This window comes from Neltuma alba, unplaced genomic scaffold (genome assembly GCF_004799145.2).
Source record: "Neltuma alba isolate B1F8T4 unplaced genomic scaffold, ASM479914v2 tig00012505_pilon, whole genome shotgun sequence".
Classification (NCBI taxonomy): domain Eukaryota; kingdom Viridiplantae; phylum Streptophyta; class Magnoliopsida; order Fabales; family Fabaceae; genus Neltuma; species Neltuma alba.
Window position 1 is genome coordinate 923,552 of NW_021636973.1, and position 70,910 is coordinate 994,461.

General features: G+C 34.6%; 8 protein-coding genes and 1 long non-coding RNA gene across 10 annotated transcripts in view; 3 read left to right on the plus strand and 6 right to left on the minus strand.

The window, feature by feature from the left end:
* The first annotated feature begins 2,111 nt into the window (after nt 1–2,111).
* LOC114727640 (50S ribosomal protein HLP, mitochondrial) lies at nt 2,112–5,039 on the plus strand. The gene is made up of 4 exons (XM_028914327.1): nt 2,112–2,356; nt 3,015–3,072; nt 4,067–4,158; nt 4,458–5,039. The coding sequence occupies exons 2-4, from the start codon at nt 3,039–3,041 to the stop codon at nt 4,839–4,841; spliced, it is 510 nt and encodes a 169-aa protein (XP_028770160.1). The 5' UTR covers nt 2,112–2,356; nt 3,015–3,038; the 3' UTR covers nt 4,842–5,039.
* Nucleotides 5,040–7,823: 2,784 nt separating this feature from the next.
* LOC114727720 (uncharacterized) lies at nt 7,824–14,411 on the minus strand. 2 transcript variants are annotated; one of them, XM_028914434.1, is made up of 11 exons: nt 14,214–14,411; nt 12,709–13,169; nt 12,286–12,400; nt 11,997–12,104; nt 11,637–11,915; nt 10,748–10,866; nt 10,139–10,663; nt 9,621–9,729; nt 8,956–9,539; nt 8,364–8,519; nt 7,824–8,219 (listed from the first exon to the last, which is right to left on the minus strand). In XM_028914434.1, exons 2-11 carry the CDS (start codon nt 13,158–13,160, stop codon nt 8,021–8,023), a joined length of 2,646 nt encoding a protein of 881 aa, XP_028770267.1. In that variant the 5' UTR covers nt 13,161–13,169; nt 14,214–14,411; the 3' UTR covers nt 7,824–8,020. The 2 variants fall into 2 exon arrangements, with proteins under 2 accessions (XP_028770267.1, XP_028770268.1); XM_028914435.1 differs by having other exon boundaries at nt 12,304–12,400; nt 14,214–14,410.
* A 2,121-nt stretch (nt 14,412–16,532) lies between these two features.
* On the minus strand, nt 16,533–18,657 carry LOC114727712 (uncharacterized). Its single transcript, XR_003738612.1, has 2 exons — nt 18,482–18,657; nt 16,533–17,056 (listed from the first exon to the last, which is right to left on the minus strand). It is a non-coding gene; the product is annotated as an uncharacterized LOC114727712 (long non-coding RNA).
* Nucleotides 18,658–36,761: 18,104 nt separating this feature from the next.
* On the minus strand, nt 36,762–37,337 carry LOC114727665 (pentatricopeptide repeat-containing protein At1g12620-like). Its single transcript, XM_028914354.1, has one exon. The coding sequence runs from the start codon at nt 37,335–37,337 to the stop codon at nt 36,762–36,764; it is 576 nt and encodes a 191-aa protein (XP_028770187.1).
* A 63-nt stretch (nt 37,338–37,400) lies between these two features.
* Nucleotides 37,401–38,423, minus strand: LOC114727666 (putative pentatricopeptide repeat-containing protein At1g12700, mitochondrial). The gene has a single exon (XM_028914355.1). It carries the CDS (start codon nt 38,421–38,423, stop codon nt 37,401–37,403), a length of 1,023 nt encoding a protein of 340 aa, XP_028770188.1.
* Nucleotides 38,424–42,066: 3,643 nt separating this feature from the next.
* On the plus strand, nt 42,067–45,510 carry LOC114727667 (uncharacterized). Its single transcript, XM_028914356.1, has 4 exons — nt 42,067–43,786; nt 43,921–44,442; nt 44,514–45,283; nt 45,454–45,510. The coding sequence occupies exons 1-4, from the start codon at nt 42,067–42,069 to the stop codon at nt 45,508–45,510; spliced, it is 3,069 nt and encodes a 1,022-aa protein (XP_028770189.1).
* Nucleotides 45,511–52,418: 6,908 nt separating this feature from the next.
* LOC114727668 (putative pentatricopeptide repeat-containing protein At1g12700, mitochondrial) lies at nt 52,419–54,676 on the minus strand. The gene is made up of 2 exons (XM_028914357.1): nt 54,564–54,676; nt 52,419–54,199 (listed from the first exon to the last, which is right to left on the minus strand). Exons 1-2 carry the CDS (start codon nt 54,674–54,676, stop codon nt 52,549–52,551), a joined length of 1,764 nt encoding a protein of 587 aa, XP_028770190.1. The 3' UTR covers nt 52,419–52,548.
* A 10,330-nt stretch (nt 54,677–65,006) lies between these two features.
* On the plus strand, nt 65,007–67,088 carry LOC114727669 (uncharacterized). Its single transcript, XM_028914359.1, has 9 exons — nt 65,007–65,114; nt 65,248–65,337; nt 65,455–65,849; nt 65,931–66,004; nt 66,099–66,187; nt 66,261–66,527; nt 66,599–66,702; nt 66,797–66,869; nt 66,948–67,088. Exons 1-9 carry the CDS (start codon nt 65,007–65,009, stop codon nt 67,086–67,088), a joined length of 1,341 nt encoding a protein of 446 aa, XP_028770192.1.
* Nucleotides 67,089–68,708: 1,620 nt separating this feature from the next.
* Nucleotides 68,709–70,910, minus strand: part of LOC114727670 (uncharacterized) — a 3,287-nt gene continuing 1,085 nt past the window's right edge. The window contains exons 7-8 of the mRNA XM_028914360.1: nt 69,389–70,868; nt 68,709–68,763 (exon numbers count right to left, since the gene is read on the minus strand). Coding sequence (XP_028770193.1) covers nt 68,709–68,763; nt 69,389–70,868 — 1,535 coding nt within the window. The remainder of the gene's footprint in view (nt 68,764–69,388; nt 70,869–70,910) is intronic.

The following is a 70,910-nucleotide window of genomic DNA, read 5'->3' on the forward strand; positions in this document are numbered from 1 at the left end:
AAATGTAATAATTCATTAAAAAAAATAAATGCAATAACTAGAGCAAAAATGAATTATTATTTATTAAGTAATTTCTTTCTCCAAAGCATTTTTGTTTTCCTCCAAAACCCTTAACATTTTCCCCACTTATTCCGTTGTTAAACGCCTGAGACTTATCAGGAGAGAAACTTCTTTTGATTTTCCACCATTATCTTTCAATCAGATAAAATCCAGCTTAATGGACACAAAATAATAAATGGATTGAAATAGAACCTTTTTATGATTTTCAAGAAAATGATAACGAAAACAAATAATTGAGTACATAGAAAAATTTTAGTCCAAAAAAGTATAAAGAAGAATTAATAATAAAACCACCAAATTCTTCTCAACAAATAGTACAAAAGATGCAAAAGGATCAAAATAGGAACAAAATGGTAACATAAATATAGCAAACATTAGAATCAAAACTAAAAGGCATCAAAACAAAACAAGAACCTCTCTCATGTCAACCATAAAACTCAAATATTGAAACTCAAAAAAGCCGGGAATGATAAAAGTCTTAAATACCGCCTCATATCCAACAACTCATTTCTGCAAGAGGTTTTATGGATTTAAATTTGGCCAAATCATGGGGCTGAACAACATATTTGAATCCTTTGTGTTTATTTTTTAGTACTTGCACATTATTCATTATTCATTAATTTATCATCTTGGCTTTGCTTCTATAACTTTTGCTTTGTTGAATTGGCCATAGAACTATTCGGAATTCCAATCATCATTAATGTTATGATATGATTTTTCTTTTTTATTCTTCAAAAATAATTTCAGAATCAACACTGAAAAAAATCAAAATAATTACAAATTTATTATGAAAAGAAAAGGTTAAAAAAATTTGAGAAGAAACTCCAACCAAAAGTAAAATACTCAATAATTTGAATTTATAAAATTCATGAATGAGACAATATTGATTACGTATAGAAGCTTCTCAAAGACCAAAAGAGAGAGAGAGAGAGAAGAGCTCTAATGAAAATGCAATTATTACAATTTCATTTTTAGGATGAAAACATGAACTCCAAGAATATTGATGAACAGTGTTGTTCTTCAACCTCTTTAGTCCAGCCATTGAGTTTCATGCCGTTATGTTTTCATGCCCAACAGGACTGTAAACCGCTTTCATGAGTCTTGGCTGCTGGTAAAGGCCTGATAAAGATTATTGGAGATTGAAACAAATCTTTTATAATCCCAAAGAAGACTGAAACAATCAATAAAGAAACACAATTAAAGGTAGTAATCTAAGAACAATCACCTGCACAAAGGATGATATCAAAAGTAGCAAAGACAAATGTTATTCTAAAACACGATTGAAAAGTTGGTCAAGGATGGTGGCACAGAAGAAGAAGGCATGCCAAGTCTTGGATCATAGATATGACGAATACCATGATGGAAGCAAGAGACAAAGAATCAAGCAGAGGAACAAACGAAGAGATGGGCTCAAGGGTTAGGTGGAAACAATGGTAACATTGCACAAATGCCCCATAACAACCCTATATCTATAGGATCACCCAAAAAAGACCCCAATCCCCCAAAATATAGGGAAACGGAAAGACAAATAATAAACAAAGATAAAATTATCAATGTAGATGCATGCACCAAGAATAAAAAAAGAGGCTCACACATCAACACCCAACAACCAACTAGATGCAAAAGAAACTATCACCCAAGACCGCCATGTGAGCCAATCACAAAGTTGCTACAAGGTTTATAGGATATACAGATAAGAGTAAAGAAAAAAAGGGGAGGAAAAATTTTGGCTTTCCTTCCTTCAAAATTTTCAATCAAAAGGAAATATTCATTTTCCTTTCTCTCTCCTTCCTTTCCTTCCAACCAAATAGCTTGAAGGAGTTTATCATTTTACCTTAAAGTTTTTTTTTTTGACAAAATTTTATAAAAAAATGTTGGGCTCACCATGATCCAAAGGTATGGCATGGCAACTAAACTTTATCTTGGAGTTTCTGAATCCTGGGACTTATGTGGGATAAAGTGTCTCTCTTTGGGCATTAATTGTTATTTTCCCTATTTTTTTATTTTATTGTTATCGTTAGGTTTTAGTTGCTCAAGCTTGGCAAGTCGGCATACTTCTCACGCTGCTGGTGCTCCGCTTTCAGTCACTCCGCTGGCCGTCCCACCTCGCCGTTGGTTCGCGTTCAATCTCAGTTACTCCGCCGTTCTCGCAGCCTCATCTGGCGCCGTTGTCACTCACCGTTCTAGCGTTGGCGCTTGAAGACCCTCAGCGTCAGCGTCTCGCCATCGCGTTCGAAGACCACTCACTCACTCTCGTCTCTCTGCGATTTCATTTTTCCCTTTAGCTCCTAATTTGGTTAGATTCATTCTAGTTCCCTCCATTTAAGCGTATACCTTCATTCCATTGGTGTCTTCTTATTTGAACTTAGCCCTTTTCTCTGGATTTTCTTAATTAAGAAATGATAATGAGAGTGAGAGGATGAAATAATGGTGCGTGCTTTATGATATTCCGCTGATTGCGAATCGATTAGCAAATCAAAATATAGCACCGCTGTATTCTTTTCCTATCAGGAAACTTTAGGCATACTTGGTCATTGAATAAGTTATTAGTATCTATGTGTAGGAAAGAATGAGCAGATTTCATGTCATTTGAAATGAAAAAAGGAATTAGACAGCATTGGAGATTGAATAAGAGGCATTAATCAATAATTAAGGTAACGAAAGAACAAATTAATACGCCATGTTAAAGAATATGCTGCGATTGCACAAATGATAGATAATCCACTACAAGTAAAAGCAAAGTGAAGGGACTAAACTGAAGAAATGATGCGGCAGCAAATAAAACTAATTAAGGGTGACCCAAAATAGGAAACGACAGTGTTGCACCTAGAATACAAGTTGTGGGAGCTGAAAGTTTAAGAACACGGCCTAAGGCTATGCTCGAGTAGATCCTTGTTCATTTCTATTCACTTCAATCCGAATTTACTCTTTAATTCAATCAAATATTTTTGTAGGATACAGGGATTTAAACTGCCAAGATGGCTGCAAGTTTTGCATCTAAATGCTCTCGTGGTACGTGGTTTTGTATTTAAATCATTTGTTATGAGGATCTAGCTTTAAATTTACACGTCCTATTGGTTTTCTACATCTGCTCATCAGCCTGGCTTTGTAATAACACGTTCAAACTTTGGTTTTGACTATATTTATCTAGAGTTAAATGCATTGATGCATCATAATCCTTGCTGGACTAGCACGGCACTAAGCTTATTGCTGAGATGTTTACCTCCAACATGGTTCTACAATATACGGTCCTACTTGGGTGCTTAGATTTGGTGTTGGACATGGACATAATCGCTTGTTTGAACAATTGTGTACATGTTTGCTGGAATGTAGAGGACCCCGGGACAAGAGGGAGGTGTTTGGGGAGCGGGGGTTAGTTTTGAAATTCAATTATTGAACTACATAACTAAGATTCTGCTATCTTCGCTCAAGAATGATTAGAAAAATAGCCATGCTAAATATTTTCTGAAAGTGATTCTTTGATTCTTTTCGGGCGCTTTAATTTTTGAACTTCTGGTTAGCTGTAAGGTTAAGCAGATTAGGATGCATTTCAGTTTATCATAGCAAAAACATATCTCTGGATTTAGAAATTTCACCTTGCGTAAGCCAATAGAAAATTTTTGGTGGGGGGGGGGGGAAGCTAGAAAATTCGAAGCAATACTAACCTTGTTTCAAAAGGTTGGCTACTTTTGACTTATGTGGTGATGATGGACAAATGGGTTGCTCAGTAGTCACTACTGAATAGATTATTGGTGATTTTGTCTCCTAATTATGTAGGCCTTCAACTAAACATATCAATATTCTTATTTTGTTAACCTCATTGAGCTCTTTAGCCAATGTTTATTTCATTCCTCACATGCAAACTTGTGTTATATCCTTGAATTCTTGTACTATATCCTTTATTTTCCCCACTAATGCAAACAATGAGTGACTTCAACTTTTGATGGTAAATTTTTAAAGTAGTTAACTTATTGCATTCTGTCTCCTATGTTGAAAATTGAACCAGTGGGACATTCTCTGCTTGGTGGGCTCGGCAATAGTTTATCTGGTTTAGTCACAACATCACAAGAGATCGTAAGCAGCAAATTCTTGTCTCAGGTTGGCGTGTAAGACGTCTACGTTAATTTGAGATGTTAATTTGGGATTGTTCAAACAAGTATAAAAATTTTGGTATCTTTTCCATCCTGATAATAATTATGTTTTTCTTTTCTTCTGCTTGTAAAAATATGGTATAGACAGGTTTTATTTTGACGGCAGTTTGTTCTCATATTGTCATGCCTTGAATGGGAACCAAGGCATGCTTGTTTTAGAGTAGGATCCGTATTATTGTATTACTCAAACATCTTTGCCATCCTCTGTTGTGCTGTCTTTTTAACTAAAATTGTTATGCATTTTAGCAGCAGCAACAGTTGCGCTCTTTCATACAGATGAGGACTGTTCTCAAGGTCGTGGATAATTCTGGGGCTAAGAAGGTTATGTGCATACAACCTCTAAAAGGGAGGAAAGGTGCAAGATTGGGTGACACCATAATTGCATCAGTAAAGGAAGCCCATCCTAATGGAAAAGTTAAGAAAGGAAAAGTTGTGTATGGCGTCGTCGTCCGCGCAGCAATGCAAAGGGGGCGATGTGATGGCAGTGAGGTCAAGTTTGATGATAATGCTGTGGTGCTTGTTGACAAGCAAGGGCAGCCGATTGGGACAAGAGTTTTTGGACCAGTCCCACATGAGCTGAGGATGAAGAAACATGTCAAAATACTCACTTTAGCGGGGCACATTGCTTAAGATATTAAGCATAATGACTCAAGGTGACCAATTTGCTGGTAATTTGTGTGGAGGGTTTATGCTGAGTCCAAGATATGATAGAATAGGCATATGTTTTGGGCTGCACAGTATGTGATCTGTGTTTATGATCCTCAGGGTTTTGAGTGACTTTTAAACTTCTTATTGAGGAATAAAAATAGCAATGGAGATTGGAAAGAGCTCGATACCTTGTCATTTTTTTATGAAGAAATTCCCCTGATGATTCTTCATCATTAGAGATCTTGAGCTTGGATGTTTCGTAAAACAAGCGTCCGCAGAACATATTTAGCTTTAAGATCCTCCCACAGAAATCGACCAGAGGAGTAGCCGGTTGCTAAAATTACAGAAATTTTCGTTTGAAATACTTTCTAAAAGCTCGCATATACAAGCCAATTTCGGATTTTTTTTTGGCCAACAAACAACAGTACAAAAGGTTGAGAAAGAGACAACCAGAAACAAAATCAAGGACAAAACAAACAGTTCGCACAGTAAAACAAAAACATTAACCAACATCAAAATTAAGGAAGAAGTATCTTCATCTAAAAGCTTCCTTAAGCTTGTTCCAAGAGGTGGAGGTTAATGAAAGAGGATAGGAAGTTTAGGCGCTTTGTTTTTGTTGTGTTTTGAAGTTTAGTCACAATTTCTTATTTCAAAAGAAAAAAGCTTCCTCAAGCTTGGTGGAGGTCTTCAAATCCCTTCATCAGGAGATGACCTCTTCAATGAAGCTTTGGCAACCCAGTCGGCAGCCATGTTAGCTTCTCTAGGAGATGATACCTTCAATGAAGCTTTGGCAATCAAGCTAGCTTCTCTTTAGGAGAGCACCAATGGATTTGGGTTGAATAAAGTTCTGCCAATTTCGAATGACATAACTCTATTAATCTTTAATTTTTGTTGTTGTAATTAATCTTTGATTTGTTTAATCAAAAGTAATGACCATTTTCAAAGATCATTCCCATGAATTTAATTTGGGTTGACCCAATTTGACTTTTTTTTTTTGGGCTAAAAGCGTAATCCTGTACTGTTGGACAATCTGCCGAAATTGAGATAGTAGCTGCTTATAAGAATGTTCATCTTCTGAAAATAACAAAATGTCATCTATATAGATAAGAGCATTAGAAGAATGAGCCCAAAGATCCTGATCATAGCCTTTTGAAATAGTGATGGAGCAACCTTAAGCCAAATATTTTGTTTCTGTCTTTATTAGGTATGCAAAAAGCTATTTTGTATCTGTCTTTAGAATGACTACTCAGTTGCCAAAAACCAGCTTTCAAGTCAAACTTAGAGAATATTTTGACAAAGTAAAGAGACATGACTTAAAACTAAAGTAGAACAATCATAACACTTTACTTTTACAGAAGTTAAAGAAATACTTAAAATAAAAGACACACACAGAGCAAACAACTTTGCTTTTTGTACACATATCTAGGTGGTATCCAAAGTGTCAGTAGTTTAGAGTGTCGATAGCCGAATGTTACCAGTCTAATTCGCAAATGAGCTCCTAATCATGAGATATGTTAGAGTACCTCTTTTCTTGTTATAAAAAAAGTTATTGAAAAGTTCAATTTTTATCTAAGTCTTACCACTTTATAGTGGAAATGGACAACACATCTTTTTCTAAAGATATTAGATCACAAGAAGAAAATTCTTCATCGCAATCAATTGCTTCAATGAAAAGATTGGTTCTTGAAGTAAAAATTCACAGTAAAAAGATTGGTTCATCCTCGCAATCACCACAACACACTAGCAGACTTTCTCTCCAGACCTCACAAAGATCCACCTTCTCAGGCCCAAATGTCATCCAAACCATCTGCTTTCATCTTCAATATAAGACCTAATTAACTAATTTGAGTAGATTAAGGGTATTAGTTAAATTAGCTAATATGATATGCTTTTTCTAAAGTATCCTAAGTATCTTAATCAATTCTTTCTATCCCTCTCCTACTTAATTATTGTTAGGAAAATATCAATATGGTTAACTTGGAAAAAAATTATAAACATGTGAAATAGATCTTATATATAAGATCAATATCTACTTTCCAATAAGGTCCTATATTAAGGACCGGAGGAGTATATGATTTAGATTAATTAATATGTGATTTAATTATTTATACAAATAAAAATAACCTGATTGTAAGTTGGTCGCTACTGTGGCAAAGAAAATCATAAAACAAATAGAAAACTTAAAAAATACGAGAAAAATAATTAAGAGATTACAATCACAGAAAAATATTTGACAGGGTTTAACAAAAGAAATGAATAAAAAGCATATACAGATACCTATATTTTTAATAGAAAAGTATATACAGATACCTATATATGCAACATTAACATCCTTAGGTGTATAAAAAAATCGCTAATATTCTTAAAATCAATGTACAATTTTTTTCTTGAATAAAAAGAAATTGGAAAGGAAGACGGTTTTTTTCCCTTGAGCTAGACAATTTAACACCTCTCCCTTCACAGGAAGGATAGGTCAATGTCTGTTACTTTTTATAACGAGGCCCACGCTATTTTGATGAAGTAACAAAATATTCGTGACTAAAAAATGAACCAAAACCGACACTTTAAAAAATACGTGAATCCATTAACCTGGGTTAGGTCCAAAAGTACCCAAAAAGAGCGTATGAGTGGGTACTTTGGTACTTAAAAATAGCACATGCCCCACCATAATTTTAACGGACATATCGCTTTTGCTTTGAATGTTTACGAGTACTTGTACGTCAAAAAAAAAAATTATAAGTATTTTTGTACATTTGATACAAGTTAATAGGTATTTTTACAATTTAACCCAAATTTTATCATAGGCTTTTACTTTTTTAATTGTTTTGTGAGAAGGATAGGGAATCCTTCCCAGAAGGTGGGCTTTATTTATCCTTCTCTTTTTTTTTTTGCCTAAAATTCTGTTTGCTGTTTATTTGTACAGTGCAAAAATGTATTAAACCTTAGCCTTGGATCAGCGTCCAATGGAAGCATGGAGATCATAATTCTATTGTATTAATGAAAAGGATACAAAACAAAATTATGAAGTTACTTTCTCTCAAGTTGCTCCCCTATGTAATTTATCATAAGCAAAAGAAAAAGATAACAATGGTAATAACAAACAAATAAATAAACAATTAACCCTATGTCGGGCGTTGCATTCATCAACCAAACAAATAATCCTACAAAAAGTCAACGTCATTTTCTTGACGCTCTAGGACTATGGAGGCAAGGGCAAGTCGATATACCGAAGATCTTGGATTCCTCACAAGTACGTATATCTCCATCTTCCTTCGCTTGGGAGGTTTCTCCTTCCACTGCTCCTCTCTTAAACGAGCTAGTAAGATAGCTTCACAAAGACCCTCTGCAACTAGCTTCTTGCTGCAAAGAGATTGCACCTAGTGAGATCCGATTAACAACAAATATGTGTACTCGTTGTACACATAATACGCTCCAAAGGAAAAGAAATAAGGATCCAAAAATAACAGATGACCAAGAAAACGAAGAATTTAAGATTGTCCAGACCTTCCTTGAACACTTGGAGTTGTGACAAAGCCAATAGGCCACCGATGAGATTCTTTGGCTATTGACTCGTCTGGAATATGCAATCCACAATTACCAGAAGATGGATGTTGGGAGTACAATCCCCTATCACCCTCAAACATCTCACTTTTCTCAGAACTGCGAAGACATACATGAAATGATTTAATTTTTCTTTTCCCAACCATCAGACAAATGAAATAAGTGACATTTTCGATGAAAATGGTTCCTTGTTTTATTAAAAAATTTAAGCATATATCCTGCGGCCTTTGAACTTGATAACTATCTGGTTCCAATAGGGGTGGCGATCCATATATAAAAGATTCCTCAAGATTGCCTGAACTTAACTATTCTGCCAGATTCATGACCAAAAGAAATTTGACCCATAAAATGAAATTCACAAAGTAGACAGAATCTAGATGTGTCATATAACTCAAAAATAACATAGCTATTTGCCAGATTGCCTCGTAATGAGATGATAATTTTAGCAATCACAGATGCATTTATTATTCCAATAAAGGCAGAAGAAATAACAATGAAAGAGTATAGTAGGAATTTACATTTAAAAGTTAATTACCTTGAAATCCTCAAAGATATATCGGAAGGGAAAGGTGCACAAACAACGGCTCCCTCTTCAAAAATGCCTTCCTTATATGGGCAGAGATAAACTCTAACAAAGCCCAGCTTACGGTCATGACTACCAAAGTTTCTGGTGCTTAAATCAAGCTTTGCCTCACCTTTGACAAACTTATAGACTCGAGACTTTTCGTGTGCAGCATGGGGAAACAAAAGCAATTGACCAGCCTTGATTTCATCAAGGAATCTAATCAGCATAGAACCTGTCCTTGCTACAATTCCATCAAACAGATTACCATCACACTCAGATGACGAAATTTTAAAGCTTTCATGGCAGGAGTTTGGAGATGAATTGGCATTAGGCGCATTTTCCCCAGTTGAAACTCTAGGAAATTCCACATTACCAGTCTCTTTGTTAATACTGATGCGAACAATAGCCCATCTAGGAGGCATGGGAACTCTCAAAGGCCTTATGGATAGGGGGCAAATTTCTGCTTTATGGTCAAGCGAAGCGGCTTTAGCTTTCATAAAGCAACAATATGCCTTACAATCTGGGAAATCTGAAGGAAAAAATGGTAGCCCCATCTGAATTTTAAAAAAAAAAAAAATCAATAAATAATGCGGACGGCCAAAAGATTTTGATTATTTTGGGGCACAAAGACTTACTTCACATGCAATCCAGTGCTTCTCTCTCAAACCTATTGCATGTGCCCCATTAGAGATGAGAGGAATCCAGAAGGCTTTGACCCAACTCAAAGGTAGTATTATAGACCATCTTGACAAAAATGGGAAGAAAAAAAAAAACAATTATTGCAAGGTAAGTAACAGTAATAGGACGGAATCTACAGCAACAAGAATTCATACATGTCCAGGGAACATTGTAATATTATTATGGCATTAAGATATAGATTATTGTAACACTTTTATCTTACTATTTCCTTAAACATCCCAAGCAGGCAATCATATACACCAACTTCTTTGATTTTAAAGAATACAGATATCTGTTGTTTAAGGGATTTTACTTAAAAAATAAATAAATTACCTCTTATCTTTTTAGTAAACAGTGAACATTAACTATTAAGTAATCTTGCACACAATATTCATGAAGTGCACCTGAAATTGCACTGAATGAAAAAGTTGCAGCATTTAGAAAGATATAGGGAACAAAAATAAGAGGAAGTTACCCTATAACCAATTCCTTCTTGTCATTTTTCAAAAGCAGAATAGGACAAGATGTTGAGCACTGCTCCTTGGATAAGAAGTTCGCCTCACTGAAATTTTCATCATCAAGGCAGAAATTGATAATGCGTTTGCGATGTTTCTCCTTAGAAATGACACTCTCTTCAAATGGAGGCCTTAGTACTCTAGTGGTAGCACCCCACAGATCACTATTGCCGTACTGGTTGTCTTCAAGTTTCGTTGATGAAAATGAGGGTACGTCTTCGTTATTCACCAATGTCCCTCCCAAGTCAGGAAGCTCCTCACATTTACCTTGTGGCTTATCACACAATGCCTCAATCAAAGTTGGCTCCAGTGGGACTGTGGTACTTTTCTTGGGCAATAATCGAGGATCCTTAACATTAAGAGATAACATTGCATGATAAGAAAAATTATCCTCACTTTCAAATATAGGTGATTTGTTATTCTGAGAAATAGAACCCTCCTCTGTAGCCAAATGTTTTTTCAACTGCCAATGTTTCTCTGAAATTCTGTAAAGCCATCAAATATAATAAGCCTGATTGAAGATCACAAGTGAAATAAAATGAGCAGTTTTTCTAAAATAAACAACTAACCCTGTAACAGGATGCAATATCTTTTGAAGAAGTTGAAATGACTTTGATCCCATTAATTCTAATTTGGCAAGTTGGCCATCAAGAGAAACATACTTGATCACAATGCCATCTTTTTCCATCTGAAAACAATAAACATAGTATACATAGATGAGAAGGGGGGGAGAGAGTGTCTTTTAGGAGAATATTCATCATATAATGTGGTTTCAATTTGTGTGCAATGCCATGAGGAAAATTCTAAATATCATCCGAATAACAATCATTTTAGCATTCAAATCATGTCCCCAAGAATTCTCTATTGACAATGCAGTGATACCCTCTCAAACCTATTTAATTTGTCTTAGAAAAAGAAAAAAGGTTAATACAAATTTTGGTCCTTCAAGTTTACCCTCATTTTGGTTTTGGTCTCTTAAGTTTATTTTCATTTAAAACATTGGTCCCTATAATCCAATAAATACTTGGACCATTTTGCCCCTTGAGGCACCAAAACCTATAGTTTGAAACTTGAGAAACTAAAACCAAAATGAGGGCAAACTTGAGGGATCAAAGATTATATTAACCCAAAAAAAAAAATCTCTAAATGAAGTCCATTGAATGGTGAGCTGCATACTAGTTCAACTAACTGCAGATAGAGGTGCATTTTCTCCAATAGTGAGACAAGAGGATCTACATACTCAAATCACATCCTAAATGCTTTCAGTGTCAAAAATGAAATTTCAGCACTGCTAAAAGAATTTGAGCATGTCAACATAAAAGAAAATGTTACATCAACAAATTAAATTTAACCAACCCTTCCCTATCTTCTTTATCAAGTGAAATATATACTGTGATAAAACAAATAAAACAAGATAGGGCGGGGATGTCCATAAAGGAGCTAAGGAAGAAAGCGAACCTCTTTATGGCATGCCAGCTTTAGCATATCATATCCTTCTTCAAAGGCAGAAGCATGTATCCACACCCAAAGCTGTCTAAAGGAAGCACTAGGTCTCATACTGTCAGACTTTTCACATTCATCAATCTCACGTTTACTTGTTTGATCACTCATATCATGCTGTCTAAAGGAAGTCCTATGCTCTACATCAAGCTCTAAACTCACATCTTGATTGGAAACTGGTCGCCACATATAAGTCACAGGAGCTATCACATGAGAAGGTTCTCCCACTCCACAGAGCTGTCAATGAATAAAATTATTCTTTGTTTTAATACTCTGATAACGACAGTTCACACTAGAATCTACAATAGGGTGACCTACCATAGCAGTCCCATAGGAGAGACCAGAAAGAACAGAATCATCATTATTTCCATCATCGGTATCTGGGGAAGGCACTAGTACCATTCTTAATACTGAAATCAAGGAATCCTAAACACAAGATGCAAACTAAAATAATCAATAAAAAAATTCTAAAAATGAGATGCAATTAATGTTGCACCAATGCACTTGGTGCAAGGGTTTATGTGCTAGCAAAAAGAAAAATCTATTCTTACATAGAGAATTGTGGAAAGAAGATAGTTCCTAAAAAAGCAAAAAAAGCAATAATTACAGTGGAAAGAATACAAACCTCTGGACCCTCCAGCTGGAGGGCAGTACAATAGCTTGCATCATGTACAAGCACCCCTTGTTTAAGCCTTTTCAAAAGTGCCCTTGAACCCCTTCCCCTGCCTAAATTCACACATAATCCATGTTAGTCTTGCTTCCAAAATAATCTCAGTAATACTGCTTCATGCATTTGAAAAGATTAAAAGAAAAAAAAACTGAGGTATTGAACAGCCACATTTTTGTAGCATCAGATTTCCATGATCCAGTAACCTAAAAATGAAACATGAATACTACTCTTTATCTGTAAATTAAATTTAAGTCCCCATGTTGCCCACTTCAGTTTCTTTGTGTATAGGATAAGGTATCTTTCTCAGTAGTTACTGATTAAGATCAAAGTCCCCAGCTCCTAATCCAAGGATAATAATACCTGCCTTGCAGACCTAGAGGAAGGTGGTAGCCCCAAAGCCTGGTCATGGTGAACCGCTTAGCATGCCAAACATGAGTTCTCAGCCTCCTAGTTCCGTCACCTGAACTGCAAAAGCCATTCTCTGGGTTCATTTTAAGTTCCAGTCTCCGTCGAACACGCCTTGGAAGCTTATTTATCTGGTCCTTCTCCAAAACAGAAGAATTGCTTTCATCAAATATTCCCCGCTTTCTTCTTTTCCTTCTACACCGTTCTCTGGCATTTTGGTTATCATATGCAGTTGTTCTTCTTCTCTTGTTTCTTTGGGACCTAAAATCACTATTTACTCGATTGGCTATAATGGAGTTAAGACTTTTAAGCTCAAGAGCTCGGGATTCTGCATATTTCTGCACATTGATTTTGCGAGGGGCTATCGCTGCTGAAACTCGAGTGCGGTTGCTTCCTTCAGCAAGCATCTTACATAACTAAAAAGAAACAGATAAAGTTAACGTTTTTTCAATGAGCAGATAAAGTTAAGTAATCATGCAGGAATATGATCATCAAGACAATGAAAAACGGGTTATTCAAAAGACCTGCACATCATAAAGTCACAACAATCAGTGAGAAACATGAATGGAAAAGACGGTAGATGATCAGGCCTCACAAGATGATGGCTTAGATGGCAGTATGAGACGAAAAGTTCAGACAGTTAAATATTTGATTAAACAGGCAAAGAAACATAACTTGCTCACGGGTTGTAAAAAAACTGGTTTAAATTGAAGGAAGAAGGAACTAGATTTTAGGCTCTCTTTGATTCAACAAAGCGGAGGGAGGGGAGGGGAGGGAAGCTAATAATAATTTGACCGTCATACCCCATCTAAGATAATTTCCTTTTTCTTTGTTCTTTTTATAAAGAAGAAAGTAGATATATTACATCAATTTTCCCATCTAAGTACGGTAATATATTGTGGACCGGAGGAGTATGCTGAAAGCAATCATTGATATCAGAATAACAGACTACGTATTCTTCTTACCCAAAAAATGTTCTGAAAATTTGATGTGCCAAGAGAAAATTACAGCTCAATGTCAGATACATTCACAAGATGATATACTGACACTAATTAATTAACACTGCTTACTACTTATTAATCATCCAAAGAATCTAGAAAATAAGCATGCCATAAGATCATCCGAATTAGTTTCAGCATCAATATAACTTTTTTTAAACACTAAGCAGGGCAAATACGCCATCATACCAGGAAAATTGACACAACACCAATAAAGGAGTTTAGTTTACTTGAAATTCCTTACGGAAAGAACACTTTCTTCTCTAACTTCACCATAGACTATAAGAACACTAGACATCTATCATAAGTGGCAACGGGGGAAAAAACATAAGAGTGGGGGAAAAAATGATTAAAGTAAGAGACTGCCCAACAGAGAATGGAACGTGGTGATTCAAAACATTCAGCAAGACCAGCATTTGCATGCTGATGTCCTTGCAAAAAGCGCACTTAAACGGAACTTACAGCTTTTGAGCCCCGAATCGTCGTCGGCGGTGCTGCGCGCTAGGATGAGGACGTAGTCCCGTTTTAATTTTTTTTCTCTCCTATGTTCCGATGTACCAAAAAACACAGAGAGAGCACGAGCGTGAGCTCCGTGACAAAGAGCCCGACGAACGCAGGTGAGTACAGGACTCCTTGGAAGGCGGGAGAGACGATGATGATGTTAGAATTGGCAGCAGACAAGAAGCGACGGGAGGAGGAGGGTTTTCAAAGCTTTTATAATATGCTTTTTAAAATCTTTCACCTCTCTGATATATTGCTTCCTCCTTCCTCCTGTTCAAAATATAAAATAAAATTTATATTTATCAAAAAAATCAATTAAAATCAGTTAAAAACGAAAAATATAGTTTTTTAAATATACTCTTATTAATGAGAGAATATGTAAGAAAAAACAATAAATGAAAAAAAAGAGAGTAAATATTAGGGGTAAAATTAAAAAAATCATTAAATATTTAGACAAAACTAAAATATTATCTTATAAAACTTGTATTTTAAACAGGAAGGAGTATGAAAAAAACAAGAAAATTGATTGGAGAAAAAGAAACAGAATACCAACCATATAACAACCATAACCTCTATATATATTTAGGACATAAAAAAATTTTAAAAAATAACTGTTGAATTTTGATTAAAAAAATGATTGTTGAATTTTAAAATTTTAAATCAGCTACTACATTTTGTAAAGAAAATGATTACACTCAAAAAGCAAATAATAACATATTTTTATAGTAATTTTTAATTTGAAATTTTAAAATTTAATAGTCACTTTTTTTAGATTTTCCCCAAAAAAATACCTAACAATATCATTTTTGCTGGCAAAAAATATATATGATATAAATCTAGATATAATGTTCTAGAATAAATTAAACAAAATTATCCACCGCGTTATATCATTCCAATAAGAAAAAAAAGCAAAAAGAAGAGCTTCTATGTTTTATGAGGCCAAGATTTTTTTAATAGGGTTAAAATAACTACTAACTACATAAAAAACATCGTACCAAAAAAAATATGACTATGTAAAAATGAATTTTGCCCCTTGAGGTGTAAATATTAAAAAAAAATTACCCTGAAATATTTTTAAGTGCATCCAGTATTTTAAATTATTTTTTTCAATGAGCCTAGCACTAAAAATATTTTTTGGTGTATCTAGTATCAAGACAAAAAAATATATTTTAGAGTGTTAAATGCACCTAAAAAATACTATATCATGCTGGATGCATCACAACATATTTTAAGATGCTAGATGCACCTGAAAAAATATCTCAGGATACCAAATGCATTTCAACTTTTTTTTTTTAATATTTTCCCCTCAAGGGGCGAAAATCATTTTTACATAGTCATATTTTGTTGGTCCGACATTTTTTATGTGGTTAGTAGTTAGTTTAGGCTACCTTATCTAATCAGGTCAAAAACAGATTGCCTTCTCTAATTAGATAAACTAGATTACTAGAAGATATTTTGTTTTTTGCCATTATACTGGAAGATATCAGTCCTTTACCCTTTTCACAACTAAAATGAAAAAATTCTAAAAATACTTTGTAAATTTATTTTTCATTACTTTTCACGTTGAATTTTAAAAAAATTAAGTCATGAAGTTATTATTTTATTTAAATATTTTTGAATAAATAATTCTTAAAAAATTTAAAATAAATAAAAATGAAGGGGAAAACGAAGGGTGAGAGGGAAAGAAAGAACAGAGAGAAGTGGAAAGGATGTGAGTTGACAGTGCGGGAAATCAGAGTGACGCCTGAAAAAGTAGGTTCATAACAAATTTAATATTTTTATCCCGTTTTAAAAAGTTCATTTGTTTATGGTGATGCTCTTTATCAAAAAGGTAAAAGGTATTTTTGCACTTTTAACTACGAAAATTAATGATTTGATTTTGCTATTTCATTAACACACTCATGTTCATGTAGGCATCACCCCACAAAATTAAACATTTCAACAGAGGGAAATACATATTAATACTGAGGTTCAATATAATTATAGGAATATAATTATAGGAATTCCTCTTCAATGCCCTCATCTCCAATGCTTCCATTCTTTTGATCTCTTTCTTCACCCTAAGCCTAGCCTAGAACAAATGCAGCCAGTGCCTTATCAAGTGAACCAGTTGCACAACTCAAAAGAACCAAGTTGCACAACTTCAAATAACAATGCAAGGCCAAAACCCACGTCCAACACAACAGCACCTATACTCATAAGTTTTATCAGGTAGAATCTTAGAAAAAATCTCCATGGGGTAAAACCAACTAGTAAGCTTCAATCTTGCCATCTTTGTGCTTGTGAAAGAGAGACCTTCAAGCCTCGTATTGATTTCTTTATCATGTAATAGTGCAGGATAAATCATTTAGTTAAGAAAACTAAATACTTTTACAACATTCGCTGATCGTCAACAAAATGGAACATTGCAACAAGGGGAGGGAATATAGCCATGCTCAGCAATTAGTGATAGATGCTGCAGGAGCCTTACTTGGTGCATCTAATGACCTGAAGGGTTTACTCTTCATATGCCCTCCTCCCCAACATATCCATTCTCAGTCTCTTCTTCACCAGAATAAGAAGCATGGACACCAAAAGCAAGCCTAGTAGAAAAGCATCTATTGGAGCATAAAATGTTCTCCCAAATGCTACTTTGCTTTCCACTTACTTGTTTGCTTTTCAAACTGCTCTCCGGGTGAAATAACCGAACCGAAATGGCCATGCCTCCTCACAACTCAAACATCCCATAATAAAGGCTTAGCAAGAGTCACTATACCATCTCCTTCATCCCAGGGCACACAATGCTATAATTCGTCCTTCTGCTTCTGCAAACCCAGCCAAGTAATGTGAAAACAATGTTAGCATTCAAGAACACTAGGACATAATATGAGGGCTGAGAAAGGGGAGGAGAATGAAATTAATGCAGTTACTTTTCATTCCCAATTTGGATTTGCGTATCACAGTCACAGATTCCAAAACGTTGAGTGGAAATATCAACATAAAAGCTGACGAAAAGTTAATAACATACTGATATATTATCCAACACCTTTCTTCTCATTAGGAGCTCTTCCATGGTTTTCGTCGAGGGAAAAATATAAATATGGCAACAACAAAAATTTCAAAAGCATATGCAAGTTGCAGGGTAAAACAAAGAGTGCAGTACTCAAGTACACAGGCATCAGAAATCAAATTAAGGCACAGGTAGGAAATATCACAGAAAGAAAGCAAACGCATGCGTGAAAGGCTGGTTGTGAAGTTTTTTATGCGTTTGAAAAATGCTCATACACCCATGCCTTAAGAAGTTAAGGCATTCTTTTCATTGGAGGAGTCCAACCTAGCAAAATATCATCATGATCATTTTAAACAATCATTATTTTAAATGACAAAATTAAAAAAAAAAAAAACTTCATTTTAGCTGAGATTTAAATAAATTAAAGAAAAGCCAACCCATGAGCAACCACTGTAATATGCCTGAGTCAATGAATCAAATAAATGGTAAGCCATAAGTCATGACATAGGTAGAAAGCTCTTGGAAACGAATAGGCTGAATGCGAAGCCCAAGTCATGACATTAGCTAAAATCGGCTCGAACAAAGTCCGAAGTAGACCTAAAGTGGCTTGTGAACAGTAATATGTATCTCAAGCTGAGAATAAGCCATATTTGAGCCGGCTTGGTGGAAAAGATTCTATATATATATATTGATGATTAAACCAGGCTTAACCGGCCCACTAGCAATTTTTTGGAGCAGTCTAACCGCAGCTCTTGTTTTTCCCATCTTGCATAGGCCATTGACGAGTGTGCCATAGCTAACTGCATTTAACTGAAAACCTTTTGCTATCAGATCATCATGAAAATCCAAGGCCTTCCCGACCTCATTGTTGATACAGAGTCCCTTCATTAGGGGGTAGTCAGAGTAACTGTATTTGCATGACAGCCTATCTTAAGAATCTTGCCTAAGGCAGAGAAAGCAAAAGCAATTTGACCAACATGGCAGTAACAATTAATCAAGATGCCCAGTGTAACCAAATTTGGCGTGAACCCCTTAGATTCTGCTTGTGCGAAAACGGAGATAGCAATAGTATAGTGTTTCATTCTTGCAACAGATCCTAAAATCTTAGTAATTTGGACTATAGAAGGTGGGGGATGTCTATGAAGCAGGCCATGGAAAGAAGAGACAGCCGGAGTTAGGACATATGAAGGAGAAAGACGGAATAAAGATGGAGACAATGCAGCAAACAAAGGAAACTTACCTTGAAGCTCTACAAAAGAACATCTTTAACTTTCAGATCCGTCGATTGATTGAGAGCGGAGATCGACCAGAGGAGACAAGAAAAGTACTCGAAGCCGTCTTTAAAACTCCAAGGCCTTTCGTTTTTATCCTTTTGGCGGCCAAAACCGAAACTTTTTGTTCATCTTCTCTTTTCTCCGGCTTATACGAACCTGCATCTTGCCGTATGGTAATCTGTTATCGGCTGCTATTACTTTATTTAAACAAAACTATCTAAAAAAAGAAAAAAAAAACCGCCGTATAGTCTATAATTAATGTTACCCCTCATTTTTAAACTTTAAAGGCGTGTTTGGTTGGAGGAGAAGAAAAATAAGCATTTTATTTGGTTAAAAATTTTAGAGAGGTTTCTTTTCTCATTTTAGCTCTTTCCTAAATTAGGAGTTTTTGGACCATTATACTGTTATGATTTTTTTGATATTTTATTACTATCCATAAAATATATTATTATAATATTTATTTTAAATAAAAATATATTATCCTAAGTAAAAAATATAAATTATTATAATTAAAAAATATATTATAATAAAAATTAATATAAAAAAATTATAATATTATAAAATTAATTGTTTTTAATAAATACATTTTAAAGCTGAAAAAAAGCATAGCCTAAAGAGAATAAAATTTCAATTTTTTTAGAGTATATAAAATTTGTTAATTTGATTATTTCAAATATATTATTATATTAATTAGAATTTAAAAAAATACTGTACCAATTTTTTAATGCACATATTAACATGATAAGACTGAATTTTTATTAAATTATATGATTTAAATTAAGATGTAAATTGATTTATAAAATATATCAATAAAAAAATAAACTAAAATGTAAAGATAAAATAATAAATTGAATATTACTATCCCTGCCTCCTTCCTTGAACCAAACAAGGGATCATTAAATATCCCTCCCTCATTTCTTTTTTAATCAAACCAAACAATGTGAAGATAAAATCTTCCAACCCTACCCTCCCCTCAAACCAAACAGCTCCTAAAGGTAAACTAGTATAACACTCACGCAATGCGCATGTGATTCCTGAGAAATATAAATAAAGGAAAATTGTTGCTTAACTAAATAACATAGATATACAAGAAAATTCAAGAAAAGTAGTACTATTAAACATAAGTTTTTGTAAAGCAAACCATCAAATAGAAAAATTATAGAAAACTTCTTTAAAAATTATATTAGGAGTTTTGTTGATGGCATTTGCTTAGTCCTCAAGGATCAATATTTGGAAGTCTTCCTTTTTTGGAACTTTAGAACCACAACATATAACTCATCATGCATATGAAATATTTGATTTACATCAACCATTGATTTGTGAGATTTTTACTTTTTTTTTTTAATAAATTGTATTACTCACATATTGACTTGTTATTCATTTTACTTTTATATTCATGTATGAAATAAAAAGATTCTAGGAAACTTCTTTGAAAACCACATTAGAAGTATTGTTGGTGGCATTTCTTTGGTCATTAAAGATCAAAATTTTGAGGCCTTCCTTTTTTCAAAATCTAGAGCGACAACATACAATTGACCATGAGTATGAAATATCTGCTTTATGCTTGCAATTGATTTGTGTGATTTTTACTTTTTTAATAAATTGTATTATTTATATTGACTTGCTATTCATTTTATTTTTATATTAATGTATGAAATCAATGATGAATTTGTTCTCAACCTATCATATATAGCACATATTTCTTATCTTAAGAATTTTAAGAATTTTTTTAATCATCAGTATGCACTTAGAAAATCTAGAAATTATTTTTACTAAGTGAGAAAGTGAACATACATATATGTTTTTTTATGCCTGCTATTGACTCATGCGAATTTCACTTTTTAAAATAGAATTATTTATATATTATCTTGCTCTTGATTTTATTTATTATATTGATGTAAAAAATTAATGAGAATTTATTTGGACCTATCCTATATAACAAAGATGTCTTAAGAAAATTAGAATAAAGGACCTAAAAGGAATAATATTTATTGAGGAGGATCTTGAAGATTCTAAATACTTAGAAGGATCTAAAAACAAAATATAAATATACTAATACTAAATTACCCCTAACCAAACTTCCTTATGCTCCCTCTAACCACATCTCAATTAGTTGACAATTGCTGGCTGACAAAATAGGGGAGCACTCCATTGTCATCAATTTTCATTATTTTTTCTTCAATCCATACATTATAAAAATTGAACAAGATAATTATATGTAATAATGTTCACTTAAATTTGATCACTAAAATTTAATAGTCTGTGTTCTAAATTTTGTATACAGAAAGCTAAATTTTATATACGAATTTAATTTTATTTTTTGTATAACATTAAATTAGGAGCATTGAGATTAAATTTTTTTAAAATTTATGCATGTTAAAATATGTTACGAAGAATAATTTTTATTTTGATCTTGGTTAAAATCATAAAAATAATTTATTATTAATTTTTTGTAAATTTTATAATATCTTTGTCCCTCTGTATATTTTTATCGACATTTTGGCTCATTTACTATATCTTGTTAGTTTTTAGAAATTACTTAATCTGGATCAAGTGAAGTGTATAAAAGATGAAGATGGTAAAGTGCTAGTTACTGATGGTAATACTAAGGACAAATGGGAGACTGGCTTTTACAAGCTGTTTAACAAGGGAAGTGAATGTGCAACTAAGAACTTACAGGACTTGCTAATTAGCGAAGATAATCAGAATTTGGCTTTTTACCACAAGATTCGCATCGGAGAGATTAAGGCAGCTCTCAAGAAAATGGACAATAGTAAAGCCGTTGGGCCTAATGATATTCCTATTGAAGTTTGGAAATGTTTAAGCGAGGAGGGTGAATTGTGGCTAACCAAGCATTTTAATGAAATTTTATGCTCCAAGAATATGCCAGATGAATCGAGAAAAAGCATTTTAGTTCTTGTTTACAAGAATAAAAGAGATATTCAAAACTGTGTAAGCTACAGAAGAATAAAACTTATAAGCCGTATAATAAAGTTGTGGAAAAAAGTAATTGAACATAGGTTAAGGTTGAATACTTCTATTTTGGAGAACTAATTTGGATTTATGCTAGGGAGATTCACAACTGAAGCAATCTATTTACTAAGGGGGTTAATGGAAAGATATAGGAGTAAAAGAAGGGATTTATATATGGTTTTTATTAACTTGGAAAAAGCTTATGATCATGTGCCAAGAGAAGTACTCCCTCCGTTCCTTATTATAAGTGACATTTGATGCTAATGGCATGTTCCTATATATAAGAGACACTTAAAAGTTGTCTCTACTTTTTTGTGTTGATTTCCTATTTTACCCATATTTATTGTCTCCAACTCACACTCTCTCTCCCTCCCACTTCTCTTTCTTTCAATAATTTAATTGTTCTCTCTCATGCTCTCTCTCCTTATTAATGAGGGCATTTTTGAGAAAAAATTATATTTTTTACACATTGATTGTTCTTAACTAATTTTAACTGCTTTTTTGATCAATGTAATTCGGTTATTCGTCTCTTATAATAAGGAACGGAGGGAGTACTTTGGAAGGCTTTGGAAAAGAAAGGTATACGGGGTGCTTATATCAAAGCCATACAAGATATGTTTGAGGAGATAACTACTAGTGTAAGAATGTCTGGAGGTGAGATAAAGAACTTTCCCATTAAGATTGGCCTACATCAGGGATCTTCTTTGAGTCTTTATTTGTTTAATATTGTTCTTGACGTTCTAACCAAGCTTATTCAAGAAAGAATCCCTAAGTGTATGCTTTTCACGGATGACATAGTCCTCATGGTGGAATCAAAAGAAGAGATTAACTCTAGTTTAGTTACGGGGAAGGACTTTAGAGTTGAAAGGTTTTCACTTGAGCAAAAACAAAACAGAATAAATGCATTACAATTTTGGGAGGAGGCAAGACAATGATGATTTGAAGGTGAAGATGGGGGATCAAATGATTCCTCAAGTATCAAAGTTTAAATACCTAGGATTTATTGTACATGAGGATAGTGAAATTGATGAAGACGTTTCTCATAGAATACAAGCTGGCTAGTTAAAATGGAGGAAGGCTACCAAAGTTATTTGCAATAAGAAGGTACCTAAGAAGCTTAAGAAAAAAATTTTATTGGACTGATATAAGACCAACTATGTTGTACAGTAGTGAATGTTGGACAATAAAGGAAAAATAAGAGCACAAAGTGGGGTGGTGGAAATGAGGATGTTGAGATGGACGTGTGGTCATATAAAAAAAGATAAGATTCGAAATAAAAATATCATAGTAAGAGTTGGTGTGGCGCCTATCCAAGAGAAAATAGTTGAGCATCACTTAAAGTGATTTGGACATGTGCAAAGAAAGCCATTGGAGGCCTCAGTGAGGAGGGTAGATCAGACAGTATAGAGTTCCATAAAAAGAGGCAAAGGAAGACCGAGAAAAACACTCAATAAGGTCATTGAACGAGACCTCCTAGCCAACAACATATCTAAGAACTAAGTTGTTGATAAAACACAATGAAGTCGTGTGATTCATGTAACCGACCCCACCTAATGGGATAAAACTTCTTGTTGTTCTTGTAAGATATTTAATAGGATGAACTTTTTCTAAGAAAAAAGAGATGGAGATGAACAATTTGCCCTTACTTCAGTGGTTGAAGAAAACTTTATTTTTGGTTAAAAATTTTGGATGCTTTTTGTCTTTAGCTAGTGATGAATAAAAACAGGGCAAAAGGTATTAATGGTAACTATCAAACATTTTAGGCATGATTAGAAGAAATGTAAGTGATTTAATCAGGGGCAATTTAGCTTTTGTATATGTATATTTTTATTTATGGTCTTTCTAAATATTACAATTTTTAAAATCCTTTACAAGAAATATAATTTTTTCTTGGTCCTTCTCTCTAATTTTTCCATATTTTTTGTTGGGAAAATTCTTTAAATAGATATCTCAATAACTAAAAAAAAATTTTGGGTCATTAAATTTGTTAAAGAACTAACCAGATTACTTACTTAGAGAGGGATTTAAAAATTTTATTAAATAACTTCAGTGCCCTTGTCATTACAAGCAAAAAGAGAAAGCAAAAGGAGGAAAAATTTTCAATCAACAAAACAAAAGCTAACTTCAAAAATTAACAACTCCAAATTATATTTTAACACATTTCACTTAATTATTAACAATAAACGTGCCTTCATAATCATGATCATTTTCACTTTTTACAATCAATACATTAGAATCCACATTTAAAAATTAACTATTTTATATTAGGTTTTAACACTTTTCACTTAGTTATTAACAACAAATGTATTCCTCATAACCATTATCATTATCACCTTTTACAATCAAAATAACAGAATCTATCTTAAAAAATTAACAATTTCATAATAGGTTTTAAGACATTCCCTTTGGCTATTAACAAGGCATGTGACCTTCATACTTATGATCACTATCACTTATGACAATCAGCATAACAGAATTCACCTTCAAAAGTTAACAACTTAAAATCAAGTTTTAACATGTTCCACTTAGTTATTAAGAATGTTAAAGAGTTTTTGCAATTATAGACATACGCTTGGAAAGTCTAGAAATTGTTTTAACCAAGTCGGAAAGAAACTACGCGTTTCGTTGTGATGCTTACTCTATTCTACCCATGTGATTTTCAGTTTTTTTAATAAACTGCGCTATTTATATTTTTTTTTCCTGTTATTGATTTTATGTGTTATATTCATATATGAAATTAATGATGAATTTATTTAGAACATATGACATATAAAAAATATATCTTATTTTAAGAATTTAAGGGGTTATTTTAATTATAGATGTGCACTTAAAAAGTTTAACAATTGTTTTTAATAAGTGAAAAAGTGAACACATATATGTTTTTTAATGCAAGATATTGACTTGTGCGATTTTACCTTTTTAAATAGACTATATTATTTATATATATTTATTTTTGATTCATTTTATTTTTATATTTTTGTGTGAAATCAATGATGAATTTATTTATAACATATCACATATAGAAAATGTTTCTTATTCTTAGAATGTCTAGAGTTGAAGTATGAATATACATTATAAAAGTTTAGAAATTGTGTTCATTAAGTGGGAAAGGAAAAACTTATGCTGTTGTGACGTCTGCTTTTGTACTTATGCGATTTTCACCTTTTTAGATAAACTGCATTATTTATATTTTAACTTATTGTTGGATTTTTTATATTGATGTTTGAAATTAATGATGAATTTATTTAGAACATATCGCATAATTTTTTTCGTTTTAAGAATTTTAAGAATTTTTAATTATTAGTCTGCACTTAAAAGGTTTAAGCATTGTTTTCCACTAAATGAGAAAGTTAACGTACATCCTTTTTTATACTTGTTGTTGACCCATGTTATTTTAAATTTTTTAAGGGTTAATGTGCGTCTATCACCTCGAACTATTTTTCTAGATGCATCCAGTGTCTTAAAGTAATTTAGGATGTGTCCAGCATCTTAAATTAATTAAAATGGTGCATCTATATCCCAGGCTGATAGAAATATTATGTTTGACCTTTAACTCCATGACTTAGCTCAAAGTTGACCCCAAATATCCTACATGGCAAACACATAGACAGCCGATGTGTATCTTTTCCACTGAGTGCTGTTGACACGATGACTTTTGCCTTGTTCAACCCCCTTATTTATGAACCTGCCACTGCTAGTGCAAGCTTTAGCTTTGGAAGCCATGAAAGTAGTGGAGCTATCATTGTTGTATTCTATGAATGAGATGTGTAACGTCCTGAGTTTTATATTGAGTTTTAGTAGCCTTTTAACTTTGATTTTCTGGAATAATTTAGCCTTTAAGCTTGAATCTTGGTGTTTGGTTTGGGATTAAGGTAAGTTGGAGGAGCAAGTGAACAATCCATCTTGGGATTTGTTCACTATGGCGAACCAAGGAGTTCAGGGAGAGTCTCTTCTCGAGAAGGTTTTGTTGCGGCAAAATTAGGAGGGATGTCGTGGCAAAGGTTGTTTAGGTGAGTGAGAGTTCCCTCTCGGGAAACTCTCACCATGGCGAAAGTAGGGAGTTCGCCGTGGCGAAATCGGGTTTTCAAGCGAGTAAATTCCTCTCGGGATTAGTTTGCCATGGTGAAGTTTTGGGTTTGTTGTGGCGAAATGTCCACGTGTATAAATTCGCAAATAAATTCGCAAGAGGGGGTTTGATATGTGAAAATTGAAATTTCTGAAGGTGAGTTGGAGCTCTACTAGGGTTTCGAATTTTTGGCTTGGAGAAAGTGTTTCTAAGTGTTCATTATCTCAAGTAAGTGATTTTAATCTCTAATCTACTCCTTCTCTTGGAATTTTTAAGGATTCTACAGTGAATCCCTAGAGCTTTTTAGGTTTTGTTGGAATTAAGGTTTTTAACTGATTTTTTGAATTTAAATGATTATTATGAGTTAGTCTAGGTGTTTAATCGGTGCAGTTTTTTTAGGCTTGGGGATTTTGAAGTTTTGGAGTTAGGGTTTATGGAAAATAGAGGTTTATGATGGAGCATGATAATAGAGAGGTTGAATTTGAGTTTTGCGATTTGGGCTATAATAATGTGGGTTAAATTGAATGTCTAATCGATTTAGAATGTTGTTAGGACTTGATTTGTTCTCTTTGGGCACTAGGGTGTTGAATTCCTATAGTGGATCTTTGAGGTTTTGAATCCCAATTGATGTTTTGGAAGGGAGTTAAAGTTATAATGGACTCTTCTGACTTTGGAGTGTTGCTATGATGGTTTGGCCCTTTTGAGTTAGGTAGAGATTTGGTTGAGGTTAGGAATTTTGAGTCCCCAAGTGTTGCTTTGGCCACAATATTAGTTTGAAAACTAACACTTAGTGGTTGTGTGCTTGTCTAGACTGATTGTAAGTTTTGTTGGTGCACGGGGCATTATTGGTGGTTTGTTAAATTAAGCGAGAGGTAACTACTTTCCAATTCTTTATATATGCTATCATGGTCTTGTGAGTAGTTTTGTTATTTTCTCATTCCAAGTAACAATTTGTGATCTAAATGTATTTTGTATATCAAAAAGGAAAATTTTTCTTGTGGTGTTTTGTATGATACTGAATGTTTTGGGAAATTTGGAAGTTATGCCACTTGTTAAAGTACTTTTGAAATGTGGACTTACTGTTTAGTAAAATGCTTAGGCATGATTCATGTGTTGGGACATGGTGAGACACATGATTGATACTACCACGTGGTAAGTCCTTCATTGATTCATGATGGTTGGCTCCTTACATCCCCTATCGTGAGAGATATGCCTTTTGACTCCTTACGTCCCCATAGTAAGAGATAGGCCTTTTGGCTCCTTACATCCCCTATAGTGAGGGATGGGTCGTTTCGGCTCTTGAAAATCCCTCAAAGTGAGGGATGTAGTTAATGGGTTGCATCATTGTTCTTGGATGAATTTTTGTGGCTAACGTTTATAGTATTATATGTTAATTGCCCTACTTGACATCTCACGAACACCTATTAGTTTGTACCCTAAATTTGAATCTTGGTTACTAGGACTTTAGTCTTACCCCGTGGTTTAAAATGTTTTCAAATGAAGGTTCTAGGCATGTGCCGCCAGGGAGGGATGTAGAGGCTTGAGCTACGTTAGTAGTAATGCCTCTAGCCTGTATATTATGTATGGTTGAATGTATATTACCACCTTTAGGGTCATTTTGGAATATTTTGTGGTTAGAGTATTATTGTAAACTAGAGAGATATTTGACTCCTATTTTGTTGGCCAGAGGCCGTTATTGACGTTTCATGAAATTCTAGCCTTGTTTATTTGACTACTGGATGGGATTATGTGTGATTCTGTTGTTTACCCGGCCCGAGGCTTGGAGGCCCAATAGAATGAATGAATGGTTTGGTTGCATGCAACAAATTTTTGGGTTTCGGCCCACGGGTTTTGGTTGTTAGTTTCAAAATGTATACTAATTTCTTTTCTACTATGATAGTTTATTGCAATGGTTTTCTTTTTTTACCATAATAGTGGTTAAATGATGAGTTTTATATATTTAATTGAGAAGGAGTTTTACAAGATGCCCTCTTTTGCATATTCTTTGAACTTATGAGTGTCTTTCCAAACAATATAGCCTTTGAATCCAATCTTGGGATCCACTGCCCCTTTACCATACTTAGTAAACGTATCTCCGCCGATGTTGCTTTCATTCCAGTAATTCATGAAATCAGCTATTGCGCCATTAGAGTTCTTGGCATAGGATATGAAGCCATCTATGCTGACATTGGAGCCATTTCTATAGTTAATAAAGCTTTTGGTGGGTTTGTCACCTCCATTGTCATAGTGTCTGAAGTTATTATTTGAGACGTTCATATTGTTTCCATAGTTGTTGAATTTATCAGTCTCGCCATTCCCAGTCTCGGGTGAAGTTAGACTCGATGACGTTGGAATGCGTCTGGTAGCTGTTGAACTTGTTGAGAGCTTTGTTCCCATTCTTGGCATGGCTCATAAAGGTTTGGTCTCCAGAGTTTGACTTGTCAAAATAATTGGAGAATGATTGGGTCCTCACATTAGTGGCATTGGAGCACGAGGTGAATTGGAAGTGTAACTTGTTGACTGAATCAGTGTGCTGCTTGAACTCGTAGGCTCCACCAATGGCTCTGGTTCTGTAGGTGTGGGAGTCCTGCTCCATGTGCTCACTTTATGAGGCTGTAGCTGCAGAAGTTGTCTTTGCGATTAGTGGAGCCTGAGCTATATCTTAGAAAATCGTTCTAACTCAGCGTGAGGAACTGATTCTAGGAGTAGTTTTTGAATGAGTTACCTCCACTAATTTGACCCCGACCCACAATTTTTGAAGTTTTTGGGATCTCAATACATAGCAAAGTTGCCATTTTGATTGTGCTTTCCAAAAGTTCGTGCAGACTCTATAGAACAGAGAAGGTGGGCGAAGGAACAGAACTCATGGAGGTGCGTAGAGAGTGTATTGGTGGCTGTAAGCTGAGCAAAAGTCGCCGTGTCGATGGCACTCCGTGGAGAAGATACACATCAGCTGTCTATGTGTTTGTCATATAGGATATTTGGGGTTAACTTTGAGTTGAGTCATTGAATTAACAGTCAAACATAATATTTCTGTCAGCGTACGATATAAGTGCAGCATTTTAATTAGTTTAGGACACCGGACTCATCAAAAATTACTTTAGAATACTGAATATACCTAAAAAATAGTTTGAGATGTTGGGCGCACCCTAACCCATTTTTTAATACATTGTAGTATTTATATATTGACCTGCTATTAATTTTGTTTTTATGTTTATATACGAAACCAATTATGAATTTTTTCATAACATACCGTATATAGCAAATATTTCTTATGTTAAGAATGTTCGTAGTTTTTGTAATTATGAACACGTGCTTCGAAAGCGTGTGAATGGTTTTCATTAAATAGGGAATGAAACACGTGTCGAGTTGTGATGCCTACTCTTACGCCCATGCTAATGCAATTCTTTGAATAAACTACACTATTTATATTTTTGCTCACTATTAATTTTATTTTTTATATTAGTGTATGAAATTCATGATTAATAGCAAATATTTCTTATCTTGAGAATTTGAAGAGTTCTCTTAATTATGGATCTGATCTTAAAAAGTTTAGAAATATTTTTTGGTAAGTGAGAAAATGAGCATATATATGCTTTTTAATGCCCATTATCTATTTATCTGTGTGATTTTCACGTTTTTTAAATAAATTAAATTATTACATATTGACTTCCCACTGATTTTTTTATGTTGATGTACGAATTTAATGAGAACATATCACATATAAAAAATATTACTTATTTTATGAATTTGAGGATTTTTTTAATTATAGGTGAGAACTTAAAAAGTTTAGGAGTTGTTTTTACTAAATGAGAGTAAACTTATATATGGTTTTTAATGTATGCACTTAAAAGATTTATGAATTGTTTTTATTAAGTGAGAAAGTAAACATATGTGTCTTTTTTTTAGGCCTACTGTTGATCAATGTTATTTTAATTCTTTTAAATAAACTATATTTGTTCCCATGCTATTCATTATGTTTTTATATTTACATAAAAAATTAATCATGAATTTATTCAGAAAATATCATAGATAACAAATATTTTTTATGTTAATAATGTTCATAGGTTTTGTAATTATGGACATGAGCTTAGAAAGTCTAGGAATTGTTTTCACCAAGTGGGAAAGAAAGCACATGTCTAATTGTGATGCATACTCTTAAACTCATGCGATTTTCAACTTTTTTAAGAATTGAACTATTTATATTTTTGCTTGTTATTGATATGACTTTTTTTTATATTAATGTTTGAATTTAAATAAATATCACGTCAAATATAGTAAATATTTCTTATTTTAATATTTTTTTAATTATGGACCTAAACTATAAAAGTTTCGAAATATTTTTTGCTAAGTGAGAAAATCTACATATATCTGCTTTTTAATGCCTGCTTTTGATTAGTGCAATTTTTAGTTTTTAAAATAAATTAAATTATTTGCGTATTGACTTCCTGTAGATTTTTTTTTACATTGATATATGAATTTAATGAGAATATATCATGTATAGAAATTGTTTTTACTAAGTGAGAAATTGAACACCTATATGTTTTTAATGTATGCTATTGACCCGTTTGATTTTCACCATTTTTTTATAAATTGTAATATTTATATATTGATTTGCTATTCATTTTATTTTTATAATGAAGTCAACGAAAAATTTATTAAGAATATATCATATACAGAAGATATTTATTATTTCTAGAATGGTTCAATTTTTGCAAGTATAGATCTGCGCTATAAAAGTTTAGGAATTGTGTTCAATAAGTGGGAAAGGGAATACAAGTCCCATTGTAATGCCTGATCGTAGATCTGCGCGATTTTCACCTTTTTAAATAAATTGCATTATTTATTTTGATTGGCTACTGGATTTTTTTATATTGATGTCTAAAATTAATAAATTTATTTTTTGGGAAAATCTTAATTAAATCTAGCCGAAATATCTAAATTCAAATTTAGGCCTACACTTTTAATAAATTTCTAATAAGGTCATGAGACTTAATTGAGGATTATTAATTGTTGTTACAAGCTTTTTGAATTATGAGTTGGCACTTATTTAGAAATTATTTTTACTAAGTGAGAAAGTAAACATATATATGCTTTTTAATGCCTGTTATTGACCCATGCAATTTTCACTTTTTTACTAATTGTATTATTTATATATTGATTTGCTATTTGTTTTATTCTTATATTTATTTATCAAATCAATGATGAATTTATTCAGAACATATTATATATAGAAAATATTTCGTATTTTAAAATGTTGAAAGTTTTTTTATATATGGATCTGCTTTTTAAAAGTCTAGGAATTGTGTTCACTAAGCGAAAAAAGAAAACGTGTTGTATGTTTTGGCTTGCTGTTAGATTTATTATTTATATTGATGTTTACAATTAATAAATTTATTTAGAACATATCATATGTATAGTAAATATTTTTTATTTTACGAATTTTAAGAGTTTTTAAATTATCAGTCTGCACTTAAAAGTTCTACGAATTATTTTTACTAAGTGAGAAAGTGAACACACGCAGCTTATGCCTTTTATTGACTTGCGTTATTTTAAATTTTTAATAAATTATACTGTTTATATTTATTTTGTTTTTTATATTTATATGCGAAATTAATGATGAATTTATTTAGAACAGAGCATATATAGCAAGTGTTTCTTAATTTGAAAAGGTTTAGAGCTTTTTAAGCACCAATGTGGACTGTAAAATTTTAGGAATTATGTGCACTAAGTGGGAAAAAGAACACAGGTCCTGTTGTGATGCATAATCTTAGACCTATATGATTTTCACATTTTTTAAACAGATTGTCTTATTTATATCTTGACTTGCTGGATTTATTTTTTATATGGATTTTTAAAATTAATGAATTTATTTAGAACATATCATACATAGCTAATTTTACCAAGTAAGAAAGTGCACATACATCCATTTTTTATGGCTTTTTGGCTAAAGTTAACTCGTGCTATTTTTTTAATAAATTGTATTATTTGTATTATATAACAAATATTTCTTACGTTAAGAATGTTTGTAGTTTTTGTAACATAGGGACATGCGCTTCGAAAGTTTAGGAATTATTTTCACTGGATGGGAAAGGAAATATATGCGTCATTATGACGCCTGCTTTTAGACCTGTATAATTTTCAGTTTTTTCAATAAATTGTACTATTTATATTTATATTTGCTTTTAAGTATTTTAATAAAGCATGTAAGCAAAAACCCGATAAACGCGAATATTTAACAACACAGAAGTTTTTTTTTTTGGTGACAGAGAAAAACACAGAATTTTTTAAAGAAACATAAACAATCATTAATTTTAATGGGTTTGAAAAAAAAACAATAGATGGTTTACTGGAGATAAATCATATACTTTCAAAAAATGCGGGCTAGCCGTACGGACACGGGTCAGCTAGCAAGCCCGCCTCAATATTCTTTTCTTAAATAAAAATATTATTATTAGTATAGGTTGAATTTAATTTGAAATGTTAAAATTAGGCTTCGAATCTTAAATTTGAGTAGTGAGTTATAATAAAATAAAGTGAAGATTAATTTATAATTTAAGAAGATATTTTTAAAAACTAATATATTTTTTATAAATAATTAATTTAACTAGTTTTCTTATTCAAAGTAATTTAGTTTTCTTATCCAAATTAATTAAGTAGATATTTTATGTATAAATGTATAAGTATTACATGTTTATTTAATTTATAAGGCTTTTATAGTGACGCAACAAATAAATGAAAAATAAAAGATGGACGATGATCTTCGTATAACTACACGCAAAATCACAAATATATAAAGTGTTTAATTACTTATGCAATGATATGAAAGAAGCAATGTTTAATTATTCATGTGGAATTTGAGGATTAAAATATTTTAACTATAGTAGGAATTATATGAAAATTTAAAAAAGAAACAAAAAAAAAAAGCAGGCCAGCCCGCGAGAAAGTAAGCTCAAAATGGTGCAAGCTGGAACAGCCCGCACCTTGGCGGGCTGACATATTGCCAAACCGCAGGTTGGGCCCACGTTACCAGCTCTAGACACTAGCATAAACTACAAAGTTACTTGGCCATATCCACAAATAATTATCTGTCAATCATTTGGTATTTGGTACTGAGTGGATGCTCTGTATGTATTATCTGGGATGAAAGATCAATAGTGTAATATCAAGAATCTTGTACTTTGAGAAGATGACATTTATGAGTTTGAAAGCTACAGTAACCTTCTTCAGCAACAATAAAAATTAGTGCTCTCATATAAAGCACCAAAAAGGAGGGGAAACATTTGTAGATAGAGGAGACAAATGCCTTAACATTTAATTAAAAGGCATGCAAATATAAAATGGCTAATACTACCTCCAGTTCTTGATACAAGAGCTAGTTTGATTTTTAATTTGGTTTTAAATATAAGACCTCAACCTATTTTGTCTCTTATATTTATTTATTTATTTATTCTTAAAGTAGTACTTGTAATATCAATAGCATAATATCAGGAATCTTGTACTTTGAGAAGAGGACATTTATGAGTTTGAAAGCTACAGTAACCTTCTCCAGGAACAATGGAAATCATTGCTCTTATATAAACACCAAAAAAGTGGGAAAACATTTGTAGATAGAGGAGATAAATGCGTAAACATTTAATTAAAAGGCATACAAATATAGAATGGCTAATCTACTTCCAGTTCTTGATATAAAAAGCTAGTTTGATTTATAATTTAGTCCTAAATATAAAGTCTTAATCCTTTTTGTCTTTTATATTTATTTATTATTAAGGTAGTCCTTGTAGTATCAGTAGCCTAATATCAAGAATCTTATACTCTGAGAAGAGGACATTATGAGTTTGAAAGCTACATTAACCTTCTCCGGCAACAATAGAAATCACTACTCTCATATAAAGCACCAAAAAAGAGGGGAAAACATTTGTAGATAGAGGAGACAAATGCCTAAACATTTAATTAAAAGGCATGCAAATATATTATGGCTAATACTATCTCCAGTTCGTGATATAAGAACTAGTTTGATTTTTAATTTGGTCTTAAATATAAAACCTCAATTCATTTTGTCTCTTATATTTATTTATTTTTTTCTTATGATAGTCCTTGTAGTATTAGTAACGTAACATCAAGAATCTTGTATTTTGAGAAGAGGACATTTATGAGTTTGAAAGCTGCAGTAACCTTCTCCAGCAGCAATAGAAATCATTGCTCTCATATAAAGCACCAAAAGGGAAGAAAAACATTTGTAGATAGGGGAGACAAATGTCTAAACATTTAATTAAGAGGCATGCAAATATAGAATGACTAATACTACCTCCAGTTCATGATATAAGAGTTAGTTTAATTTTTAATTTGGTCCTAAATATAAGAGCTCAATTCATTTTGTTTTTTATATTTATTTATTTATTTTTAAGATAGCCTTTCTAGTAATTACACATGTTAAAAATCTCATTAAATGTACATATAACTAGTAAGGGTATCTTAGAAAAGACAATATTTATTTATTACAAATAACTAACTTAACAAAAAAAATTTTATCTATTCAAATTATTATTACAAATAACCAGCTTATTAAACTTTTTTAATATGTTTAAATTACTCAACCACCTATATTAAAGACAGAAGATATTACGTCAAAGTCGAAATGTCTAGCTTTCAAAGGCGCATCATAGGCTTAACAAAGTGAAATACGTGTCACATAATATTTCTTAGCACGTCGTAGGCAAAGGAAAACCTCTCTGTTTTTACAGGTTGAGAATAATATAGCGACCACAAATCTATAACATGTATGGCATCCCATGCTCTTCTAATAAGTTAACTAGTTGTGTCCATTAGATAACTAATGAAGCACCTCTTTGTCCATAGCCTAACGCTCAATTTTTGATTGGAACAACAAAATTAAAATAAAATCGATGCTGGAAAGCACAACAATTTTTGTAGAAGTCTAAATTGAAGAAATTGAAATTTGTGATTAATTTCATCCCCAACTACATGCTTTTATGATGCACTTTTAACCACACCATATGGTTTTAAATAATTACATTATGTTTAAACTTAAAATCTTTCCCTTTGCCAGAAAAAATTAAAATCTATCTATTACGCCGTAATACACGATCACTGTTGCACCATCTAGCATGGGTTCGTGACTAACATAGCTATCCCCAGTAATCCAACCACAATAAGTAGTAACCTGTGGTCAAAGTATAAAGGCCTTAAATCAATTCAAGGTTAGTATTTGCATTTTTTGAATTTTGTAGTAACTTTTAATATTATCTTATTTAATAATTTTCTGAAAAATCATGGCAAAAATTAAGCATTTAAGTTAAAAAAACATGAGATCACAATAAAGTAATGTGACTTTGAACAATTATTCCAAATCTTAAATATATCCGCATAAATTTTAAAATAATAAAACATTTTAAAGCTGACATATTTAAATTTAAATTATGATAGTAACTAATCTTAAATATATAAAATAAATCGATAAAAACTGGATTTTTTTTTTCAATCAAGAATTTTTTTTATTTATATTCATAATGACAATGATCAATTATAGCTGACAAAAAATTTATTTACGAAGTTATTTTATACATCTTTAACTAGAGATTATTAATATTGAAATATTTCTGCCTAAAAATTATTTATTAAAAACCAAAGATCGCATCACACTAAATTACCTATATTTACATGCTATTTATCATCAGCGGAGTAAAAAGCAGCAACAATCCCTGCCATCATTTTAACTGAAAAGTATTGCAATTTTTCAACATTTTCACAGGCATCTTTCACCATAACATCCAACATTTTCATTCTCCATATCTCCTTCACCATAACAAACTGAATTTTGCAAATATCAATTCAAGAGATCTATTAAAAATTTGAAATTAACATAGCACCACAGGGCGTATCAAAAGACCTAGCTAACAAACATCACGGTCACAGCCAAACATCCAAATTTATGGGCTTACAATTATTCACAAGAGATACACCAAAGAAAACAAAGTACCTAAGAAGCTGATTGTGGAACTTTCAGAAAAGCTGCAATTGAGCTATGCTTAGTTCCCAGCACAGGATGATGGACTTCCGACCTTTCATGTAGTGGTCCAGCTCAGACATTCTTATGTTCATTAATTTCCTTTTATTTCATGGAATTGATAGTTATTGGTTCAAGAGCAAAAATAAATACTTTGTCCAAGCCTAAATGAAGGAGAGAGTTGTGCAATTTCTTTTGATCCTAAATATGAGATTTTAATATACTTAAACTCAAAAACTTATGATTTTTTCTAAATTATCCATATTGATTGCATATATTAATGAGAATTTTCATCAATAAGGATGGTTTCGAATGTATATTGTTAACGACAATATTTTGAGAAAACCAACAAACACTTCTTACAAATAACAACCAATTCTCTTCATGCTTGTAAATTAATTATCCAGCTTCTACATTTAAAACCATGAGGAATAATCCAAAACTGTGCATTACTTGTAATGTTTTTTGTTTTACTTTCCGCTAATGTGTTCTTTTAAACTTAAAAATACCCCTAATGGCCAGTATCAACCCAGTGCATGTAAGTAGCTTCAAGAAATATAATACTCCTCCAGTCCTAAATATAAGAATCATTTTATAATGTAATTTACACTACAAAATGGGTCTTATATTTAAAACCGGAGGGAGTAATATTTCATATATCTTTTAGAAATGTGACGTGTGTCATAGCCCATATCAGTCAAATACATGTTCGTCCATGTCTTCTTCAATAGTGACAAATTGGTAACAGACACAATAAGGTTCAACATCTTAAGTCAGGAGCAGCGATATTATGAATCACCAAAGTTCAAGATCAAGCTCATGGTGCTGCACAGCTACAGAGGTTCAAATAACACAGCCAAAACCAACCCACGACTAATATACTAGCACATTTCCTCAATTAGTATACATATGCTTAAGAGTTAATAAATCTAATTAAATAATTAAATAAACTATAAAAAAGAAAAAACAAAGTTATGATACGCCACAAGAAAATATTGTAACAACAAGAAGTGAAAATACATCAGACATATGATGCAAACAGAACATGGGCAATTGCAGTCAGCTGTTATAAACTCCACAAAGTTTAATTGCAAGAAACAAATCTGTTGAATATTACAGCAAATTTCATCACAAAAGTGAGTATCAACAGTCAAATAATTCTGAAGCGAAGTATCTGACCTTAACCTCTTGTGAAAATCTCATCTAGTAGATCCTTTGCCTTATCATTGTCACCTCTTTCCAAAAGAGGTCTAATAATTATATCAAAGGTTACAGCATTAGGTGAGCATCCATTCTCCTTCATTGTAGAAGCCAAGGTCTTAACCTCATCAAACAAGCCCTCTTTACAGAGTCCATTCATCATTGCAGTATATGCTCGGACATCCAAAGGATAGCCATTGACCAAAAGATATTGAAAAATCTGTCGCGCATCATTTAATCTACCAGCGTTGCACAAAGCATTAATGAGTACAGTATATGCGCATGTATCAGGCTGAATTTCATGATCAACAATTCGCTGAAATAATGTAATAGCCTGATCAAGATGACCACTTTTGCACAATCCATCTAACAAGATACTATAAAATATTATATTTGGGGACTGACCTCTATCATACATCTCATAAATAATATCCTGCACATAGGACATTTTACCGGATTTGCACAAACCATCAACAAGAGAGCTATAGGTGACAATATTGGGAGTCAAATTTTTGCTCTTCATCTCTATAAAGAGATCCATGGCTTCATCCACCATCTTGATTTTACAGAGTCCATTAATTAAAATACTATAACTAATAACATTAGGAGCCAAACCACTCTAGACCATCTTGTTGAATAGATTTCTTGACTCACTAACATTATTAATCAAACAGTAACCATCCATTAAAGTGCTGTAAGTAACTACATTAGGTCTTATACCACACTTCATCATCAAGCCAACAACAGCTTCAGCTTTGGTAACACTTCCTTCTTTGCAAAATGCATCAACGAGTATAGTAAAAGTATGAACATTAGGGTTGATGCCTTCATGACTCATTTGATTAAACAACTTTGCAGCTTCTGACCATTTACCCATGACACAAAAACCACGAATAAGAGAGCTGTAGGTCACAATATCAGGAGACATACCATGATCAATCATTTCATGAAATAAATCACAGGCCTCAGTTATAAGTCTTTCTTTGGACAAGCCAACAATAATTGTATTATAAATCATAAGATTAGGCTTAACCGGCCCTCTCGCCATTTTTTGCAGCAATTTAAGAGCAGATCTTGTTTTCTCCATCTTGCATAGTCCATTAACAAGTGTGCCATAACTTACTACATTTAACTGAAACCCTTTTGCTATCAGATCATCATGAAAATCCAAGGCTTTCCCAACCTCATTATTGATACAGAGGCCCTTCATTACTGTAGTCAGAGTAACCGTATCTGGCCGACAGCCTATCTTAAGAATCTTGCCTAAGGCAGAGAAAGCAAAAGTCATCTGACCCACATGGCAGTAACAGTTAATCAAGATGCTCAGTGTAACCAAATCTGGCGTGAATCCCTTAGCTTGTGCTTGTTTGAAAAGGGAGATAACAGTTGGATGATGTTTCAACTTTGCAAGAGATCCTAAGATCTTATTAAGTTGAACTATAGAGGGTGGGGGGCGCACATAAAGCAAGCGATTGAAAGAGGAAAGAGCCTCTTCGATACACTGAGGATTTGTCGAGTTGGAATGGAACCGGAAGGGGAGAATTAGGGCATACGAAGGAGAAAGAAGGAACAAAGATAGAGACGACGCAGAGAACAAATCAAATTTGGGGAAGACATACCTTGAGGCTCCGCAAAAGATCATCTTTACCTTTCAGGTGCTTCAGTAGATTGACAGATGAGATGGAACGGGACGTACAACAACTCTGACGAATAACTCCTGCCAAAGTTCCGAAGCCTCTCTGTTTTAATGATAGCCGCCCATTCAGCCATTTCTTACTCCAAAAGCATGTTTCAAAATTTTACAGTTTCGATGGAGTTTCATTTCATATAAAAAAAAATAATTATCAATTAAAATGACAAAAAAAAATTCAAAATTTGTAAATGTCAAATTAAAAATATTAATAAAAATTTATTATCATTTATAAATTCAGCGTTATTAATACTAAATCAAGTATTGTTAGTAAATCTCATTTTGGGATTTAATAATTCTTAATTTTTTTACTGTAAAACTTGTTATTAAAAACTATTTAATTCTCATTAAAATTTTATAATAATTATTTTTTTCTTAAGATTTTATTATAATTATCCCAATAAAAATACTTTTTATACATATAATATCATTGTCTTTTTTAAATAATAAAATACATTCTAATTTTATTTCAATTTTAATCATATATGAGAATTATTTGCTCTTCCAGTCTTTAATATATGACCTAATTGTTGAGTTTGTTTTGGTTCTAAATATAAGACCTATTTTTTATATTTATCAATTTTCTCTAAGTCACCCCTATGGATATTCCCTCAACCATAATCAAGTAGAAGATAGAGAGGGAGTATTAAAAAAGATGATTATGGTGTTTTAGGAAAAACGTGTCATATTTTTTATAATTACTAATTTATATAATTTTTTTTAATTTAATCAAATTAGTTAAATAGATTTTATATTAAAGATTTGAAACACTTAATGAGCAAGGCCCATCCAATATTCCAGTTCCATCCCACGAGTACCAGCTATAAATTGATAAATTCCAAAATATTAAGAAAATGAGCCGCGTGATGCGCTGAAAGCGTTTGGAGGGCCCCCTTTAGCTTTTAGGATGGCGGCTGATTACCGTGACGGTGCTTTTTTGGATGGCATTAGCACTCTTTAAAAATAGCTCAGTAACAACAAAATAAATATGTAAAAAAAAAAAATTTGTCCAAACTTACTTATAAATACTTAATATAAGTAGTTTCAAACAAGCTTAATAATGATTGATCGTCGCTACGATTTTTCTTCTAAGCATAAAAAGAGAGAGACACCATGGGTCTATTTTTTTTTGGCCTGAAAACAGAATGGGTCTTTAAGCACAATGTTTTTGGAAATATGAAGAAATCAACAATAACATAATCTTAGATTAACAAAGATAACATATATTATTTCTGATCTTTAATACAAGAGTTAACTGAATATTAGATTTCGTTCTAGATATAAAATTTTAATATACTTTATCTCTTAAGTTTATAATATTTTCTTAAAAATATTCTTATTGATTGTAAGGGATTCTTATCCATGAATAGTTGTAATACACTGATAACTTAAGAAAGTCAACTCATATTTATTATAATTAACTAATTTAATTAATTTTTTTAATTTTTTAAATTAATTATCTAACTCTTATGTTTTGAATGAGAAATTGTATATATTATCTTTGATAATAAGTAAGAATTGTGGGAAAAAAAGAATTTGATAAGTAAGAAAGCTTAAACCTCATTATCAAAATCTTTTCCAATGGCATCAAACAAATTGAGACTTTAATTTGGGGTTTAAATATTAGCTTTAATAAATCAATTATGACAAAAGTTAATATATTTTAAATGATATTAGCTTAAAATATAAAGAAATAACCATTTATAATAATAAAATTTAATAATTGAATTCAAAGAAAAGTAATATATAATTATAAAAGCAATATTCATCAATACTCCATATTTTTCAATTAATATATATTTGTACACTTATTTTACAATTCTTAATCTTAAAATATACATACATTCATACATAGATGTATCTTGCCTATTTTCCCCCCTTACTCGATGCTTATTAATAATACATGCATGAATCATAGCTTACAAACACAAATTAAAATTTAAAAATAAAAATAAACAATTATATGATAGATTCAATTAGTTGATCCTACAAACTCCTCTGGTTCTTAATATAGGACCTAATTGTTGAGTTGATTTTGGTCCTAAATATAATATCTATTTCTCATATTTATTAATTTTTCCTTAAATTATCCCTATGGATACTTCCTCAACTATAATCAAGTAGAAAAGAGAGAGGAAAAATATTAAGGAAGATGACTATGGTGTTTTAAGAAAAACATGTCATATTTTTTATAACTAACTAACTTACCTAATTTTCTTAATCTAATCAAATTAGTTAAATAAATATTAAATTAAGGACCGGAAGAGTAATAGTTTTACCGGTTGATACTAGCTTGCTGTTGTTTTCTTGACTCTTCGATTTTATCACCTGTTCACACTGAACATGCGGCTAGTACTTGATTCAATTGGTCACAGTGGAATCTGGTTGTTGCAAGGCTTTGTCTTAGCGGTTTATGAATGGGTTTTGGAATTTCCAATATCTAGGATATTTAGAACCTCCAATACCTGGTTAGTTTCAACATTTTTTCGATGAGAGAATTCTACCCTTGGAACGTTTTGAAATTTGTCGCTTGAGTTGTTGCGTAGAAGGTGTATGTTGGAATCTCCAAAAGGCCCCATGCATGTAGATGATTCCATCGAGGACCTATAAGTTCATTAGCAGCCACTTAGAGGTCCATCTCTTGGAGTACTACATCATTTGCTCCTGATCTGTTTTTCTTTTTCGCTAGCTGTGTTTCTCTAATAAATTGCTTTGACTCATGTCTATGTTGGTAATTGGCTTACTCACCTTGCTCCTCAGTTCATGGTTACTGTCGTTATGGTTCTTCCAACTTCTAGGTATTTACATCTGCATTTTATTATCCTTAAAGACATAAATGTCTGTCATGGCATGATTTAATGACTAGAGTTGTAGTTCTCTCATCTTGCTTTTGTTACTTTGGGTGGTCATGACTAGGTGGTATTGAGGATTACACCAATTCCTCTTCTCACCTTATCTAGTGCTACGTGGTTCAAGATTGGGTTTGAAATTGCAGGACTTTTAGTTATTTGTGTTTTCGATTTCTTTCCACCTTTCTTTTTCATTTTGTTAGCAGCCCTTGTTTTTTTGGTTTTCCTTTCAATTGCATTGGGCTGGCTTACTTGGGCTTAGTTGGATTTTGCTTAGACATTATAATAGGCCAGCCTTTTAAGTTGTAATGGTTTTAATTATTTGAATGGATTTGTTGCTTGATATTAAAAAAAAAAAAAAGGCTGGCTCATATTAATTTTCCCATATTTAAAACTTCCTATATAATAATTTACAATCCATGCTCATCTTTTTCTCAAAAGGGTATTTAAATGAAGAGTTAAAGTGCAAATCTATTTAAGAAGTATTTCACAAAGGACATCAGAACTCTGTGAACTTTTTTTTTAAAGTACAATGATGCAGCTCTGCAAAACGACATCTTTAGTTGGATTCAAGAGCTCTCATACATTTGAATACCAGCAATGGACATTCAGGCTAAACGACGGTGATCCTTCAACAAAAACTTCAACATTAGTTTCAAACTATTTTTTATTTTATAATTTTAAAGCTGTATATAATTTTTTATGCACTTTTAATTTCTGCTTTCACTCTTAAAATAGTAAATACTATGGTGAGCGGGGAGGTCGAAGCGAGCGACGGTGATGGTGGTGGTGGAACCATGGGAGATGGTGATCGGAGAGGGGGAAGAGAGCGGGACAAAGGGGTAGAGATTGGGGATACTCCTTTGAAGTTTGTTTTTGGTGTTGGAACTAGGTCAGGGAAAGAGACGGAAGGGTTGAAGGATAAAGCCTCTGCGAGTTCTGGTAGAAGAACGACGCCTTTGTCGTACAAAGAAAAGCTTTTATCTTTAGGATGTGGCGGCTATCTAGTCTCGCATGAGGAGAATGAAGATATAGTCAATGGATGGAAATCGTTTTTCATCAAGCAGAATCAAAGTCCAGAGGCTAGTAGAGATGATGAAGATGCAAACGGGGTGGAGACTGAAGGGACTACCATTAAACCAAGGTATCCGGAACTGAAAGTTTCTGCTGAACAATACACGGCATGGTGTCAACCTTGGTGGAATTCTCTGATTGTTAAACTATTAGGCGTACAGATACCGAAGCATGTGTTGATTGATAGGGTTCGAAGAATGTGGAAACCGAAAGAGCCTATGAAGGTCACCCCGCTTAGCAATGGATATTATATTGTTTCTTTCACTAGTAGAGAGGACAAAGACTATGCTTTCCAGGAGGGACCTTGGATGATAGAAGACCATTACTTGATCGTGCAGCGATGGAGGCCGAACTTTAATCCTTGGAAGGTGGATGTGCAACGCAAAATAGCTGCATGGGTACGTATTCCTGATCTTCCAATGGAGTTCTATAACGTGGAATCACTGGGTATTATTGGAAATATGATTGGGAAGACGATTAAAGTAGACCGTTCGACATCGATTTATGACAAAGGCGGCTTTGCTCGCATCTGTGTAGAGATAGACCTTCAACAACCTCTGTTGCCTGCTTTCATGGCTTTTGGAGAAGAATGGCAGATAGTCTATGAGGGTTTACATCAGGTATGCTTTCAATGGGGTAAATATGGACATGAGAAGCAACAATGCCCGCAGTTTTCTGGGGAAGGGGATAGCAGTAATGGTTCAAGATCTGAGAAAGAGGAAGCGAATAATTTGCAGATTCCGGTGACCGGAATAACAACGGTAGTCGCTGATACTCATTTAGGGCCTCAGATGCTGGTGAGTCGAGACTTTCGTCGGAATATTGTGATGACAGAAAGAAAGGGATATGATGGATCAACTAAAGGAGCGGATAATAAGGGAGCTGGAACGGGTAATAACGGTGCGGAGATTAAGGAGAATAATATTGGGAGGAGTGGAAAGAATCAAGCAAGGATTCAAAAAATCTATAAACTCGTTGGTGAGAAGAAGGATAAATCAGAAAAAGGCTCGGTATCTTCTGGCAGGAAATTTGGGGACAACATTAATACTAATTCTTGGACGCTAGTTGGCTCGAAACGCAAGGTTGTGGACAAGATTAAGGTACGAGGGAAGGAAAATACTCTTGGGAAAGCAAAAGCTAAAGTCAAGGAAGGGATAAACCTTAATGAACAGCCTATTGAAATATCTAATCCTTTTCACACACTTCAAACTGGGATGAAGGAGGGTGAGGCCCAATACCAGTCCATTGTGATTGAGCGACTCGGCCCTGGTCCCAGCGACGTTGAGAATATGGGTAACCAGGCTCAAATGAGTAGGGACAACACATTAGCAACGGTAGAGGAACCTGATGAAGTGGCACGGATAGTAGATGGAGACATAATCATGAAGGGCGGTCACGAACACGTGGAGACAAGAGAGTCAATGTTAGTGAAGTCGGCTTTTGTCCAGAGGAGGGACATGATAGACTCCTCGACTTCCTCATTTGTTTCTTTATGAATTTCTTGATATGGAATTCTCGAGGTACAGGCGCGAAGACATTTCCTAGCCTGATACAGGAACTTAAAAATCATTTTTGTTTGGATTTTCTTGCTTTGGTTGAGACCCGTTCAGATAAACAGAAGTCTGAAAGAAGAATTGGCAGTCTTGGCTTTCAAGGGTATACGTTTATTGAAGCCGAGGGTTTTAGTGGTGGTATTTGGTGTCTTTGGAATGCTGGGGTTCAGAAAGTTGATGTGATCGAACAACATCGGCAGTTCTTACACTTACGTATCATAAACTCTAGAAGGGAGCATTATTTTTTTACTGTAATATATGCTAGCCCCCATATGGTAGCTCGACGACATTTGTGGAGTGAACTTCATCGTATCGAACGAGGCATGCATGAGCCATGGGTGATAGGAGGTGATTTTAATGCTACACTTTTCTCATCCGAAAGACATACGCACGCTCCTAACGGCTTATCGATCGACCGCGAGTTTTGTAATTGGTATGAGGAATCGTCCTTATCAGATATTGGCTTCGTCGGACCTTATTTTACGTGGAAGAGAGGTAGTTCGGAGGCACTATTAGATCGAGTCTTTGCTAATGAAGCTTGGTGTCGTCTGTTTCCAAATGCACAGGTGTCCCATCTGCCTACTACAAATCTGATCATTGTCCTTTACTTCTTCAAATGCACCAGCATGTTGATCGTCCTAGTCGCCCATTTCAGTTTATAGCTGCATGGGTACTTCATGATGAGTTTAGTAGTTTTGTCAAGGCTAACTGGATGGAAGATACTGAGTGGAACTTTAATCTGGACCAGTTTACGCGTGCTTGTAGCTCTTGGAATAAGCAAGTATTTCGACACACTGAAGAAAGGAAGAGGAAATTATTGAGACGCATGGACGGGGTTAACAGAGCTTTGGGCCAAGGAGGTAATGTTCACTTTTATGAAGAGATTCAAGTGAGGTTATGGAAGGAGCTTGAGGAAGTTTTGATACAAGAATCTCTTATTTGGGCTCAGAAGGCTAGAATGGATTGGTCCCTTTTTGGAAACAGAAATACAAAGTTCTTTCATACTCGAGCTAACAAGAGAAGGAAGATGAATAGAATTGATGCTATCCGATTGGAAGGGGGAGATTGGTGTTATGACATTGAGGTAATAAAACGAGAAGCTACACGCTATTTTGCTACTTTATTTGCTGAAGAAGTGTCTTGCAGGGATGCGTTGCATTGTGTTGTCTCGTATCCCAAGCTAGATGAGGTAGATCTACGCTTCTGTGGTCGGCATGTGGAAGAAAGAGAAATTAAAGAGGCTTTGTTTAGTATGGGATCCCTCAAATCTCCAGGTCCAGATGGGTTTAATGCTTTATTTTATCAGACACAGTGGGATTCTATAGGGAGATCGCTGGTAAGTTATGTAAAACATATTTTCTCTAATCCAGCAGCAGTTCGAGGGATTAATGGAACTTTTGTGGTTTTAATCCCTAAAAAGGATCCACCAGAATCATTCAAAGATTTACGGCCAATAAGTCTTTGTAACGTGGTGTATAAAGTGATTATGAAGATTGTGGCTAATAGGTTGAAAGCTTTTCTTCCTCGAATTATATCTCCCAATCAGTGTGGCTTTGTGCCTGAGCGTCATGGATCAGACAATATTAATTTTCCCATATTAAAAACTTCCTATATAATAATTTACAATCCATGCTCATCTTTTTCTCAAAAGAGTATTTAAATAAAGAATTAAAGTGCAAATCTATTTAAGAAGTATTTCACAAAGCACACCAAAACTCTGTAAACTTTTTTAAGTACAATGATGCAGCTCTGCAAAACGACATCTTTAGTTGGATTCATGAGCTCACATACATTTGAATACCAGCAATGGACATTCAGGCTAAACTACGGTGATCCTTCAACAAAAACTTCAACATTAGTTTCAAACTATTTTTTATTTTATAATTTTGAAGCTGTATATAATTTTTTATGCACTTTTTAAAATCACTTACAGATAAAATAATTTTTTCCCAAGGATGAGGCATAGGAGAACGCAATGTATAATATACTTTTCCATATGGCTATATGTTACCAAACTCAAAGGAGCCAATTTTCAAGGGGTCAGAAAATTTATGGCCTTGTTTGATTATGTTATCATTTTTTTTCTTTAGAGTAGTTTTATAAAATTGTTTTTAAGAACAAGTTTTCCAGACAAAAAACAACGAAAACTATTGCGATGATTGTCCTAAAAAATCATATTTGAAAACAAGAAATATAAAAACTTGTTTGAAACAATTGCCCTTAAAAATAACTTGGTGAACAAAAATAAAAACGGACTGTTTGATTCACTTATTTTATATAATTGATATTGGCATTATTTTTTATAATTACATAATATCTTATTATATTGACAAACTAATTTAACAAAAAAAATCTAATGGAATTATCAATAAATAACATAACAATGATTTTCTACTAACAAAAATAACATGGTTAAAATTTTCTTTGCCTTAATGCTATGAAACCAAGGAACAAGAAACCCGATCGGGTCTAACCGGTCATATTAAAATAATATAATTTAATTGACAATAACAAAACATAACAATATTAATAATTATTTGTAACGAAATATAAGAAAATATAATAATAATTTAGTTACAACAAATAACAAATAATTGAAAATATTATATTTGATATAAAATATTTGATTATAAATTTTTTTATATTTGGCTATAGAATTTTTTTTAATCAGAATAATATTTAAAAATATGTCTAGATAGCAAAAGTATTACATGTGTGATATAATAAAGACACTCTATTCATTTCTCTGTTTTTTTTTTTGCCGGACTTTTCTTGTTTTTGGATTATACAACATGTATTTACCAATGAGAAAAAAACCGGACCGGACCGGCCGGTTCAACCGGAAAACCAGTGAACCGGCCTCCAGTCCGGTCTGGTTTGAAGAAAAAACCGGCTTCAAATGAAACTAGAATGAACCGGAACGAACCGGCAAAAACCGGGAAAACCGTTGGGTTGGTGGGTCGCCGATTTTCTTTTTTTCCCCTACTTCTTTTTTACTCTTACCGTTTCACCGGAGAAGACATGGATACCGTTGAGAGAAATGGTAAAAGCAGAAAAAATCATAGAAAGAAAGACCTATTTGAACGTCTCTTTTGCGCTACTTCGAACACGTGCTCGTGGAAGAGTGAAATGAAAAGTGGAAGGCAAGGAGGAAGGTAAAATAGAACGGATGTGCAGAGGAGAAACAATGGTTACTGTTCACCACCTCTGTTGTTTGAGAAAGAAAGAAGCGAAGAGGGAGGACCGGAGGAATGAAATTGAATGAGAAAGAGAAGAAGTGTTTCAACTTTCAAGATGGAAATTTGAATCTGCCGTTCAAGGAGGAGAGAGGCATAAAATGGTCACCTCGTGATGTGTTGTGGAGAAGAAAAAGTCTAAGTATTCACGTGAGAGAGAGAAAAGAAAGAGATAAAGGTATAAAATACCAAATAAAAAAAGAAGATTGCATTGGGTCAGGAAAAGAGGAGAAAGAGAAAAAAAAAATTGTATACACAAATATTTTGTAATATCCGAAAAAATTATTTTGTAATATGAGTAGCCATTCAGTAAATATTATTTTTTATAACTAAAATATAAATATTTTTACTTAATTTAATTATTACCGGTTTAACCCGGTCTGACCCCGATCTGACCCATTAACCCTTGACCCACTGTTCTAACCGGTTTAATACCCGGTCCGGTTTTTTGTTCCTTGGTATTTACATGCCATGAGAGATAAAAAATTAAATCAGATATGAGGCTTCGAAAAACAAAAAGAATGGAGAGAAAAAGCTATGCTACGCCTGCAAAATAGAGGCTATACATAGGGTTATTGACACTTTACTCTGCAGTCTGCACCAAGCCTTTCTTTGGTTGTTTTCCAAGACACAATAGCTTTCGTTTCTTCCTCCTCCGTCTTCTTTTTTTGCGTTTTGCTTTTTCATTTTTCTCCTCTCCTTCCACCTCTTTCTTAAAAACTCACTTCTTCTTCGATGGATTTCAGCAAGCATCAAAACGCAGCACGGACGTGACTCTCTATAGAAACAATAGGCAAGCTTCTCTCATTCTCTTTGCCTCTCCCTCTCGTTCTACTCTTCCTCCTCCTCGTTTTTGTTCCTTTTTCTTGAATCTGATATGTTTTGTCTGTGGCTCTCCTCCTTTTGCCTCTTCTTCCTCCATTGGAACACGAAGAAAAGAAAAAACCGGACAACCTAAGTCAGCCGGCGGTTAACCGGTTAACACTGGTTTAACTTGTTTGTTACCGGTTCGTTTCATGTCCGGTCTAACAAGCAAACCAGACCGGATTGAGACCAGTTCATCAGTTTTCTGATTGAACCAACCGGTCCGGTTCGGTTTTTTACCTTGTATGAAACTGTCTCATGTATCCATGAATTTAAATTTTCAAGATAAACCCAAGCCAAATTAATCATAAAAGAAAATCATCTATATCGAAGTCAATGCATGCAGCAGAATTAAAGTAATCAGGACTCATCAAGGAAAAGGGAAATGATATGAAGAGTTTAAGCTCTCTACTGTCTGATTGCATCCCAGCAATCTCACCATTGACTTTCCTTATCTTCTTACCTGCATATAAATGCTTTCTCAATCCCTTCCCATTTCATTCTCTTCACCCATGCTTCTGCTTGAACCGCACCATCTCTCAGATCACGCTAGCCTTGGTACAAAAGCACTATGGTTTTTGTCACCAAGTACTCCACCATGTACTTCACACTCTCGATAACATTATCTTTCATTGCAACTCCTACAGTATCACTGAATCCTTCAAACACACGGATACACTCACCCCTAATGCCTTCTTTACCTCACTGGAATTCATGAACTCAGTGACCAAATCAGAAAATAAGGAGCTTAAAACTCTCCACAGTCGAGCACCAAGAAAAATCAGAATCCCTTATTCACATCAGAAAATCATTCAATTATTGTGAAAATCCTGTCATGCCAAAGGAACTAAGTACAGAACATTCCTACCAAAATGACTATTTCGTATAGAAAATTCATTACCAGATTCAACAAAACCAAAGGTGGAGTATGACAACAAACTACATAAACCTAAAGTATGATCAGCTTAAGAGACAACCTCTTGCTTAGTTGAAGCCTTCAACTATACCAATTCACTCTTTTATAATCTCAAGACATCAAATTATAATAGCCTATCCTTTTCTAAACCTTCAAATCAAAATTTATGTTAGGCATTCACAAAATATCTCCAAAATCCTACTAAATGGCATAGAGAGATCGAAAAAAGTTTGAAGCGGAGTTTTTGTTAAAAAGGTGCATTTGACTGTAACTCTCATTCCTCTTTAAAATCAAACATAGTAGAAGAATTGTGTGAGCCATTAAATAGCCGTCATATACAAATTTATCAAACATGCTTCAAACTAACTCATCAACGAAAGCCAATCTAAAGCGAATTCTATTTGATCCTCTCATGGTCAATCGAATCCCCCCCCCCCCACACACTAAATATGACTATTCGCTTAAACCCAAAACACAGTCAACAAAAAGGAAACAGCTATAGCAGCAGTAAGAAAAGCAGCAGCAAGAAAAGCAGACTGCCCTATAAATTCCTCCACCATTTTTTGGTGGACATTCAGTCAAATATTATAAGTGGATATCCAAATACAGCGGTAGTGCATAAAATGGTTAAGAAGACACGGGAAACTTCCTTAAATTAATCAGACTGGAAGAGAGAGTAGAGACTTAGGCCCCACCAACTGCTGAGAACTGAGGAAGGAGAATGAGAGATTGGAGACGGGAGACGGCGAGGAAGTGAGGAAATGAGGAAGCAGACTGCGAGCTTGCTAGAGACGTGGAGGGAGTGAGGAGATTGCGAGCAGCGAGCAGACTAGAGAGTGGGGACGACGAGCTGAGAAGGGACGCTTCGGCAAGAGCGCAAACAGTTGGGATAAGGTCGAGTTGAGAATTCTCCGGATTTTCTAATACAAAATCTAAGACATTAGGGGGGGGGGGGGGGAGTATTGTTCAAAACAGATTTATTTTGCCTGATTTTTTTCAAAACAGATTGCTATTAACAAAAAACAGATTCCTATTTTTTTTAAAAAAACCTAGCCAAGAATAAATTACAGAAAAAATTACTTTTCTAGAAAATACAAAATTGTTTTCAAGATTAAAAAAAAATCAAACAGGGCATTTTTAATTTTATTCTTATCTTATTTTTTAGGTGCACCTAGCATTTCTTATTTTTGTAGTACAAATTCACTGACAATTTTTTTTTTTACAATTTTACTGATTAATTTAATATTGGGTAAGATTGCTCCAAAATAAAAAGAAGAGAGTGAAGCTTTTCCAAGAGGAAGCTAATGAGAAATAAGGTCGAAGATAAAATTGTATATTTGTTCTTTTCAAAAGTGTCAAGTTAAAAAAAAAAAAAAGATCAATACTCTCATTCTCAGTTCACATCTTATCTTTTTCAAAAATTTCTAATCCCACCTAATTATTTTTTTCAAAATTAAACTTACTAAAAAGTTTTCCCCCCAATCAAATTGGGGTAAAAATTAGTAGAAGTTAAATATTGAATACATTTTAATTTGATAATTTTACAACAAATAATAATGCACATAACTATGAAAATCAAAGTATATATTGGCATGCATGTTTTTAATGTCCATAAGATAGACAGCATTCTATCTGATTTTAGAATTTGTTATCCACAAGCATACTTAAATATAAACAATAATTTAGTTTAGCCACAAACAACTTTATTTTATTTTCTTATAAATTACTTTTAAATTTGTTAGCATGTGCAAAATTAAATTTAGTTTATTTTACAACATTATAGATCATATTAAAAATACAAGCAACAAAATATTCAATTTAGAATTTGTTATTCTATGTATGTTAAAAATTTTAAATTAAACTTTTCTTCCGTTCCATGTCTCACACTCGTCTTTACAATATGTTTTAACTCCACGCACTTGAAGTCATTGTGCAATCCCTAAAATAACTTCTTATACTTTTTTCTTGTTAAAAAATCAATTACATGAAATGAAGAAAAATATGCAACTGAGAGAGAAAACTTATACTTTTTCCCAATTTTTCATTGAGTGCCTATGTATTTTTTTCTTAATTAATCTTTACTTTTATTTAATTTTATTCTATTGGCGTTGTTAGTATCTGCACAAGTGCTAACAGAGCAAAGTTATATATGTTGATGATACTAATAGAGTAAAATTTTAAAAAAAAATTAAGAGAAAAAACAAACAAGTACCAAATTAAAATTCAAAAGAAAATATAAATATCTATAAAATGGTTTTTTCCAACCAATTTTTTTATACCAAATTTTCCAAATAAAATTGGTATAATAAAGTTTAGGAGATGGAGAATTAATAAAACATCAATTTCATACATATATATAGGGAGGGAGAGAGAGTGAAGAAAATATAACAGAGAATAAATGACTTTTTGGCCGTTAAATATCACAAACATCCTCACATAAAAATTCATAATAAAAAAAAGTAACTTTCAGTAAATAATCATTATTAAACAAAACTATTCAAGCGTGCGAGAGACATGTCAGGGGAAGGAAGTATATAAACAGGCATCATTCTCCATAACATGCAACATTTTCATTCTCCATATCTCCTTCACCACAACAAACTGAATTTTGCAAATATCAATTCAAGAGATCTATTAAAATTTAAAATTAACATAGCACCACATGAGTATCAAAAGACCTAGCCAACAAACATGACGATCATAGCCAAACATCCAAATTTATGGGCTTACAATTATGATTTTTCCTATGTTGTCCCTATTGATTGCGCCGATTAATGAGGATCTCCATCAATAAGGATGGTTCCCGATGTATATTATTAAAGACGATTTTTTGAGAAAACCAACAAACACTTCTTACAAATAACAAACTAATTTTCTTCATGTTTGTAAATTAATTATCAAGCTTCTACATTTAAAACCAGGAGGAATAACCCAAAACTGTGCATTACTGGTAATGTTTTTTGTTTTACTTTCCGCTAATGTCTTCTTTTAAACGTAAAAATACCCCTAACGGCCAGTATCAACACAGTGCATGTAAGTAGCTTCAAGAAACACAATAATATTTCATATCTCTTTTAGAAATGTGACGTGTATCATAGCTCATATCAGTCAAATACACGTTCATCCATGTCTTCTTCAATAGTGACAAATTTGTAACAGACACAATCCATAGAAAGGTTCAACATCTTAAGTCAGGAGTAGCGATATTATGAATCAGCAAACTTCAAGATCAAGCTCATGGTGCTGCACAGCTACAGAGGTTCAAATAACACAGCCAAAACCAACCCACGACTAATACAATAGCACATTTCCTCATTTAGTATACATATGCTTAAGAGTCCATGAATCTAATTAAATAAACTATAAAGAAAGAAGGAACAAAGTTACGATAAGCCACAAGAAAATATTGCAGCAAGAAGAAGTGAAAATACATCAGACATATGATGCAAACAGAACATGGGCAATTGCAGTCAGCTGTTATAAACTCCGCAAAGTTTACTTAGAAGAAACAAATCTGTTGAATATTACAGCAAATTTCATCACAAAAGTGAGCATCAACAATCAAATAATTCTGAAGCAAAGTATCTAACCTTGACCTCTTGTGAACATCTCATCTAGTACATCCTTTGCCATATCATTCTCACCTTTTTCCAAAAGAGGTCTAATAATTCCATCAAAGGTTACAAAATTAGGTGAGCATCCATTCTCCTTCATTGTAGAAGCCAAGGACTTAACCTCATCGAACAAACCCTCTTTACAGAGTCCATTCATCATTGCAGTATATGCTCGGACATTCAAAGGATAGCCATTGACCAAAAGACACTGAAAAATCTGCCACGCATCATTTAATCTACCAGCTTTGCACAAACCACTAATAAGTACAGTATATGTGCATGTATCAGGCTGCATTTTATGATCAACAATTCGCTGAAATAATGTAATAGCCTGATCAAGATGACCACTTTTGCACAATCCATCTAACAAGATACTATAAAATATTATATTTGGGGCCTGACCTCTATCATACATCTCATAAATAATATCCTGCACATAGGACATTTTACCGGATTTGCACAAACCATCAACAAGAGAGCTATAGGTGACAATATTGGGAGTCAAACTTTTGCTCTTCATCTCCATAAAGAGATCCATGGCCTCATCCACCATCTTGATTTTACAGAGTCCATTAATTAAAATACTATAACTAATAACATTAGGAGCCAAACCACTCTGGACCATCTTGTTGAATAGATTTCTTGACTCACTAACATTATTAATCAAACAGTAACCATCCATTAAAGTGCTGCAAGTAACTACATTAGGTTTTATACCACACTTCATCATCAAACCAATAACAGCTTCAGCTTTGGTAACACTTCCTTCTTTGCAAAATGCATCAACCAGTATAGTAAAAGTATGAACATTAGGGTTGATGCCTTCATGACTCATTTGATTAAACAACTTTGCAGCTTCTGACCATTTACCCATGACAAAAAGGCCACGTATGAGAGAGCTGTAGGTCACGCCATCAGGAGCTATACCGTAATCAATCATTTCATGAACTAAACCACAGGCTTCAGTGATAAGCCTTTCTCTGCAAAAGCCATCAATAATTGTATTATAAATAATTAAATCAGGCTTAACCGGCCCTCTAGCAATTTTGTGGAGCAATTTAACCGCAGCTCTTGTTTTTCGCATCTTGCATAGGCCATTGACGATTGTGCCATAGCTAACTACATTTAACTGAAACCCTTTTGCTATCAGATCATCATGAAAATCCAAGGCCTTCCCGACCTCATTATTGATACAGAGGCCCTTCATTAGTGTATTCAGAGTAACCGTATCTGGCTGACAGCCTATCTTAAGAATCTTGCCTAAGGCAGAGAAAGCAAAAGCAATTTGACCCACGTGGCAGTAACAATTAATTAAGATGCTCAGTGTTACCAAACCTGGCGTGAATCCCTTAGATTCTGCTTGTGCGAAAAGGGAGAGAGCAATGTGATAATGTTTCGTTCTAGCAACATATCCTAAAATCTTAGTAATTTGGACTATAGACGGTGGGGGATGGCTTTGAAGCAGGCCATGGAAAGAAGAGACAGCCTCTTCAATGTTCTGAGGATTTGTCCAATGGGAATGGAGACGGAAGCGGGAAGTTAGGACGTGTGAAGGAGAAAGACGGAATAAAGTTGGAGACGATGCAGCAACAAAGGAAATTTGGAGAAGCCATACCTTGAGGCTATACAAAAGAACATCTTCAACTTTCAATCCGCCGATTGATTCAGTGAGGAGATTGACCAGAGGAGACAAAAAAAGCAGTCGAAGCCGGCTTAAAACCCAAAACCTTTCGTTTTTTTTTTCTTTTGGCCAAAGCCGAAACTCTGTTCATCTTCTCTTTTTTTATGCAGCATATACGAACTTGCATCCTGGTATTCTGTTATCTGCTGCTGTTATTTTATTTAAACAAAGCTATTTTTAAAGAAAAAACAACTGTATAATCATCTACAAGCATGCAACTATGTAGTCAGATAAATGGGTTGAATATCTTGGTCATCTGTCTCTCCCCGTGAGAGTTTTTCTCTCTTCTTGAGAGTGTGAGGTACCGTCTTTGAACGGCAAGAGAGTACGGACACCACCCACTGTGGCGTTCCGATAAAAGTTCTAACTCAAATTCCTCCTTGGGATTTGAGGGAGAGTGTGTTGTGAGAGTGAGCATCTCTAGTTTAAGGCCTGTAGTAGTACTCGGTGGATACAGGCTTGGCGTAAGAATGGAGGAGAACGTACGCGCATCAGTAAACCGAGGCCCTCGGCTAAATGTGGTGTGGAAAGCTTGTGAGAATACTGCAAGTAAAACCCACATGCTGATTGGAAAAGTTATCTCTAATAAAGTGGTGAGCAAAAAGTCAGTTACAGCAACTATCCGAAAGGGATGGAATCTGAATGAGAACACGGAGATAGTAGAAATGGAAGATGAGGCTTTTGTCTTCACCTTTCCCAATAGCCATGAAAAATTCCGCTTGCTCAAAGGGCGACCGTGGTCTATTCAGGGTGCGTTAATGAGCATACAAGAATGGACAGATTTAATGGTTATTGATGAGGTCTCTTTTAACAAGAACCCGTTCTGGGTCCAGTTCCATAATCTCCCTATGGGTCTTCTGGAGATCGAAGAAAATATTTGTCGTATGGGTAACCTCGTCGGGGAGCTAGTTTGGTATGAGAAACCTAAGGTGGAGGGGAAGTTCCATCGAAGCTTTGGGCGGGCACGAGTACTAGTGGATGTCAACAAGCCACTGGTCTACGGTTTCTGGGTAGGAAGGCCAGATAATTCAGAAGTTTGGGTCTCTGTCAAGTTTGAACGCCTTGGCATTTTCTGCTATCATTGTGGCTTAATTGGGCATGACTTTAGATCCTGCAGAGAGAAGTTGTAGTCGATGGTAATGGTAAAAATGTTTACGGGCCCTGGCTATCTGCTGGAGCAGAAAGAGACAGAGATGAAGCCATGATGAAATATGACCAAGGTTGGACGGAGGAAGATGACCGCAAAAGTTCAACGGCGCGTGCAGAGCAAATAGGAAAAGCGCGTGCAATAAAAAATGACAGACAGGAAAGTAGGAGTAAGGGGGGTATGCGGCGTGATGGGACTGAGGCGAAAAAACGGCTGGAATGGTCAGAAGACTTCTCCCACAATGCTGATGAGTTAGACCACTCGAATCTGGGGTGTGAGACAAATAGTGGGACGGAAGAAAAGGGAAGGAGGTGTGGTGGGCCTATAGTAGAAAAGAAAGCCCATATGGCAGGAATCAGAGTCAATCCTTCTATCTCTAAAAGTAAGTCTCTAGTGGACCAGATTGTTATAAGCCCACCCCGGGATCTTCCAATGTCCCCAATGGATAAACAGGCCTGCTCCAGTGGACCATCTGCCGATCAACTTAATATGGCAATAATTCCAGCAAACCAACTGACCCCAATTTCGGACGTTGCAACACGTCTTGATAGAGTTAAACTCAAGAGGAGCGGAGGAACCCAAGTCACCGATTGAAGGTAAGCGTAGGAAACTATTCTCATCCCCAACTAAAGAAGCTCCGAGTAACAAAAAGATTAACTCCCCAAAGAAAAGCCCGAGAAGGAAAAGCTTCCGCAGAGTGAAACAAAGCTTGAGAAACAGACAAGTATCAATACCTAAACCCTCTGAAAGTAATCAATCTGGAAAGGAGATAGATTTCCCTGAGAGTTGGTTCTCCTTTAAAGGTGGCGATGATTAGTTGGCTGAAGGCTCCGGTGGCTGTCCTCCATCAGCCACCGAGGGGCCATGAGTATTCTAACTTGGAACTGCCAAGGGTTGGGGAATCCCTTGGCAGTTAAAAACCTCAAGGAAGAGGTTAGGAAAAACAAACCCCAGGTGGTTTTCCTTATAGAAACCAAGAAGAAGGAGAGTTACCTAGAAAGAATCCGCAAGGTTTGCCAATTTGATGAATCTTGGTATGTTGCACCAATTGGAAAAGCAGGAGGTTTAGCACTCTGGTGGGTCGATTCGGTGGTTATTAACATACTCAGTAGCTCAAAAAATGTGATTCACACTTTGACATCCTCAAACCGCTGGAACTTCCCCAGGTATGTCTCTTTCATTTACGGGCCCCCTAAAGAAGCTGAACGGATGAGAATTTGGGATCAGATGAGACTTATAGCAAAGAATATTACTGATGCGTGGCTCTGTGTTGGAGACTTTAATGACCTTATGGCGCAACATGAAAAAATGGGAGGCAATCCTCACACAATTCGTAGAATTATCAACTTCCAACGGTTCATTTCAGACTGTGAGCTAATGAACTTAGAGGCTAAAGGAGCAAAGTTCACTTGGTGTAACCAACGCATTGGGGAAGATCATGTCAAAGAAAAACTCGACAGGGCTCTTTGTAATGTTGAATTTAGAGAATTATTCCCAAAAGCTCTAGTCATTCACCTGGAACCAGTAGCCTCAGACCATCATATGCTGCTAGTGCATCTCTGCTTTAATGATATAAAAACACCAAGAAGCTTTAAGTTCGAGGCAATGTGGGTTACTCACCCTGATTTTCCTAACATCATTAAGGAGTGTTGGAAACCTGAGGAAAATGAAGGCGATAACAGTATTATCACCTTTATCAAATGCCTGAATAGATGCAGAGATAAACTGATCAAGTGGAGCAGGAAATACTTCCCCAATAACAAGAAGATGATATCAGAACTCATTGGGAAAATAGAGAGATTAAAAGCTGAAGTGTACACCCTTGAGTCAAAGCACTGTATTGAGCAGTTAACTTCTGAGCTAGAAACAATTTGGAAGAAAGAGGAAGTGTATTGGTGGCAAAGATCTAGATCCAATTGGCTACAAGCAGGGGACCAGAATACAAAATTCTTCCATAGATCAACGATAATCCGAAGGCAGCGAAACCTGGTGGTAAAACTCAAAAATCATCTAGAAATATGGGTTGACAAGGAAGAAGAGGTTGCCAGCATGATTAAAGACTTCTATTCATCTCTGTTTACCAGCAACATACAGGGACATTTTGATAATGTGATTTATTATGTGCGCCCGAAGATCACTGAACAGCAAAACATTCTCTTAACAGGTCCAGTCACTGAAGTAGAGATTAAAGATGCTACCTTCCAACTCGGTGCCTTCAAAGCTCCGGGCCCTGATGGCTTCAATGGACACTTCTATCAGGCTTCATGGACAGAGGTAAGGCCTTCTCTCGTCAAGATGGTCCGAGGTTTTTTTGACCATGGGGATTTGCTAGAGTCTTTAAATGAAACAAATATGATTCTGATTCCCAAAGTTGATGCCCCTGAAACAGTTTCCCAGTTTAGACCTATAAGTCTTTGTAATTTTGCTTACAAAATTATAGCAAAAATTCTTGCTAACAGACTTAAACATGTATTGGATGGCTGTATTTCTGAATACCAAAGAGCCTTTATCCCTAATAGACTGATACAAGATAACAGTATTATTGTGCATGAAGCCTTCCACTACCTAAAGAACAAAGTCTCAGGAGATAAATTTGAGGTAGCCCTGAAAATGGACATGAATAAAGCCTATGATAGATTGGAGTGGAGTTTTCTGGAAAAAGTTATGATTAAGATGAATTTTGACCCTAAATGGGTGAATTGGATTATGTCATGTGTTCGAACTGTTCATTTTAATATTCAGCTTTCAGGAAAGAAAATTGCTTCTATTGCCCCCCAAAGGGGCCTTAGACAAGGGGACCCTTTGTCCCCCTATTTTTTCATCTTGGCCTCTGAAGCTTTATCTTCCATGATTTCCTTTCACACTGCTCACGGAAATTTGAAAGGAATCAATATTACAAGAGGAGGCCCTATGTTAACACATAGTCTTTTTGCGGATGATACTATCATTTTCTTGAATGCTCACATTGATAACTGTAGCCTATTCATGAAGTCTTTGCAGGATTATTGTAATGCATCGGGGCAGCGAGTAAATTATCAAAAATCTAGCCTATTCTTCTCAAGGAATACTCCGAATGATGTGAAAGCAAAGGTTGGGGATTGCCTAAATATTACAGAAGTAGAAGATCCAGGGAGATATCTGGGCCTCCCAATTCTGTGGGGAAGATCGAAAAATGCTGCCCTAGCTTATGTGAGAGATAAGATGGGAAGAAAAGTGCAAGGCTGGAAGAAGAAATGCTTATCCTTTGCAGGACGCGAAATCATGATCAAAGCAGTAGTGAGTGCAATCCCCATCTATCCCATGTCTTGTTTTAAGTTCCCTAAGAACACTTGTATAGCTCTGGATAGTTTGGTTTCGAATTTCTTCTGGAGTAACTCGGAAGGTTCTGGGAAAATTCACTGGTTTGAATGGAAAAGGCTGTCAAAATCCAAAAAAGAGGGAGGATTGGGCTTCAAGGACTTTATGGACTTTAATAGTGCTCTGTTAGCCAAGACAGCCTGGCGAATTCTAAACAACCCCGACAGTTTGTGGGTCCAAGTGCTAAAGAGCATTTATTTTCCAAACACCTCTTTTATGAAGGCCACAAAAGGGTCCAAAGCTTCTTGGGTCTGGGATAGCATACTGGCAGGGCGAGATTTCTTAAAGGAAAATCTGTGTTGGCAGGTTGGGACTGGTCACTACATAGATGTGTTCAAAGATCCATGGGTCCCGGGGGCTAAGCAATTTCGAATTCCTGTCAATAACGATCCCTCAGTTAATCAAGATATGGTTGTGGCTGATCTTATTCAAGATAGAAGCTGGAACTTACTACCCATTAAAGAGATAATTGATAAGCAATACTTGGACTTAATTGTCAAAATCCCTCTTACAACCCTTCCGCGTGATGACAAGATGATTTGGGCTCCTGCAAAGGATGGGATCTATAGCGTCAAAGCAGGGTATAGAGTAAAAGCTGCTACTTCTGAAAGCAAAAAAGGAACAGCTCGAGCATCAACATCTAGGAAAGTGGACACTAGAATCTGGTCCGCAGTGTGGAAACTGAAAGTTATGCCCAAAATACAGAACTTTATCTGGAGAATTTTAAACAATGCACTAGCCTCAAAAGAAGCTTTATTCAAGAGAAATTGTGCTCCAAATCCCGTTTGCCCTGTGTGCGGTGATGAAACTGAATCCCTTGAACACTTATTTCTGCTATGTGATTGGGTCAAGGCTGCTTGGTTTGGCTGCCCTATGGGAATCCACGTCTCTCCTAGAAATATCAAAAGCATGGGACTCTGGCTGGAAGAGATACTAATGATTAGAGATCCTGACTTTGATTACAGTAAGGCGTACGTGGCCTCTATGCTATGGGTTATATGGAAGCTGAGATGCCGTATGGTCTTTGAACAAAACATTCCGAACCCTTCAGAAGCCATAGAAAAGACGAATAGAACCATAGAGGAGTTCTGGGAAGCAAAATCTCTGCTTCCAAAGGCACCCAACTTGGTGGATACCGAAACAATCTACAAGTGGAGGAAACCGCAAAGTAATACTATCAAGATAAATTGTGATGGGGCCTTCTGTGAGAAAAATGGGAAAGCAGGTATAGGAATTGTTTGCAGAAACTCTGAGGGCCTGCTGATCAAGGGCTGGGCAGAAAAAGTGAGGGCTTACTCTGCCTTCCACGCTGAGATGCTGGCAATAGGTAAGGCAGTCAAATTAGTTGCTGAGTGGAAATGGCAATCTGTAATTATTGAAACGGACTGTCATGATCTCTATAAAGCTGTGAGCCTGTACTCCTTTCGTCACTGCCCATGGAGTCTTCATGGACTGCTGAATGAAATCACTGATCTTGTGCAAGAACGAAGTTTTGTCTCCTTCTCTCTCATTCCTCGAGAGGGCAATTCTGCAGCTGATTGTTTGGCTGCTTTGGCTTCAAGGGAGGTGGGACCTAACGGTCTGATCACTGAATCTCCACCTCCTCTAGCTACTATCATCCTTCGTGAAGCACAGGCCTTTGATGGTGTGTATCGTGACCAGCGGAGCTTGGAGGCCGAAAGGGAGGGAATTGGCTAATGTTATTTATGTCTTTATTAGCTCCCTGTGTTTGTTGTCGGTTATAGCTTTCTTCATTCCGTGTTGAACTCCCTGTTTTTATATTTCAATGAATGCCTCTTTGCTGGTCAAAAAAAACAACTGTATAATCAATAATTAATGCGACTTCTCATCTTAAATTTTAAAGGTAAATGAGAAATTTATCTTGATCCTAAATTTAATATTCTAATTCATTTTGCCTTTCAAATTTTTAAAACAAATCACAAAAAATATCTGTTAAATTTTAAAAAGATAAATAGGTATTCTTATAACAGTTTTGACCATTTTGCAATGATTTTAACATGTCAAAATCTGTTAAAATTATTCTTACTAATTGCATATATCGCATCTAAAAGTAATAAGGATATTAAAAAAAAAGTAATAAGAATATTCTAGAAAAACAAACACACATTCTAATAAATAATTGACTTAACTATTTTTTTTTAATTTATTCAAATCAGCTATTAAACCCTTATATACTAAGGATTGGAGATAATAAAATCCAAGATTGAAGTTGAGTATTGATTTGGTTTTTTTGGGCGACAAGCCACAAGAAGAAAATTATTTCATATACATATTGAAATTTATTGAAATTTTGTTTTTTCTGCCAACGAAAATATATATTTATAAGGTGCAAAGTCGTACAAATAAAAGAGGACAGATATATGAGGAAAGACTAGAGAAAGCTACGTGAACAAAAATACATCTCTTTTTTTCGGCTCATACGAACTTGCATCTTGCCGTATGGTGATCTATGATCTGCTGCTATTGTTGTATTTAGACAAAACTGTTTTTTGTGTTTTTTTTTGGGGGGGGGGGGGACTGTATAATGAATGCTACCTCTCCCCTTAAATTTTAAAGGTCAACTAGTCCAACACCCGCACAACGCGCATGTGAATCCTGAGAAATATAGATAAAGGAAAATTGTTGCTGAACTAAATAACATAGATATAAAAGAAAATTCAAGAAAAGCAGTACTATTAAACACAAGTTTTTGGAGAGTAAACCATCAGATAAAAAGATTATAGAAAACTTCTTTGAAAATCACGTTAGAAGTGTTGTTGGTGGCATTTATTTGGTCATTAAAGATCAAAATTTTGAGGCCTTCCTGTTTCTGAACTCTAGAACCACAACGTACAACTGACCAATCGTATGAAATATTTGCATTATGCTTGCTATTGATTTGTGCGATTTTTACTTTTTTTAATAAATTGTATTATTTATATTCACTTGCTATTCATTTTATTTTTATTCATGTATGAAATCAATGATAAATTTGTTCATAACCTATCATATATAGCACATATTTCTTCTTTTAAGAATTGTAAGAGTTTTTTTAATCATGAATGTGCACTTAGAAAATCTAGGAATCACTTTTACAAAGTGAGAAAGTAAACATATATGTGTGTGTGTGTTTTTTTTTATGCCTACTATTGACTCATGCGAATTTCAGTTTTTTAAATAAATTGAATTATTTATATATTAGCTTGCTATTGATTTTATTATTATATTGATCTAAAAACTTAATGACAAATTTATTTGGAACATATCCTATATAACAAAGATTTCTTAAGAAAATTAGAATAAAGAACCTAAAGGAATAATATTTATTGAGGAAGATCTTAAAGATTATAAATACTTAGAAGGACCAAAAAACAAAATATAAATATACTAATACTAAACTACTCCTAACCAACTTCCTTATGCTCCCTCTAACCACATCTTAGCTACTTGACAATTGTTGGCTGAAAAAATAGGAGAGCACTCCATTGTCATCAATTTTCATTATTTTTTATTCAATCCATACATTATAAAAAATTTTACAATATAATTATATAAAATAATGTTCACTTAAATTTGATCATTAAAATTTAATAGTTTGTGTTCTAATTTTTTTTTTACAAAAAGCTAAATTTTATATACAAATTTAATTTATTTTTTATATAACATTAAATTAGGAGCAGTGAGATTAAATTTTTATAAAAATTTATGCATCTTAAAATATGGTATGAAAAATAATTTTTATTTTGATCTTGGTTAAAATAATAAAAATAATATATTTTTAATTTTTTTTGTAAATTTTATAATATGTTTGTCTATCTATGTTTTTATCAACATTTTCACTCATTTACTATATCTTATTAGTTTTTAGAAATTACTTAATCTAATTTTTAGAAGTAATTAAATATATAATTTTTTGATTGTATTATATTTAATAAGGTGAACTTTTTTGAGGAAAAAGAGATGGAGATGAACAATTTGCCCTTACTTCAATGGCTGAAGAAAACTTTATTTTTGGTTAAAAATTTTGGGTTCTTTTTGTCTTTAGCTACTGATGAATAAAAACAAGAGAAAATGACAGATAAAGCCACTCCAATATATACAATTCCAGATTGGGTCCTGGAATTGTGGAAATGACAAATTGGGTCAATGACCCAATCTGTCATTTGCAAAATAAGGGCAAATGGACAAATTTGCCCTTATTTCAATTTTAAGCAAAAGGCACGGCTAAGTGAAGATGGAAACCGAGCAAGAGGCGGGAAGCAACGAGACAGTGGAGGAAGCGATTTTTGTCTGTGAAGAAGGCAGATTTCGGGAAGGGAGAAAAGGGCTGCCAGTCGCATGTGGTAGAAGAAGCAAATCCGGTGGTAGAAGAAGAAGGGAAATTAGGGCATTAGCGCTCATTTCTTTCCTTCATTCAGTCGCTGTGAAAGAATTTATACAGGTTCTCTCCGTTCATTTCTTTCTTGGCTTGAATAACATTGTTTCATTTCATTTGTAGTTAATCTGTTTTTCTGTGTATACTGTTATTGCGAGCGTTTGTTGATTCGGTTGGAAAATTTTTTGTTCCTGAAAAAATCGAGAAACTGACACAAAGTTCTTTTAGCGGCAAGGTGGCGAGGTTGTTACAGAGAAGTAATTTGAATATAGAGATTGTAGAACTGACGTTGTGGGGATTCCGAACTTTTTCTGGCTGTTGTTGATGAACTCACTCTTAAAGTGTTTTGATCATTACGAATGAGTTCTGATTTGCATTGTCTTGTGGGTATAATTTTTTCTGTTAAAGGTTGAACTATTTCGTTTGATATGAATATATATAATTGTTCAATTGCATCATTTTGCTTGGGCATCACTATTTTGGAAGTAGACAGACCTGTAGAACAGAGTATCTAAGGCCGTTCTTCTAAGTTAAGCATGGCTGCTGAGTGAGGGTGGAGGGAAATAATGTATCCTTGATTTTAGAGTCTACTATTTCTATGCATGTTGTAAAAACAATCAGTTCAAGCAAAAAGATTGCTAATTGGGTCTGCTTCTTATTAAGTCATCGTAGATCATGTATTTGAATTGTTGAGGATTTATTTTTGTATCTGGAGCAAAAGTCATTGAAATTGAACTGGTTTCCTGCATGTCTACAACTGGAGACGTTCGGTTTGTTCTCTTGTTATAGAAATGTTTGAATGGATTAGGTGATGATGGTTGTTGATGAAAATTGATGGCTATTGCAGGATAACAAATATGTCAGCCGATGAACAAGGTCCATCTAAACCTGTGAGGAGCGGGTTGCTTTTGTTTAGAACTGAGTTCATGAATAAGTGTAAGAAGAAGTTCAAGAATGTGACCCAATGCACTAAAGCAGTGACAAAGGCATGGAAAGAACTGCCTGAATCAGAGAGACAAAGATATAAAGATGAGGCAAAGAAAACAAGGCCACCAAAGGCAACAACGAGCAACTACCAGCTTCCTTTTCATTGCCGTAGTGCACTAGGACAGTTCATTTCCTTGGCAGCGTATGTTAAGGACAACAAGGATCTGAAAGACGAGGTTCAAGCAATGGAGTTGTCAAGGTTGCTAGAGTTGAGACTTCGTAGACTCCCTCGAGACATTTGTGCTGCTATGATGCGTTCATATGATCCACCAACGCAGCAATTTCTCATTAGGGGAATGTCTAGAAAACTGGATGCAGTAGATGTGCAAATGCTCCTGGGCATACCCCATGTTGGGAGAAGAGAGGTGACATCTGAAGTTAGTGAGGACGACCCTGCGTTTATAAGCCTTAGGCTTAATTATTTCCAGAAGTCTTATACAGATATTTTGAAGGTGATAACATCTGGACAAAAGAAGGGTGATGAATTTAAAATGTTGTTTATGCTCCACACACTCGGAACTCTGTTATGCCCCACTTCTAGTGGAAGAGTAAGTGAGCGACTAATAAAGGTGGTGGCTGCAACAAAGGATTCATTTGTGGAATATGATTGGGCTACGTTTGTGGTGCAAGAGCTGTCGAAGGAGATGGAAGATTATTTGAGGGTTGTGAGGAAGCAGGATGGCAGCTGCAATGTTGGTGGATGCATATACCTGTTACTGGTATGCATTTTTTTTATTACTTATTGTTTTGCCATTGTAACAGTTTTAATGTCATTTAATTGGTGATACAGCTATACTTGCTTGAGTATTTTCCTATAACTGAAAGTGCAAAGCATGACCACACTGAGGCCATATCATTTGGACGGATAAGAGGGTCAACGAAATGAGTAATAAAGAAAGAAAGAGCCGCATTGGACTTCTCTATTCAGAAGGGCGTGCTGGAGTGCCTGATAATAAGGGAGGAAGCGAATCTGTACCTTATCTAGACCCGGTAAAGGCAACCTTGTTAAATAGTGATTTTGTTTATATTATTTAGTAATATGTCATGTTTACAAACTTCTGTAACCTTCTCAAATATTTTTGAAATGACAATACATACTGAAAATTTTTTTGGTTTCCTATAGGAGTTGAAGGATTTGCGTGAGAGGTTGGTGGGGATGATTAGAGAAAATAGCAACAAACTTGTGGCTATTGTTGACAATGAGCTGATGAAGGTACAACTGGGAAGGGAGTACAGGCCAAAATCTAACAATAAAAGGCATGTACGGCCCTATGAGGAAGAACAACTTGAAGGTGAAGCTGATGGAGAAGATGATGGCGAGAAGGAGAAGGATGGTGATGGAGAAGATGATGGCGAGAAGGACAAGGATGGTGATGGAGAAGATGATGGCGAGAAGGACAAGGATGGTGATGGAGAAAATGAAGATTCTGAGCATGATATTGAAGAGGAAGAAGGTGAAGAGGAAGATATTGAACAACTATCATTGCAATTATCTCCTATCACCATCATTCACCCAGGTGCTGAAGGAGGAGCATCGGATGAAGAGGAACTACTGGACAAGGCAGAACAAGTAAGAAGATCGAAAAGGCCGATGAAGCCCGCCCCAAAACTACAGTCTCCCTGGGTTGTGCCTAAGGTTGTGAAGAGAACAAACCGGAAGATGGATGATAAGGAAAAAGTTTTCATCACTGTCTCCAAAATGTGCAGTTCAGCTGATGGTGACAAGTAAGCCTTTTATTGCTATTAAATAAATGTGAATGAAACTTTTTTTGGCCTGTCTAAGCAAAATGAATACTTGATCTACAGGAGGTTGGTTGAGTTGTATGACTTCCATGTAACTCGTGATGATCTAAGGTCATTGGGTGGAATGCATAGAGTTAGTAACCATGTAATGAAATCTCCACCTGATTAGCTATTGTGTATAACAGATGCTGTGCAAGCTGAAACTTAAAAATTTTGTCATGTGTCAAACAGGTCATGTCAATGGTGTGCCACATGCTGATGGGAGAAATAAAAGAGGGGGTGGACAAGTTAGACGACACATATTTGATGCCTACTTTATGGTAAGGTTGCTGTAACATTACTTAATTTCAGCGATAGTTTATGTCAATATGCTTATAGTGTCATATTTTGCAGTCGAAACTTTGTAGTCCAGGGTGGAGTGTTGCAGTGAGCAAGAAGGAACTACAAGAGGAACATGTTGGTTACAACATTGGGGATTGTGACTTGATTTTGGGACCAGCACTTGTAGACCAACACTGGTTCTGCTTTGTGCTGGAGCCGAAGGTCATGAACTTCTATGTGCTGGATTCACTGAACGTATATGTTAGCGGGCAGCCAAAGAAAAAGAACAAGCAAAAGGGAACAATTGTTGACGATATGGAAAAGTTCCACAACATTTGTGTATGTACCAATTATTGTTTATAATTAATCTGCGAAATTTTTATTTCATTGATTGCTATTGTTTTATCCAGCGGGACCGGTTTCACGATATTATAGAGTTGGTTCAGCCAAAGTTGATTGGGAAGAAGCCAAAGCCTGATATAATTTATCCTGATGTTGCAAAACAAAACAACATGTGAGTGCGATTAACTTTTTTGTTCTTTAAATTGATTGGTTGGCTGGATGTTGTTGGGCAAAATTGTTAACACGTCATGACATGCTGTGTGCAGCAAGGACTGTGGAGTCTATGTTATGCTATGGTTAAAATCGTGGCATCCACAGGCAGCGCTTAATTATACTCCTGTACGTTTTATGTAATTAATGATTGTTTGTTGTGATTGATTATTGCCCTATGTGACGAGGGATTCAATGTCTGTGCAGGATCAAGTGGCTCAATTTAGGCGTGATCTAATGTGGTGGATGGTTAATCATCCTAACAATGCATGTCGTGATGCTGCCTTAACACTGTTGGAGGAACAAGAAGATATTAGAAAAAGCAAACGACAGCGATCAACTCAATAGGAGTGTCAAGAATTAGTATTTACATGTGTATAGGACAAGTTGAAAGGTTTCTTCAATAGTAACCATGTAATTTCATAGGGGATGATGTTTACCGGTAATGTACATGTTCAAATTCTGGGTGATTATCAAGTTACGACTTGTTATTAAGTTGAGTATCTAGATCTATTTAAAGGATGACTATAACATTTTAATCGTTACCTATATTCGTTTAAGCAAATAACTAGTCACTGATTCGTAGTTAGTGGTGCGCAATGAATAATCATATTCATTCACTAGTTCGATTTGAGGAAGCACTAGAAGTGTGTACTCATTACCTACATCTGTGTAGAAAATAACTATTTACTATATCAACGTACGCAGGAATGCCCCATGAGGAGTTGCTATTGTGATTCAGTAAAAGTGATGAGGTTATTACCCACAGCTAATCAACAATTCACTAGAAGTGTTTAGGCATTACCTACATCGGTGTAGACAATAACTACTTACTATATCAACGTACGCAGAAATGGCCCATGACAAGTTTCATTGAGAGTTAGTACAAGTGATGAGATTATTACCCACATCTGATCAACAATTCACTAGAAGTGTTTAGGCATTACCTACATCGGTGTAGAAAATAACTACTTACTATATCAACGTACGCAGAAATGGCCCATGAGGAGTTTCATTGTGATTCAATAGAAGTGATGAGGTTATTACCCACAGCTGATCAACAATTCACTAGAAGTGTTTAGGCATTACCTACATCGGTGTAGAAAATAACTACTTACTATATCAACGTACGCAGAAATGGCCCATGAGGAGTTTCATTGTGATTCAATAAAAGTGATGAGGTTATTACCCACAGCTGATCAACAATTCACTAGAAGTGTTTAGGCATTACCTACATCGGTGTAGAAAATAACTACTTACTATATCAACGTATGCAATGGCCCATGACAAGTTTCATTGAGAGTTAGTACAAGTGATGAGATTATTACCCACAGCTATCAACAATTCACTAGAAGTGTTTAGGCATTACCTACATCAGTGTAGAAAATAACTACTTACTATATCAACGTATGCAGAAATGGCCCATGACCAGTTTCATTGAGAGTCAGTACAAGTGATGAGATTATTGCCCACATCTGATCAACAATTCACTAGAAGTGTTTAGGCATTACCTACATCGTGTAGAAAATAACTACTTACTATATCAACGTATGCAGAAATGGCCCATGAGGAGTTTCATTGTGATTCAATAGAGTGATGAGGTTATTACCCACAGCTGATCAACAATTCACTAGAAGTGTTTAGGCATTACCTACATCGGTGTAGAAAATAACTACTTACTATATCAACGTACGCAGAAATGGCCCATGACCAATTTCATTGAGAGTCAGTACAAGTGATGAGATTATTGCCCACAGCTGATCAACAATTCACTAGAAGTGTTTAGGCATTACCTACATCGGTGTAGAAAATAACTACTTACTATATCAACGTATGCAGAAATGGCCCATGAGGAGTTTCATTGTGATTCAATAGAAGTGATGAGGTTATTACCCACAGCTGATCAACAATTCACTAGAAGTGTTTAAGCATTACCTACATGCACGTCTGTCATGCACCAATAACTACTCACAGTAGCATAATTGCAGATAGGAAAAATAACATGACAGCAAATGCATCACAACTACAACAATAGAATAGAGAATAACAACATCACTTTAGTCATTAACCAACAATCATCAAATACATCACAATAACTGATTTACATATGTTTCATGACAAGTGGACATTAAGATGATGCTTCCACTTAATGTTTCATTGTCAAGGACATCACCCACCCAACTGTCCACAGTATTTACAATGATATAACAATAACAGTTAAAGCATTGACCAACAAAAAACATACCCAACAACATAATGCCAACATGGCCATTAACCAAAAACCAACATGGCCAATACATTAAACTATTTACATTTTTTCAATCAAAAAAATGGCCCAACAGTGCTAACAAAAAAATGACGCATCACATGGTGTACATCCCAAATCAACTTGGATTTGGGTTTTTGCACGTCCTTCTTGTATGTCCAACTTGATGACATTGAGTACAGCGGTATATCTTTTTGTCTTGGTATTGTGACTCATGCCTTGTAATCTTAGGCCTTCCAGGAGCCCAACTTGTGATTGGGGTTGCAGTAAAATTTGATTACATATATTCTCCATCCTATAGTCATTTATATTTGGCATGTCAATTGTGACCACCGGAGTCATGCACCTCCCATAAAACTTCTGCTGACATGAAAATTTGTACCATCCCTCAATATAATCATAAATATCACCATGGACAGTTTTCACCGCTGCACAAGCATGCCTACATGGAATCCCTGTCATCTGCCACTCTGCACAACTACAATGGTGCAAGCTGAGACTCACTCGGTGGTGTCCACGTGAGGTTTGGACATTGACATTTCCCCTACCATAATCTGTTGTAATGAACTGCTTACTAACCTCCACATTTTCCTTTACTTTGGTCTCTATCTTTGGCCCTATACAACTCTTCCATTTTGTCATTGCCACACTTGATGCTTGCATCTTTTTCGCAACTTTCTCACGATGCTCATGAATCATTTGGGCTACATTGTGCTTTCTTTCCTTGACCATCCAAGCATTGAATGATTCAGCAATATTGGTCGTTATATTATCCCATCGTTTATATGGGAACTTGCTCACAGCCCACTTATCTACATCCCCATGATTGTTAAGCCAGTCAAATAACTCTGGAGAGAACTCCCTCATTTCTGCCATTGCCTTGTCAAATTCATCGTCAACCCTAGCCCATGCAATTTTATTAAGAAGCATTAATGCATCCTCTTTGGAGCGTGTTCTGCTCCTTTTACCTCTGTTCAATTTGAGCCACTCTGCACTAAAGTTCTCCTTAACGTGCCTATAACAATACGCATGCCTGTCAGAACCGAACACTGATTGTACAGCTCCTATTATGGCATTATGACGGTCTGACACAATAGTTAATGGCTTTGAGCCAACTATCTTTTTAATCATAGACATAAACCAAGTCCAGTCATCAATTGTCTCTCCCTTTACAATAGCCATTGCAAAAGGCAACAGCTCATTATTTGCATCATATGCCGAACCTGCGAGGAGTGTTCCCTTATATGGTCCAGATAAATGAGTTTCGTCAACATACAGAACGGGTCTAGCACCAGCCAAGAAACCCTCTATACAACACCCGTATGCGATGAACACACGCTCAAATCTGTAGTTAGGACCAGCTACCCATTCAGCTACTGTTTTCTCATCGGTTTCCTTTAGCCTTTGGCATATCCATGGTATTAACATATATGAATGTTCAGGTCTACCATGTATGTCTTCTATTGCCTTCTCCTTCGCCCTATATGCCTGTTTGTATGTAACATTCAGACCATATTCTGTTTGCAATTTTGTCCTTATTTCACTTGCCCGCTTGTCAGCATGGTTCCTCACCTCATCGATAATTATACAGGATGTCATATTAGATCTTGCACACTGTCTAACTTGCAAATTATCTTGGGCACTATGGACATGCTCATTAATGAATGTGGTGACACGAAGATATGGAACATTCTTCCCCAATGCACTTGCACATATTTTCCATGGACAACCTTCCACTTTGCAAATGACAGACATTCTCTCTTTGCTGTTCCTCAAAAATTTAAGCTTAAAGTTATGTGCGATGCTAAACTTGTACAAATACTCCTTAAACAAACCAGCATGTGCAATTTTTTGCCCCACGCCTGTAAAAAGTTCCAACCATTTACTATAGTTCATCTCAGTAA

Excerpts from the sequence above, each read along its gene's own strand:
- LOC114727665 (XM_028914354.1), bottom strand. The coding sequence starts at position 37,337 with ATGGTGGATGAAGCCATGGATCTCTTTATAGAGATGAAGAGCAAAAAT.
- LOC114727669 (XM_028914359.1), top strand. The coding sequence starts at position 65,007 with ATGAGTAATAAAGAAAGAAAGAGCCGCATTGGACTTCTCTATTCAGAA. Across the intron at positions 65,115-65,247 it reads CTGTACCTTATCTAGACCCG|GAGTTGAAGGATTTGCGTGA; the intron begins GTAAAGGCAACC and ends GGTTTCCTATAG. Across the intron at positions 66,703-66,796 it reads GTTGCAAAACAAAACAACAT|CAAGGACTGTGGAGTCTATG; the intron begins GTGAGTGCGATT and ends TGCTGTGTGCAG.
- LOC114727667 (XM_028914356.1), top strand. The coding sequence starts at position 42,067 with ATGGTGAGCGGGGAGGTCGAAGCGAGCGACGGTGATGGTGGTGGTGGA. Across the intron at positions 43,787-43,920 it reads AGACATAATCATGAAGGGCG|GCGCGAAGACATTTCCTAGC; the intron begins GTCACGAACACG and ends CTCGAGGTACAG. Across the intron at positions 45,284-45,453 it reads ATTCTATAGGGAGATCGCTG|GTTGAAAGCTTTTCTTCCTC; the intron begins GTAAGTTATGTA and ends TGTGGCTAATAG.
- LOC114727668 (XM_028914357.1), bottom strand. The coding sequence starts at position 54,676 with ATGCTCACTCTCACAACACACTCTCCCTCAAATCCCAAGGAGGAATTT. Across the intron at positions 54,200-54,563 it reads TCTCTTGCCGTTCAAAGACG|CCTCAAGGTATGGCTTCTCC; the intron begins GTACCTCACACT and ends TCTTTTGTATAG.
- LOC114727640 (XM_028914327.1), top strand. The coding sequence starts at position 3,039 with ATGGCTGCAAGTTTTGCATCTAAATGCTCTCGTG. Across the intron at positions 3,073-4,066 it reads TGCATCTAAATGCTCTCGTG|TGGGACATTCTCTGCTTGGT; the intron begins GTACGTGGTTTT and ends AAATTGAACCAG. Across the intron at positions 4,159-4,457 it reads GCAGCAAATTCTTGTCTCAG|CAGCAGCAACAGTTGCGCTC; the intron begins GTTGGCGTGTAA and ends TATGCATTTTAG.
- LOC114727720 (XM_028914434.1), bottom strand. The coding sequence starts at position 13,160 with ATGCTTGCTGAAGGAAGCAACCGCACTCGAGTTTCAGCAGCGATAGCC. Across the intron at positions 12,401-12,708 it reads CCTCTAGGTCTGCAAGGCAG|GGGAAGGGGTTCAAGGGCAC; the intron begins GTATTATTATCC and ends GAATTTAGGCAG. Across the intron at positions 10,664-10,747 it reads ATATTGCATCCTGTTACAGG|AATTTCAGAGAAACATTGGC; the intron begins GTTAGTTGTTTA and ends ATGGCTTTACAG.
- LOC114727666 (XM_028914355.1), bottom strand. The coding sequence starts at position 38,423 with ATGATCTTTTGCGGAGCCTCAAGGTATGTCTTCCCCAAATTTGATTTG.